Here is a 72,089-nt window from a genome sequence, read left to right as displayed (position 1 = left end):
AAAATATCGCATTTAACAAAAGGGATTTTTTGTCGACCTCGTGGTGTAATAGTCAACGCCTTAGCTTAAGAGGTCTCTGGCCCGATTCCCGACATGGTTGATATGAAATATTTATTTAAAGGGGTGTTTTTACACTAAAATATTTCATGGTCTCTGGACTGGTACCTGAAACGTCTGAGCAATTGATCATCTTACAAATGTATTGATGCGAAAACATAAATGCAAAAATTAATTTTAATAAATGAATATTGATACTGGTATCCAACGGGAAAATAAAAAAGGAAGAGAGGAAAGAGGAGACAATAGAGATGAGAAAGTAGATGCTTTTTGAAGCATTACTTAAACTTCAAACGGAGCCACTAGAGAAACATCCTTGATTGTGGATGGGAGGTGATTCCACAGTCAAGCCGCATGGATACTATACGAGTTTGAGAAGAAGGAAGAATTGTGAATGGGAATAAATAAGGGGGCTATGAGAATAATAACGAAGAGGTAAACCATTATGACTCCAATTTTTTGAAATATTTTTACTCTTGCACGTTTGTAAATACTAAAATAGGAAAATAATAAAATAGGCGTGTTTACCATAATTTCAGCATTGACAATTTCCTTTTATGGCGATGAAGCACACGCGTAATAACATTTTAAGTATAAAATTCAAGAGAACAATGCAGCATTGTGCAATTTTGATAATTTAATGAGTACTTATTTTTTACATTACCTTTGTCAATAGTGATGGCTCAATGTATGCTATAATAACGGTATTTATGGTGTGCTATTTTAATGGTAAAAATAAACATTAAAAGTTACGCTAAATGCTTCTTGGTTTCCCCTTAGTTTCTATCGCCAGACTCCATAGCTATATAGTAATGAGTATAAGAATATGGCTGAATTTTTTGGATATAAACTTGCTGGATGTATATCGAGTCCGACTTCAACTTTATGTTATGTTTAAAAATGTAGTTGGTTTTTATTTTTAAATATTTTATCTGTCTCGAACCCGGGACCTCAAGCATGGTACAACAACTACTACATTACACTACGACGCGATGCTGACTTATCTTTACTTGCTTTCCTTTTTTAGAAATATTAAGAGAACGTCCAGTCGAAAACGCTCGTCCAGGTCCAGGGTTCAAGTTTTATTTCTCAGAACTAGGTATATTCTTTAGCAAGCTGAACACATGTCTTTCGTTATCAGTGTTAAGGATACGTTACTTTTTTATTTAATGTATATATAATACATAAGTAGTATTTAGGTTCTTGAGGGTTGGAGCTCCTATTCCAGTTGGAGATTGACAGAAAACACAATAGTGGAGTTCCAGGGTGTATTTATTACATGGCGAATAAATAAACATCACACGAGAGTAAAGGCTGCACTTAAACTACATGCTGGAACTGATTGACTGCGTTGAGTTGTCTTGGTTGGGCTAATTCTTTGGGCTGACTGACTTTACCGTACCCTGTCGTCTCTTTATAGGCCGCGTTCCTTTGTTCTTCATGTCTCCATTGTAGGAACGAAGCAAATGTAAGAAAGGAGGACGTTGCTTTCATGTAGACGGACGTTTTTTGTCCAATACTGTTAGTCTTGCGGAATATAATGTATTGTATCCAATAGAAAACGCTGAAATGCTTCTGGCAGTTGCTCTATATTTAAACTGAAATTGTTTAGCACGTGTGTGTGCCATCGATCAATAGACTATGATTCTCATATATAACAGTTCATTCAAATCTTCGTTTTTAAATAAAATATTTTATTGGGTTTTTAAATAAAATATTTTAGTCGGTTCACCGACAAGCACTTACATAATAACACAGGGTTATTAAACATGTGGACATATTATGCAACTAAAAATAATGAAAAAAAACGTTGAACTTTTCTAGGTACATACCGTAAAAAATGCTATTTTATACTACAGCCTAATATTTTCAGTGTTAAACTTTTCGGTACACATTCTTAATTAATTTTAATTGTATATTGAAAATAAATTGAATGGAATATAGTACCTACCATAGAAAACAAAATTCATAAGTTTTATGTTCAATTTTGTATGCTAGTATTTATATATTTTATTTACCTTCTTTAGTAAGTAAATATTACATTTTTGTAAATATATTGAAAATTATAATTATTTAAATAATTATCTATTAATTTATATATGATGCATTCGTCACCGCTATCTATCTTGGAATCCAATTCAATACAAATATTTCAGGTTTGTAAAGTCGTTCCTCTTTTAAACAATAGAGAAAACTAGATTTATTCATTCTATTATTAGTAATATTAAAACCAGGCATGTATAGAGAATCGAAGAATGGCATACGTAAATACGGAAACCAACGACATATAGATAGAATAGTTAATGTTACAGAATGTGTAAAGTGTTTTTTATATAAGATAAGTTTTTTTATTCATTCGGTTTAATAATAATAAAAAAAAACTTTTTATTAGGTTATGTGCATTTTAGCTCTTTAGTTAACACGTTTACTCCTAGCCTTTAGTATCGATATCTTGAAAAACATTGTACATATTTTATTTTTATATTAGTTTGGAATCATGTAGTAAAAAATAAAACATAAGGAAAAATAATGTGTATGTATTTTTGTGGACAAATGTTTTCTTCGCCAATAGACGGAAATGGCATATGGATTAAAAACGGCATCCCGAATCCAGAAAATGGCAGTGAACCTGTCAAACACCCGTGTTGAGCGGAAATGTTTTACGTTAGAAAAAATAATTCAAAACGATTTTACTTTCGATCATAAAATATTTGAAATTGAAATATCAAAAAGAAAATATTTGTTAAAAAATAAACACATATTTATATTAAATTATAAAAAAGCATTTAGTACAAACATAAACAAAAAAAGGTTTGTGAAAAGTCAATTCTCAGTAAAAATGTTCAATTCATGGAATTAAAATTGTGATAATAATAAAAACTAGGTAACACATTTTGAATAATAATATTTAAATAAAAAAACTGTGAATAAAATCAATTTTTTTTAATGACATTTTATCATGTTATATACATTTTTTTGTTCACTTTTCCCAGCTAACAAGGGTACATACCCCGTTCCAGGCTAAGGAATTACATTTTAAAACATTAAAATTATTTACAAGTTAATAGAAAGAACAGACAAATAAAATATATACTTACTCGTTTACACATATACATTCGTACACACATATATATATATATATATATATATATATATATATACACACATATACATGCATGCATACGTACACACATACATACACATATTCAAACACACATACATTTACCCATGCGCATACACATACATGCATACATAAAATATACAAAATTTTATGAATATATGCGAAACTTCATGATTACCTTTTGTATTTTTTTCATTATTCTTTGTTTTTATATATTATTTTTAACATCCAGTAAGAATCTTCAATCCGCGGCATGCATTGGCTTCTAATTTTTAAATATCAATCATATAAAAAAAAAACTAAAACATCGTATGTTAAAAATGCTTTTTTTTGTAGGACTTTTTCAATGTACAATACAAAATTTAAAAATACAGATAACACAAACATCACTCTGTCAGATTTAAAATTTACACTAAAAATGTATTATGTAACTTAGTAGACATTATAATAATAAATATGTACATCTCCCCTCTCCTCCTAATCCTTTCTTCAAGCATTCTTGTCCTTATCCCGCCCAATTTACAGTAACTTAATGTTCTTAAAATAAATATTTAAAAAATCTTTAATTATTGAGTACATGAAAATAACATTTTTATATGTATAAATTGTATGTATTTATTTGATATGTAATATATTTTCCTTACTAACTTTGTATACTATGTGGAAATCTGTTATTAGTTCTGAGTTTATACACTATGTCTGTTTGTTTACTAAAAATATGTATGTAGAACTGTTGATTTCCCAAATAAAATAATAAAATATTTAAAAGAAAAACTGTAAATATAAAATAATTTATTTTACAATAATACATTTTTTCTCATTAAAGGATTTTAATTTAAAACTGGCAATTGAATCGTTATTAGTAAATGCATACTTCATATGAAAAAACAGGTTCATTTTGCTTGAAAAAACATCTTCACGATGAAGTTGTGTTTCGATAAACAGCCATATTTATTGATCAGTTTTTAAAGACAGCGAAGTATTCTTAGATGTATAATCCTTGAAAACGGATGTTGTCGATAATTTACCGCACAAATGGCAATAAATACGCAATTAATCGATACAAAAACGCATAAACAATAGATTAGAATCATTTTATTCAATGACAGTTGCACAATATACGCAGTCAAGTAATTATTACGAGTCAGCGAAATAGACTAACACGAAACGATGGTAAACGTTAATGTGTTTATTTTGAAACGGCTGATAGTGCTTATCACATTTACTGCATAATATGTGGGACAGTAACCATTTTATGAAAGCGAAACTTTTGCACGTCATAGACGCAAATAGGCTCACAACTTTCCTTAATGGAAAATAAACTTTTGCTTTCGTTAAAATGCCACAAATCATACATTTTAATACATATACCTAAACACGTTTATAGATTATTTTTAAATAATTTTTATTTATTTAAATCTTCAAGTACAAACAAACGAGTATATGCGCTTTGGAAAACTTGTTATAACAAATTAATATCTTCTATAATATTGATTGTTTTAGCATTAACTTCGAGGAAAACATTTTGAATTTATTTAAAATGAAACACTTTGTAATTTTTAGAGAGATTTTTAAGAGTTTAATATACAATAACACTACTAGTTTCAGGTGTTCTGAATTACCGATCATCAGGTGTAAATATAAACTATTTTTTGTATTTTCACCTGATGATGGGTAATGAATACCTGTAGTGTTATTATATATTTAACTCTTACGTGATAAAAATTACAAAGTGTTTCATTTGAAATAAATTTTAAAATTTACCAGCCTACCAAAAAATTGACTGGTAAAAATTGTCGAAATTCGTATTAAAAGATAAAATATTTATTTATAAATATAAATCCACCATTATCATTACCTGTTCGCACCCTATGGTGCATAGATCACCACATTAGTACACCAAGTGCAGCGCATCTCGATAATCTGATCAAGATCTTTACTTTTTTTGTGTAAGTCTTTCTAGATTTAAAAATCACCAAATCACTTGTCTTTAGGTAGTAATTATTACTTAATTTTTTGTCCTAGTTTTGATTTCTTTTATTTGTATTTTATTACAATTGTGCCTGTGGAATAAGGATTTGAGTTTTTTCATTTTTTTAATGGACTAAGTTCGTTAGTAAATAAATTAATAAATAAATCGGTTGCATTAAGGAAAGGTGATCGGCAAAACGCTTTAGGTGCCATTTTGGGAACATGAAATACTGTTGTATAGAAGCACCCTTAAAAATAATATTTCACATCCACTTTGTTAGAAATTGAACACGGAACCTTAAACATGATGAACGCGCAATCCGAGGCGGCGCTACACTGGCACCCGAAGCGTTATGCTGATAACCGTAACGACGTGTATTAAATGATCAAGACACGCTGCATCGGAGTTTTAATGCAGTGAGATATGCACCACTGGGTTTATGAAGAAAAAACTGAACTTCTTTTTTAATTTTTTTTATTTTGTTTTTTTGTTTTATTTTTCCATTGAATCCCCGACACATATTAGAAGGATACATATGTTTATTTAAACGGAACCTCAGTGAATACATATTAAAAAATATATATATATGAGTTTGTATTAGGGTTATTTTATTGTTTTGGAAACTTCGTTATGGTAAATCAAACTTCCACCAAAACACTAACCAAAGAAAATAAAAACACGTGTTTTCTTGAGTTGTAGAAAATGAGAGAAAAACAGAGGAAAATTCGATGTTTTTTTAACAAAATCAAATAAAAAATACGGGACCAAACATTGTTTTTTTGAGAAATAATAATTTTCTGTCTATATTTTTCTTTCTCAATTACAATTTCCTTTGATTTTCAAAAAAAAAAAAATAATACTTCAAGTACACTAAAACATACGGGTTTGTAAATATATCGACTATTGGAGTTTTAGCCGAATGACTGTTTCAATTAGCTAACGCGTGATTTTACTCTCATAAATCAAAATTTTAATTCAACCGCAGTTGTTACAACTTCTTCTTAGTCCTTTTAGACCTGATTTAATTTCTGTAAATATAAAAAAATAGTTTGTTTTCTGCGCATAACAAATGAATAATTCGAATATTTTTGTTTTTAAAAAAAAATCTTTTGAACCTTCTTTAGAAATTATCTAACGCACATTTTTAATGAATAATGAGACAAAAACTGATAAATAATCAACAAAATTCATTGAAAATATATTGTGAACATACTGGCAAAAAACTTGAACTCTCAAATCCCTGTTTTGAGAAATGAAGCAATTAAGTTTTGTTCCAATTTTACTCCTTTATATACTGTTTAGTAAGATATTAAGTTCTTATTAAAGAACATGTTTTTAATTTTTCCGTTTCTTAATTTTATATTAAGTAAATATTTAGTTATTTATAGCTTTAAGCCTAATGAGGACTTAGAATATAGAGATTTAGGTATTATTTATGTTTTCATTGTATATTTATCATTTACTTTTAAGACTGAAAAAGCACACATAATAATAAAACTGTAATTACTTTTTAATATTTTTATAAAATACATAATTTACTGCCTTAGATCGGGGAAGCTATCCATAGTTCGGCAGTTTTGATGAACCACCAGCAAAAATAAAAAAAATTAAATGTTTACTTTTACTAATTAATTAATTTGTTGTATAAATAATTCATTGTAAATTACTGTAATAAATATGTAAAAAATAAATAAATAATTTTAAAAATACCGGGTATACGAATTAACCTTAAATTTATTTTTAAAACTACACATATATAAAATTTATTATGACTAAGTGTATTTTGCCAGTTTGTAGAGCGTTAAAAACTTTACAAAACAGCATCATTCAGTCAAATCCGCATATTTTTGAGTTAACGTTTTTTGCCAGTAAAGCCACAATATATCCATTTTATGTAAATGTTTATTTGATCAGCCTCGTGGTGTCAGTGCGTTTGTCTACCATGAAAGAGGTATTGGGTTTGATTCCTGACGTAGTTGATATGAACTATTAATGGTCCCTGTACTGGTACATGAAGCGCATTTTACTTTCATGTAACAAAACTGATCAAGATGCGCTGCGATTGGTGTACCAATGCAGTGCCCTATGCAACATTAATTGCGGAAAAAGAATAATGACTATGAAGATTTATGTAATCACCTTTGTTTCATTGTGGTGAAATACGTTTGAAATTTGGCTGAGCTAATATTATTTATATGGACGACAGGAAATGCTCCAAAACTAATAAATAAGTCAAGAGCCAGCTCTGTTACTAATTTAATAATGGTGGTTTTCTGTGCAATGCCGATTACTAATATAATCAGTAAAAAAGACGTGCTCGGGGATACCAGTTACAAACTCAGCGCTTTTTAATTTCAATAGGAACGTGAGTTAATAAATATATTTTTTGTTTATATTTGAATAAACATCCTGGTTATATGAGTTAATAGCGGAATCAGTCTGTCTCAATGAGGAAGTTCAGCGGGTTTCGTCTTCTTTTTCTGTTCAGAACTTATCTAAATAAACTGAAAAAATGATGAAAATCGATACGATTTTTTTTTAAATCCTCATCGAAACTTCGAAATTACACCGCCCGCAAAGTCACGAATTTAAGTCAGTGAGTTTTTCTGACATTTAATTGTAAAAATAAATTATTTGTATCCACTAAACGTCAACACACGCTAAACGTTGAAAAAAATGGCTAGTCGGGATATCGGAGATTTATCACAACATAACATGGGATTACCAGTTTTAGACTCTTCTTGTCTAACTACAAACATATGTATCATCACGTGTATTAGTGATTTATTTGTAATTGTTTATTATCGTTTATATGGACCTTAATAATCTTTTGTGCTTCTTTTTATCATGTTTTTGTAGGTATGTAATTACATTATCAATGTACATTGTAATTGGCAGCAGTACTGAATTGTACATTTAAATAAATAAAAATAAATATATAAATAACAACGCCCTCATTGATTGTTTATTTTAAACACATATTTACATGAACTTTCCATTTTCTAAAATTTTTACCGCGTCTTAAAAAATATATCTAATATCCCGTAGCATTGAACTTCCTTATTGATAGAATCAGTTTATATTTAAAAAAAAAAAACTTTTATTTTTATTTAAGAAGGTAAACATGAACAAAAAATATAAAGGGAAAAATTATGAAACCCGCTTAACTGTGAAACCGGTTTGTCAGCAGGTTTTTTATTTTTCCTTTACAAAGAAAAACGTTTCAGAAATTATATTTATTTAGAAAGTAATGTAAACTTGATTAAAAACTTAATAAATACTTTAGTTTGACCCATTTTTTTTTTAATCGCATTATTGAGTATTAATTATAAAATAATTCTTAATCTAAACAATTTTAAATTTACAAAGGTATAATTATGGCATAATCTAGGCGGACATGGCAAGTGTGTCATCGCGAATCAGGAGTGACAACACCGCTTGCTTCTTGAATGCTTGCCCTTGCTGTAGGAACACGTTGACAGTACCGTTTAATGAGATTTCGTTCACTGTTCTTAGGATCCTTGGCAGAGGGAAAAAGAGTCCGACGTTAGTTTTATAATTTCCCCCGGCAAAGACAGGATTGGTGCGCAAGTTACGGCGAGGTACATTAAAGTTTATCTAAGCAAGGAAATCATGGGCATCTATACAGTTAACTATCAATTTGTGCAAGAATATCAAACCAGCCAAAATCCTTCTGAATTCTAAACTAAAGATATGAAAGTACTCTAGACGATCATAATAGTTGATTATGAAAGTATTTGATCTGATTCTAAATATTAACGATTTAAAAAAATTACTTTGCACCGATTTAATCCGCGTTATATGAATTAGGAGACCATATTATAAAATTAAATTCAAGCAAACTACGAACAAATGATTTATACAATGTAATTGCAATTTTTGGGCTTTTAAATGGCTTGGATATTCGCAAAATAAATTCCAGAGATTTTGGACGCTTTCTTTGAAATGTGGTCAATGTGATGGTTGAATTTGAGTTTGTTATCAAAAAGTATCCCAAGATCTCTATCAAGACACTGTCAAATATTGAAACTAGGACCTTATTCATAATAGGCAAACACTACCACTACAATATAAGGTGTACAAAATTACAATGACAATTATTTTACATTGGGCTTTTAGTCGAGTCATTTAGTAAATAGCAGATTATGACTTCAGGTGACGTGGTTGAGAATATGAAAAGAAATTTATTGCAACAGAGATGGGACATCACTTATAGCATGGATATGGTTGATATGAAATATTTATTTAAAAGGGTGTTTTTACACTAAAAATATTTCATAGTCCGTGGTCTTGTACCTGGAGCATGAGACTGATCATTAAATAAATGAAATCTTACCTTCATATAACAAATATGATCGAGATATGCTGTGAATGGTGTGCCAATCCAGTGCCTATGCACCATTAGGTGCGGAAAGGGAATGATGATGATGATTTTACATAATTGCTAAAAAAATATCCGCGCCTTTTGGTGCATATGGCACTACATTCGTGTTCTAATCGCAAAGCATCGCCTGTATTATTTTGTGATGTACATTGTACATATGTACATGTAATGCACCAAGCAACTGAGTACAAGAACTATAAAATATTTTACAAAATCAAAATAAACAAGATAAACCCTAGGGCCCTTACAAAGCACCGCAGATTGAACAAACACCTTGCTTGAATGAACCTTTCCGAAACTTCTAGATGTAGGTTGTGCAGTCCAGATGGGGAATCGCCTGTACACATTGTATGTAAATGTCATGCTTTACATCATAAAAGGAGCCTCATCCTAGGGAGGCCACAGGTTTAACCTGAGAATTTTAAAGAGCTCGCCTCCTAACTAATAGCTTGATACTTTACGGATCTGGGCCTTTCAGACAGTAGCCAGGCTCTTTATAGACCTAGGCTTGAAAGGGGAGATTTAGCAGAACGTAAACTCTCACCTTCCAGACAGTAGCCAGGCTCTTTATATACCTGGGCTTGGAGGGGGAGATTTTGGAAAATTTAAACACTCGCCTTTCACACAGTAGCCAGGCTCTTAATAGACCTGGGCTTAGAGGGCGAGAACTATTCACGGGGACTCGTCACAATAGATCTTTACAAGTCGCAGTGACGTCAGGAGCTTTAATAGCAATGACCCCCACCTCTAAGAATAAGAATAATACTCCAATAGGGACCTGATACTAAGTGAAGGGGTCAACATTGTTCTGGCATCGAGGCAACGGTATAGCTTAAATTTAAATTATGAAAATTTAATGTAAATATAAGTTTGGAAAAACAAACAAATGAAAAAAAATAAATTAAAATCACTTTTATGTTGGCAAGAAGGTCGATAACTTTTTGCCAAAATTGTGGAAAAGCGGGAGTGTTGTCAAGTTGAGGAAGGTGTTCAGAGAGATCGATGCATGCCATGGATTGGAGATTCTAACTAGATGTTGGAAATAAAATATGAACATGAAGAATAATTTTAAAAAATACAAATGGCAATCATGAAGTTTCGCATATATTATTGTAAAGTGCGTATTGTAAAATTAAATAAATAAACAAAAATAAATAAATATTAAATACAACATTGTCTATCTTAAATGTATGTATGCGCATAGGTATATGTATGTGTGTATGTATGTATATATATAAATGTGTATGTATGTATTTATATAAATGCGTATATATATATATGTTTTATAATATTTTATTTTAAATATTTTGTTTAGTAATTGATTGAGTTTCTCTACTTACATTTCTTGGTGGAACTTCATTTTAATTATAATAATAAAAAAATATATAAAGTCAAATGGTATATAGTACCAGTCTGACGATGTTGGTCATGGCAAAACCCGGTTACTGGTAAAAATTTATAGATAAAAGTGGAATAAGACCGTATGCTTATTTTTATTATTAGAATTATTTTTCAATTTATTGCAACAGAGAGGAAAAACATTATTGGGAAAGGAATATGGAAGTCTAGGCATTTACAAGGCTTATAATCTGCCATTGGCTGGTTAAAGTAGCCATTTTACACACAATTTAAATATGAATATAAATTTGCAATAAATTTAGATATAAACAACTCCCTCGGGAGGTATCCAGCCAGTCTGCAAGCATTTGGACATACTCAAACATTGTAGAATTATTTTGTTTATATTTTATTTATCTGTTCTTTCTTAACTTGTAAATTATTAAAATTTATTGAAATGTAATTGCCTAGCTTAAAACGGGGTATGTACCCTTTGTTATCTGGGCAAAGTGAACCAAAAATTGTAAATGTGATCAAATGTATAAATACATAAAAATGAATTTCAATTTTCTGGGAATCGAACGCGGAACATCAGGTGTGATAGGCAAACGTGCCAACCAGTAGATCTCATGGAGGACTAAGATTTTTTGCTGTATGGTTTTTAGCTATCGAACCGAAACGGCTTTTTTACTGTTCTAGTTCAATTTTACACAAATTTATATTTGACGAAAACAATTCGTATATCAACAATATTGAGAGTTTGTCCAAATTTTTGTAGACAAGGACTGGATTAAACTTCCCAAAAATAATTCAATCAGATGAATCTCACCCGCATCAATAAAGGTTTCAGCTTTTTAACTTTCCAAACATCAACAGATTAAAGAATAGAAGGAATATAAATGTTCAAATATGGGCAGAATGGTGAATGTTAAACTGTGTGTAAAGTGGTCACTTAAACCAGCCAATGACGATGATAAGCCCCGTAGATGCCTAGACATCTATTATTTCATTATCTAAAATGTTCCTTATCTCGTATGTAATTTGTTAATTCCTATATCTATAAAAAAATGTATGTTCATACTGACAATTTTTTTATTAGTGTGAATTGTGAAAAACTCATAATTAATTATTGATGTGTACAAAGTTTTCTATATATTTTATATTAAATGTTCAATATATTAAAATCGAAACAAAAATTTAAACAAATTTGATGCGCTCGGTACTATAAAAAAAGGAGTATAGACAAACAGAGATATAGGAATTATTGAAGAATTTGGAAAATTACGCATTTTCACGGCTTCTGACCCGTCATTGGGTAGTTTAAGTTAACACGCTGTTTATCATATACCGTTTGGCCTTTAATATTTGTGATTTCCACATTTCAACAATTAACCGAAATTGCATGTATCTAGTCAAAACAGGTGTCCTTTCACATTACTTGACACTTCCTCATAGGCGACTAGATAGATTTCTACAATAGTTTTTTCATTACCTCTGTTGAGATATTGGTATCTTTAAATGAAATTGTAAGAGAGTTCTGTTCCAGTATTAGTTTAAAAACATTTGGACATTTTCATAGTAAAGGGGATTTTTTTTTTTATAATTGCCAAATATCTCCTTATTGATTTTACTCATATTTTATTTTTACTTTTTTGTGTATTCATTTTCATTTGTTTTATTTTTCTTATTATAAATAGTTTATACGCGTATGTTTATTTTTTATTATAAATGGCTTATTCTCTGATTTATATTTGTTCTTAAATTTTTTATTATAATCGGTTTATTTTCAAATTCATATTTATGCTTCAATTTTTATTATTATCGGTAAGTTTTCCAATATATATTTATGATCAATTTCTTAATTACTAATGCTATATTTTATGATTTGTATTTATGCTTCTTTATTTATTTATAATAATTATGTGTCATTTTTTAACTATTAATGTTATATTTTCTAATTTATTTATGATTCAATTTTTATTTTTATTTTTATTACCTGCATGTTTTGTAATTTATATTTGAATGAATTGTTTTTATATTATTATTATTTTTTGAATTTATTAAGCATCATTTAATGAAATGAAAAATACATGTAAAAATGAAGGTCCTTCCTAAACGCAGGAATTTCCTAGCTAGTCGGGACCTGAAACAAATAAACTCTTTACATTTTAAAATTGTGAAATACATACATAAAAAAATAAATCTAAATATTCATATTTCCGTTCTTCTGATTTACCCAAATTCTTTTATTTTCGAGCCCCTGTTGTAGTCGTAAATAAACCTGTTAGAAAACAGGAAACAAGTTGTAGAGCGGGATTTGAACCTCGAACCTCCGGACCCGTTTGGGCGAGTGAGGGTACGAGTAGTACTTTCACACATAACAAATTACTTGATTCCGTCACGTCAGCTAGCACAAGAGTCACCGAATGTTCGTTCGTATGTAGCGGAAACGCGAGAAAAATACGGTTTTGTTTGTGTTAGAGTAAGATAAATATTAATATATTTATTTCATATTTATTATTTATTTTATCCAATATATAATACAAATACATAGTTTACAAAAGAAAATGTGTATACAATAGATATATTCAATATAATTTCATTTTTATTTATGGATGTAGCCACTCCACTGGCCCGCAGGCACGTTCCGGAGTGGCAGTGTTTTATTGATTTTATACAATCATAATAATACACACCTTCCCATCAATTTCAGTGTAAAAATTCAAAAGAAATATGAAAAATGGTTCTCAAACATACCTACATAAAATGAGAAAGGATTTTCAAGAAATTAAAATTATATTCTGATATATGCAACATTTTTTTTTATAAATCTGTATAATTTAAGGTTTAATTTTTTTATAAATCTTGGGTATAAGGAAATTTATGTTAAAAAAAAAAATACTAAGCCAAAAATATTAGCATTATAAATTTTTGTAAAGGGCAGATTTACCGTTTATGTTAATAAAATAAAAATAAAATAAATAAAATACTCCTCAGCTTCCTGTCTTGTCTTTTTCGCAATTCATTTATGGACAAGAGTTTTGAAAACATTTTTTTCCATTTTATTTACCGATATGTCCATACTTTGTTGTATGGCTTAGGGGCCAGAAAATTATGGTGTCTTTGTCCGTAATTTGTTTTTTTCTTTGGGAGCAAAAGTATTGTTTTTTGTCTTTGTCAAGTGTCGTAAATTTCTTAGTTTTCATTATGTCTCTCAGGCTTTTGATGAAAGTGTCTTAAAATTGTCTTTATGTATATTTGCCTTATTTCTCGTACTGAAAATTCTATAAAAAGTCTGTCTGTAGAGTATTGGTAAGGTTTTTTGTTGGCTACTTTTAGTAAGGCTTTTTGTGCTTTCATTAACGGCTCTAATGTGGTTTAACTTGTTTCTCTCCATCCTATTATTCCATAATTGATTGTGTAAGAGCATAGTAGACATTAATTAAATTAGTTTTGCTTAGAATGTTTCTAATGTTTTTAAATAAATATATAATTTTTCTTAGTTTGTTTGCTGTCTTATCTACGTGTATGTTTCATCTTAAATAACTATAAATGTGCATACCTACATATTTTGTATTATCTACCTTTTCTAAAGTTTGGATACGAACAAACCCACAAAAGGTAGGCAGACGACATGAGTCTTAAATATAAGCGCACCTAACCTAATCATTATTTATTGCAGGAGCAAACATTTTCCAATGCCAGCCCGGAATTTCTGGAACATTTGATAAGAAATTAGCTGTAAGACCAGGAACAGAAAATGCCCTGAAGGAAGCAGTCTTTATAATGAGGGCCAGAGACGTATCAGGCTCTGTGTGGAGTTCTCTCGACTGTCTGAAGAAATGCCAGGCAATTAGAGAGTGTCACAGTGTTGTGGTTTTGCACCAGAGTATGGAATGTGTTGGCCTCCCAGAAGCCAGTACTGACGATCTCCTAATAGATAACGATGCGAATTATTTCATCAGACTTTGCATTGATGGTAAGTTACTTAAACACCCCGATTTCAATTAGATATATTTTGTTCCAGAAAGCATGTAAGGAAGTGCAATATTATCCTTTCCATATTATTTTTCATACTGTATCTTATACGTTTTCTGCAACAAAAATGCTTCAGGGAGGTCTTTACAAGTTTAACCACTTCAGGCTGGTGAATTTAGCCAAGATTGGACTGCATGAACCAGGAGGTTCCTTGTTATCCAGACTCTCATCTGAAACCTACGGATCCTGCAACCTTACCTTTCCGAAACATTAACGTTGCAGTACGATATATTTCAAGTTTGAATAGCTGTTAATACGCGATGTTATACAATATACGTTAAGTTTTAACTGTATTAAGTTATGCAGTGTAATCACTGACGTATAACAAAAAGACACATTATTTCCATACTGGCTACATATTAGAATGAGCAAATATTGCTCTGCCCCTAATATTTTGATAAAAAGGCATAGCTAATCACTTATTAGGAAGAGATACTAATATTATTTCCTTAGTTCATTGTTTATTGTTGTTATATTGTTAAGTACATTATTTGTCCTAACTCAACACAGAACTTGGGTCTCGTGGTGTTGAGACTTGTATCTCAATAAATGTAAAAAAAAATTATACTGCAAAAAAGTTAATAAATTACTTAAAAAAATTAATGAAATATTCAGGACAATTGTAAACTAACAAATTACAACAGGGATGGAGAATACCTTAAATAAGGGAATATGGAAGTCAAGGTATTTACAGGGCTTATGACCTGTCATTGGCTGGTTTAAGTGGCCACTTTACACACTGTGTAACATTCACCTTGTTGTGAACAACAATAAAGGTTTCAGCTCTTTAACATCACTAAAATCAAAAGATAGAAGAATTGAAAAAATATGGATGATCAAACATAGGCAAAATGGTGAATGTTACACAGTGTGTTAAGTGGCCACTTAAACCAGCCAATGACAGGTCGTAAGCCCTGTAAATGCCTTGACTTCCATATTCCCTTATTTAAGGTATTCTCTATCCCTGTTGTAATTTGTTAATCTTAATGACCCCCGAGGGGGTGAAATCCAGTCTTTTGTCTATGAACATTTGGACAAACTCAAATATTGTAATTGTAAACTAGATTGAACATTAATTGATATGACTTATGAAGCCTGTTTGTCGTTTGTATGTAGCGTTTAAACGAACCAGTAAAGTATTGCTGGAACGTAAACATGACAGTTCTTTATCATTGGCGTATTTTCTGTTTTATCGCAGTAAATATGTAATAATTTACCACCGGACTAAATATTCGCGCGTACTGAAGTAGAGTTAATTAAAAAAACATCGTTTGATAATTATTTCTTAATATATGTAATTATAAGGTCATTGATAAAGTTAATGTTTTAAATGAAAACCCGATAATTTTGGTGCATTGACTTATTTATGTTGCAACTGTCAATCTGATGACTGCGGTACGATAATAATAACGACTAAAATTGAGTAAAATGCTTTTGAGATTTCAATGCATTTTCAAAATTATACACAATAAATTATTACAATTGCAATATACATTTTACTACTTAAATAATGCTCTATAACTTTTCTTTATTTGATTAAATAAATATGTGTTTGTGCTTTTGATTTCTTATTTTTTTTTTTATTCTTTCAGATGTATTAAATTAAACGTTGTAACAAGTAAATTACGAACTTTTAAATTACTTCAACTATAACTTCTTTTACATGTAATGATGTAACAACTTATATTTAAATATAAGGTATTTAGTAAAAAATACTTGCTTCACTTCCACTTATTTATTTGACCAATTAGCGCTTTCACCCTCTAATGGGCATCATTAGACTGGTAAATATTATACAGTGTAAGGATACACTTTGATAAAACATAAATGTTGGGTTGCCATTGATGATTTAAGTTTACATTTTTTGTATAATTTTGTTAATTTTGCTGTACTAGCACACGTTATTTTATTTAAATTATTTATTGACAATTCTTGATGGAATTCCATTGTTATGATGTGAAGTGCACCATTGAAGTGTATTTTTTAAAATTAATAATGTAAATATAAGTTATTACATCATTACAATGGAATTCCATCAAGAATTGTCAGTAAATGATTTTAATAAAAAAAAAATTAAAAATCTTAAATATGTTTTCATCAACTTAACTTTTTAACCTTTGCACTCGTATTACTCGCTACCTATTTTTGTTTTATTTTTTTTTAATGTATTATATAAGCAAATTTATATTGTAAAATCCCTATGCGCGTTTCATGTGTAAGAAAATATTTTAAAAAAAATTACAAACGGTCTTTCCTCTGATTATGAACGTTGTAATGTTGTCTGAAATAAATGCAAGAAATGCTGACTTTATAGCTCAGAACTCGTAAGTTTTTAAAAATAAAAGTAAGCTTTATTTCTTCGCAAAGTACTAGACACACGAAGAAGAATCATAGGAAAAATATGGACTTCATAAAATTATCAGAATGGCAAATAATGTAACATGGTGAACATAATGATTACTCAAACAAGCCTATTAAATATCGTAATTTATTATCATCTATTTTCAGGGGTTTTTCTTCTGTCTTGAATTAATTGTATTCTGCAATGGTATTCCAATTGCAGTGTATTTGGGCCATTTTCTTTCATTGTTCACAAAAGGCTTTGGTTCCATAGAGTTGGAAAAAAGTATCTCAATAAATCAATATCTTTTCCCAACCATGTCACCAGAAGTCAAAATCCGCTATTTATTAAATCTTCTAAAACTTTTTTTATGCGACACTGTCCAGAATGTGTAGATTAGTCAATTAATCACACGACTTGGAATTCTTTAGGATTGATCTTCCACCATTTCGTAGATTTCTTTGCGACTAAATCAGTGTGCGATGAAATTGGATAAGCATGGTTTAGCTCAAAGTCTAATGTCTTTCGTTTTTATGAATATATTGTAAACCATTATTGTATTGACCATGTTTGTATTTGCTTCATAGTTTTATGTTATTTTTGATCAGTTTTTTGTATTTATGTTTCCTCGTGTAATTGTTGTAATTGGCTTAGGTTGTATTTATTTTTTTTTTTTTTAAACGCCTTTTAAGCTTTTACATGTTTTAACATACAAAAATACAAATAAAGACAGACACGTATTTTACAAAGAAGTAGCAAAAAATATATAAATGATTATTTGAAGAAAAAGAAAAATATCAAAATCATCTTTACATATTAATATAAACGTGGAAAGAACAGAAGTGCATTTTTAAATATGGAGACAGAAAAACATTTTACACAAATAAAGGAGCAAAAAATAAAAAGGAATTAAGAAGAGAAAAAAAAATTAAATTAAAAAAAAAAATCATTACATATTAGTAGCAAATATATGAGGATTCATAATAATACATACATATATTGAAGTACAGAATGGGAGTTCATTTTTTCGTATAGGTTGTATTTAAATAATCTTAAAATTAGAAGAAGTTAGAAAAATACTTATTAAGAATACATATATGAGTCAATAAACGGTAAACAATTGAAATCAACATAGTTTTATTTAGGTATTACAATTTGAAGATAGTAAATTGATACTCTGCCTTTTAAAATTCAAAAGTGTTATATTAAATAAATCTACGTCATTTGCGTATTCATTTGCAAATGTATGAATTCTCCTTATTAGCGAGTGTGAACTGTAGTTTATTGCAGATACATTTACATGGAATAGTTTATTAAATCGGGCAACCCGGCCCGGAACTCGCAAGTTAATCAGTTGTAACAGTTCGGAACAATCAAATATTGAATTTAATATTTTAAATAAAAATAACAAAAATTCAGTTTTCTTCTATTTTCTAATGTTTGTACATTTAAATATTTATTTAAGTATATGGAATTAATATTTCATATATAATGAATAAATAAATGTTACATTAATATATTGTGAATAAAAAATAAATGTGTTTTTTTCTTCTAGTTCCAGAAACTTGTCGCACAAAGCTTTGGTCTATAGAAAGTTCCTATGGATACAGACTTCTAAGTCAAGGATCGACTGCCAATCTTATTTTGAACGTGACTGACGCACAATGTTCGCAACAACTCCTCAGTCTTGGCAAGAATGGAACCTTCCGGTCGGCGCAGTTCCAAGTTGAAGCTAGCCCTAACATTCCTGATGTTGGACCCTATGGATATATCTCACATAAGGCTTCCTCTGTTCTGGGAAAATGTGTGTTGAACGTGGAAAACAAATTTACGGAGCCCGAATCCTTTAGAGTCGTTAGTGGTGACCTCTGGTACAAGGAAAATCAATGCGTTGAAGATTGTAAGTAAAAATAAGTACTCGTTAGTTCCAAATAATCTTTTATTTATATAATGACAGTTATGGCAGATACAGAAATCGATAAATCCGTGTGCAAATGTGTATGTTTCTAATCCACACCAAGCTGAGATAATATTGTAACCGTAATAATTCAAATGGACTTATCACGTGAGGTAATATCATATTATTCCGAAAAAACAGTTTAGGCAATTCTTAAATTAAACTAAAGGACTCAAAATGCCGAAGTGTCTAAATAAAGCAGAAGGTCTGTTGATGTCTGTCAATAGTCCGGCTTCTCCTGAATGCGTTTTTTGTGGTTTCCTTTTCATAAAGCAAATGCGTAGAAGTTCCTTAACAAGGTTAGAGACGATTATCCCGACAGATCGTTACACTATAGTTAGAGCAGTTAGGAGGAACGAACCTTTTGCAGTAAATATAAGCCTTGAACATTTCTTTTTTTGACGTACATACTTGTTTTTTTTGTAAAAAATATATTTAAATTTTCTCGACTCTGCTCACTTTTAAAGGTATTAGTATGAAATAAATATTTTTGAAGGTGATATAATATAGTAAGTGTCAACCTTAAATGTCACGCAATTTTACTTCGTTTGCCGATACTAAACAAACTATTATTATAAATTAATGTTCCTTAATAATCAGTTATAATCGAGTGCAATCTTTAAATTATCTTTGTATTTCTTTGTCATCTAATCAATCTTTTTTTTTTTGACAGGATTACATTTTTTGATAAGGTTTAATAAAAGTATCCAAAATTTATTTTTTTCAGTTCCTAAATTCATCGAAAGATGTTCTTATGAAGAATATTACAACCAAACACTTAAACATTATGACGTAATGATTAACGGAATATCAACCCAAAAGGTAAGACATATATTTTCAAATACTGAGTCTCTTATTTCTAAAATTATTTTTCCTATACTAGTAAATTTTTTTTTTCCACAGTTTTTTCCCCGTTATTTCACTGTCTTTTTTCGCATTGTCTCCTTAAATTACCGATCGTTTTAGTAAAATAATTATTTACTTTCAAACGTTCCCAATTTTGACTATGATTGAATACGATAATCTTTAGTTTTCTTCCATCTGTTGATTTATCCTAAGAAAAACAGCCGAAATCATCTTTGGAGACTAGTTGTTGTGTCAGTCTTCTAAATTTTTCTTTTAGGGATTTCAACAAGATTATCAAATCCTCCAAGAAACTTAAACGTACTTAAAATATTATTGAGACCACTGGTCTAAAAAGTAATATAAATTAAAAAGTATTTTCTTGTAGAGGAGATCTTGATAATTATAAGTTATTCTGAATCCTGGCACCTGAAGTGTATGAATGATCATCTTACCTCCTATTTAACAAAAATAACACAATAATACTGCAGTTGGAGTGCCAATGCAGTTTTATGCACTACTGGGTGCTTTTAGGATTTTTTTATTTTTTTATTCTAGTGCAAAAAAAAATGTGAGGAAGAACTCCAGTTTAACTGCAGAGGATTTACTACAGTGCCGTTCGAAAGAGGCAAAAGCCAGGTCATACTGTCCTTGGGAAGCGATGATAACACTGCTAGGATCTGTTATCTGCACAGCGAGGATACTCTTACTCACGGCTCGTGGCTACTCACTAAGAAACAACATGCAGTTTATTACAGAAGAGTCACGTGCCTTAATGGTAATAAAAATCAATGAACCAATAAAATACAGATAATAAATTCATTCAATCACACATTTTTGTTGAGATAATTTTTGCAATATAGATCGATTCTTTTTATTTTTTTATTGAAATACATATGAGTACAGATATAAGGTAAAAGAAATATTATCATGATAATACGTAAAATAAATATTAAAACCAAAGTAGTCGCAAAAAATTGTCGGCCTCGCAGTGTAGTGGTCAGCGCATTTGCCTACCACGCAAGCGGTCTTGTTTTCAATTCCTGGCATGGTTGACATGAAATATTTTATTGACATGAAAATTTCTTTTATACTCCATTAATATAAAAAAACCATCGATCGAGTAGCCAATTCCTTATTTTACTTTTGTTACATCCAATATTAAATCTAAGGTCAGTTGGAATGAAATTAAAAATATATGGAACAATATAATTTTAAGTTCTACAATCATTTAGATGACAAGGAATCACTAAGCCGTCATTATAAGTAAAACAAGTGTTATGATTAAAAGTTTGATACGTTAAAAATTAAAACAATTATTAATCATACTATTAGTAAATGATCACTAGCATAATATTAATATTATTTCTTAAAACAACTGTACGATTTATATTGCTGTTTTTTACTGTTTATCAGTGCGCAATCACATTGTTGAAATGTTTTTCTGTGATAATAAGAAATAATTCAAATCGATTTTACTGTAGTGAAGGTATTTAAATCAATGCGTCGCGTGCGTCTGCTTTTAATGATGTACGAGTACAATAATGATTATTAAAATTATGCGATAAATCTAATAATTAAAGAAAATAATCTACTTTAATTTATATTGCTCTTTTAATTTGATATTTCTTCAACACAGACGAAACTGCTAGCAATATGGAATAAAGGCATTTACAAACATTAGTACATCCAAAAAAAAAATTAGTTTATAAAATATCTAAATAACAAAAAACTTTACAATATTTGAGTTTGTCCAAATGTTCGTAGACAAAAGACTGGATTTCACCCCCTCGGGAGTCATTAAGATTTACAAATTAAAACAGGGATGGAAATTACCTTAAATACGCTAATATGGAAGTCTAGGCATTTACAGGGCTTATGACCTGTCATTGGCTGGTTTAAGTGGCCACTTTACACACTGTATAACATTCACCATTTTGTCTGTGTTTGAACATCCATATTTCTTAAATTCTTCCATTTGTTGATTCAAGTGAAGTTAAAGAGCTGAAACCTTAACAGTTGTGAAGAGATTCATCTGACTGAATTATATCACATTCTAGGCAACGCCTGAAAACAATTTTTCATTTTCCAAATCAAGTCTTTTGTCTATGAACATATGGACAAACTTATATGTTATAATGTATCCAACTGGTCCAAGAAGAAGTTTAAAAATTGATATTCCATAAAAAAGGTATAAAACAAAATTCAATTTTTGCCGTTTTAGTTTTTTTAAAGGATTTTTGAAGGTATAATTCAACCCAAAGATAAGGGTAAAAATAAATTAAATTTCTGTGGGTATATAATATGCTTACATTTCTTCTTAAACGTTAAAATTTAAGTTTGTTTCTATAACTTTCCTGTCCGATTTAATATCTTAAAACTATTGAACAAATTTTATTTCAATATTTTGCTTTTAATATTATTTAGTACCAATGTAACTAAGTTTGATCTTAATTTCAAAAGGCGTAATCTGACGTTTAAAAATTATTATTATATCGATTAAATAAAAGTTTTAAGTTTATTTTTATTAAGCAGACCTTAAACATGTATCATATTTATCTAATATATATATATACATATATATACATTAGTGCGCCATTTTAAAAGAACGACGTTTAAAATTGCTAACTCGTATGATTTTCGTACTTTTTATCAGATTGCCTTACGGGTAAAATTTTAACATTATAATAAGCTGAAGAGAAAAAAACTTTACGTGGTAGAAGAAAAATAACTACCCTTTTGGAATTTAAACTCAACAGAAATCGAGTTAAAACTTGTTCCTCGTTTTACTTCAATTAATTATTCTTAATATTTATAAGGTTACAGGTAAATCTGATCCATAGATTATTTGATGAAATTATAAAATCAGTGATTTTCTTAGTAATTTTTTTATTTAAGAATACCAAAACTCTAGTTAAAAAGTGAACATGATTTAATATCAAAGACACTTAAGCTTATTTAAAAGTCATAAAAGTATGAAGGAAAGTTTGGTGTTAAAATTCATACAATCTACGCAAACATTAGCATTAAAAGAAGATCTGAGCTCGTTATCAGACTAGGGTACATTAATAAATGGCCGTCTCAAATTTTAATTACACCAGCCTGCTTTGCATATCAAGCCCAGGTCTCGTGAAACATTTTGAGAAACATCTAGATAAATATTTCCATGCATACCTTCCAAAACCAAATAACGGCGGGTCATTAATTCTGGAGTTTCTTTAAGCACTTGAATAAATGACCCCGTTATGAAATATGGATGGTTAATCTCCCCCAACAAATTTAATAACTAACGAGAAATTTCAATGTTTTTATTTTTATATTTTAAAAAAATAAAAATATTAGCGTTCTTAGAATTTACCCAAATATTTCAATTTCGGTGGCCATTTTCCACGAGTTGTAAATAACTCACTATTAGAAAATGGAAATCAAGTTACGGTAGAGTGGGGTTCGAACCTTGGACCTCTGATCCGTGAGTCCGCAACACTAGCCACGGGACCACAACCCGATACAAATTTAATGATTTTATTTGTTTATAAACTAAGTAAAAAAAATGTTTTATGTAATCTTAAAAATCCCCAACGATAAATGGAGTTAACACCGCCCGCGACGTTACGCGTTCTGATCCTGTATTCTTCGCAATTTCGTTTCGTAAGTTTATTCGATTCGCATAAATCCATCTTGCTCTAACGTAATCAAAATCGTATTTCGCTCTCGTTCTCGCTCAAACAAATCAGTTATAGAATAAGGCCACCAGTCGGCGAGTGATGAAAATAAACAACTGAAACATAACTGACAAGACGAAAATAAAACATCAGTATGACTGACGTTTATTGAACATGCCGCTGAATTGCAGGCATTCTACGACATCGTTTGACTTGATCGTATAAGTTTGAAGGAATGACAAATAAAAAGTTTTTTTTCTTATATTTAAAAGTTGAACCCCGTACAATTATAATTTTTACCCGCCAAACATCAAAACACATGGCTGCCTTGAAAACCGGAAATATGTTGACAGTTGCAATTATGGTCGCCCATAGTTGCCATAATAACGTTATATTTTATATGGTTATGGCAAACGCTTGCTCATCGTAATTCTTATTATTAAAACCATTGTTATTATTATTTTCATACATTTTGAGAAACTCCGCCGTACAATTAAATCTTTTAATTTTTATCACGTGTAAGGAAACATTTTCGTATCTAATTTCCAGTAGCACTGAACTTCCTCGTTGGGGATAATTTGGTTGGCCTACATTTGTTCCATTATGATTTTGATATTTCTATTGCGTGTACAAGACCTTTGAATTGCGTTCAAATGCATTAAAACAAAACAAATATGCAGAGCTAAATTTAAATAATAATCTAATTTCCAATTGTAAAAATTCGCTTTACGCAATTGCAATTTACATTTTTACTACGCATGAAGACATCTTAAATGGTCGCAAGTGCACCATAATTCAAAAAACTCAATTCGTTAACCAATCAAATAAAGATTGTTTGAGAAAATTAACACATTTGCCTCACATGAATTTTAATATTTATGATGAGATATAATCAATTCGCTTTTTTGATTATTTGCACAGCCGTGATCTCAATACAGAAACAATAGGAAAATCGAGTTGGACTTTTTTAATGAAAAGCTGTTTCTTTACTTATACGTGATTTGATAACCATAAAACGCAAATAAAGTTATAGAGTTCAACGAAAAAATGGTTGAACAAGCCAAAATGGAATCTATAATTACTATCTGTCGTACGCTCTATAAATCAAGAACAATTTCTGTACATGTATATGTAAACTTTTTGTACAAAACATGTCTCTTTTATATACATTGATGAGTTTATTACAAGTAACAACTTTTTTCATTCATAAAAAAAAACTTCTTATTCGATTATCAAACAAATTAAGTTGAACATTAATAGCTGATGAAAAAAAAAATTCGAATAAACCAAACAATAACTTTATATGCCCGCCTCGTGGTGTAGTGATAAAGACATTTCTTACAACCTTATTTTTTTTTTAGCTCAGTCATTTCTCTGATTGTAAGGTTTTTTATGGTTCTTAGAATATTACCACAACAGGCCAGGAAACCCAATTACACTAGTGAATTACAGCACAGAACACCGAAGCTTTAGAAAAAGCCCTTTTTTTTTGTTTTCTCACCGGGAATCGAGCCCAGAACCTTCAGTGCGTGAGCCAAGCGTTTTGACCACTATACCGCAGAGGCTGCCAATGTGGAGACTAATGTTCTTGAATTTAATAAAACAATTTTTTTTATCATTATTCACGATAAATTCAAAATCTTCTATATTATATTCCATCCATTTCGAATTTCCAGATATCGAAATAATTTTACAAAGGAATATTTCGTGGTCTCTGGATAGCCACATGAAACGTGAAACTTATCATCTTGGCTTTATATGTCTGATAAATGAACAAGTAACAATGCAGTGGCCTATGCACCACTAGGTGTGGAAAGGGGAATGGTGATGTTTTTTTAAAAAGTGGGTACAGAAAAAGAGAGGATGAAAAAAAAAAGTGTCAGGAGGAAATAGGAAATATTTCTTTAGACGTATTATTTTATTCTGAAGAATTTCTCGTCTCATTTCGACTTACATTTAAACGTTGTTATGCAGAAAGCAGCCAGTCCACAATAAAAAAAGAGATATTGCTGTTATCGGGTGTAGTAAGGTCAATTATGTCTTGCTAAAAACAGCCAGACCGCTTTCATACAAAAAAGTGTTTTAATCACCTTCTGAAAATGGTGTCCATCACCAAAACTGCATTTCTTAATTTGCTTAAAACACCCACGGCACTAGAAAATCTTAACTAATTTTAAAAATCATTAGAACTGGTCAGATACATAATTAAATTCTTGTTTGTAATGAAAAAAAAAACTAAAATATTCCGTGTTTATCATTTGTTTAAGTCAAAAACATTCCAACCGTTGTACATATTTGTTCATTCACTCTTTTCACAAAGGTACTATTATCTCATTTTCACTTTTCTATGCCTGGCTGTTTTCTGCATTCATTTTATTTTACCCGTTTACTTGTATATATTCCAGTCACAGTAGATTGCTCTTCTACCGGCATGTCCATATCCTACCTACCGCGATCTGACTTTCGGGGCCGGATGTACGCCAGCGGATATAGTGAGACGTGCTCTTCGCCAGGACGAGGGCGCGGCGTGCCGACTGCACTGCTCGTGCCCTTTCACGGACAAGAATGCGGGGTGAGCCAGGCATACGCCCTTCATGACGGGAAGCCAACAGCCGACAACAAGTAAGAGAAATACTGCACTAAATATTAACACTCGTCCTTATTGCCACCATTCTTTCATCTGCACCAGACGGAGCATATGACACTGTTGTAGCGTCCCTTTGTGAGGAGTGTGAAAAATGACAAATTTTTATAAAATAAGAGAATTTCAACACTCAATGTATCAACAGATTTTAAAGATTTACAAACAAAATTGAACCTCAATAATATAGAAAAATTAAATGGTGCCTTTATTGGTTGACAGCTTTGCTCTGTGCATCCTTCCGCTTTTTATTTAGTTGTACCCCAACTCAACAAAGGTCTCTTGGCCTCTTAGGGATACGTTATTGTTTTTTTTTATATGTATCTTTTTATTAATAAATAATTTAAATGAAAATATTTAAATAAATAAATATAAAAACATTTCCGGGTAAAATTTTTTTTTTTTAAAGTCAGAGCTGATAATACGATACATAAAAGGAAACCTTTTTAATTATGACTTAGTTTGATAATATTTTAAGAAGAAAAAAAAATGACTGCACTTTATTATTAAAATGATTGTACATAATTATAATTCTACTGTCAGAGACGCTTTAAATATATTTTCAACATGCCTTGAGCCTTTTTTATTTTTTCAGAACTCTCATGTACACATTATTGGTAATACAGAATAATCCAATAATACAAGCGCAGGGAGACAGGTTTGTCCGCGTGGGGTGTGTAGCACCCCCTTCCCTTAACCTAACCCTAGGAGCTGATATCAACGTTGGACAAAACAGGTCTGTTTATCCTCATTTCATCGTTTCATTTCATTAATAAGTCTTCATTTTTCTACTTCCCCAAGCCCCTTTTGCTTCTATTAAAATACGAATTTCACATTGCGTTTTTGTACGCCATGACACGAGCGATGCCAAAGGGTCGTTGTAAAATGTTTCTTTTTATTTTTTTAAATAATTTATTTCTTCATATTTGATCTGTAACGGGGCAATTAGTGATGAGCTCAAACGAAAATGCAAACCAGGATCTAGTTCATCTATTCGTGATATTAAGATGCGATTATTCATAAAACTCTTTATATGGTAACCACTCCACTGAGGCCACATTATTTTTAGCATTTATTATTGTTTATCGTGTGAAAAGAGAATAAATTAATGCAATAAATAAGCAAATACAGTTTACATACATATGCATAAGGGTGGACAAGTGGACATATTGCCTTAAAGCAATTACTTCCTACCTACCCAAACCGTTTAACTTGAGAAAATCGGTGGTAAACGAACATTGGAGTAGGCCGATGATGTTTAAAGTTTTAAAAATTTTTTTAGACATCAAAGTGAGAGGAGTATAAAAAGTTGCATTTTGAATCACATAAAACGTAAACATCATAAAACAATATATTTCATACTACTTTTGGCTCTCAACCGAGGTTTGAAGTTTATAACTGGTTGAATATTTTGTTAATTATATATATAAAGGTTACATTTTGGATCACATTGAACGAAAAAAATATATTTAAAAAAAAATCCTACTACTTTTAGCCTTCAAACGAGGTTTGAAATTTAACTTTGTTTGTCTGTGAATATTTATTTTTTATTCGATATTCATCACTTTTACTAAAGTATTCAGTAATTAGATGTAGATACTTGTTTTGTTTGTTCGGACCAACGTTCAACCTAATTTATACCTACCTACTAGAGTGGGCTGATGATGTATGAAGTTTTTTTATTTTTTGTAGACACCAAAGTGAAAGGGGTATAAAAAGTTGCATTTTGGATCACATTGAACGTAAACATCATAAAACAATATATTTCATACTACTTTTGGCTATTAACCGAGGTTTGGAGTTTATAACTGTCTGAATATTTTGTTCATTATCTATATTGATAAAATATTTTTTTTGTGTTAAGATATAACTTAACTACATGACAAATACAAACGCGTTTTAAAACTACCGAAATGCAAAAAGTTTACACTCCGCGGAACTAATTCCGTTGAGCGCCTGGCTAATATTGACGAAAACAATGGCTCATTAAAACAATCCCATACATTTATTTCAAAACAAAGTGCAACTCACACCTTAAGATGCTTATTAAATAAGATTTAATTCACATTATAAAATTTAATTGGACGGATTTTCTTACTTAAATATGAAATGACAGCCGGCTAAGTGCAAAATAATGTCTTTTTTGATGATTTCAGGCTGTGAATGGGGGCCAAAAGTAGAATCAATTTAAAAAAAAAAAAAAAATGCATCCCGAGTAATCGAAAAGGCAACTTTTTAGGCCCCTTTTATTTCAAAATTCGGAAAAAAAATATTAGCCTACCCTAATGAACATATTATATTAACTATGATATGAAGAGAAAGGAAACACGCACATTTTCAGAAAGCGACATTACAGAAGCCATTTGAATGTAAATAAAGAAGGCGGACGTCTCAGATATTAGTTGGTCGATTATTCTACACTCGAGCAGTTTCTACTGTGAAAGAGGAGGCTAAAAAATTAGAGCGTTTAATGGGTATTTAAAGAATCCTCTCGTTGCTAGAACGAAGAGATTATTAAACATATTATTATATAATATTAGAAGTGGGATTACTAAAAATATTGTGAGGAAGTGGTAGAATGTAAACATTTCTCCTATGACTGATTCTGAGCCAGTGTAGTTGCGCGTAATATTCGGTTACGTTTCCGAATTTGCGAAAATTAAAGATATAACGTTAACAAACATTTGGCAATTACTATACGTTCAACTGTCTGGAGATAGGATATTTACTCAGTGAAAACCAAATACCACCTATAAACAGCCTGCATAACACCTATTCTCCTCAACGGATGCGAATAGTGGCACCTTACTAGGGCCCAAAACAGCAAAATACTGAGTTTCAAGAATAGGTGACTTAGGGGAATCTTGGGTGAGTGGTGATTTGACTATGTAAGAATGAAGTAATAAGACGCAGCAAACTTGACAATACAGTTAAAGTACAAGTCTAACCTACGTAGCCACAATTCCCTCATACACACCCAATGGGGAGAAGGGCACTGCATTTATACACCAATAACAGAATATCCGATCGTTTGTTAAAAAGGATCATTAAGGCACAATGATCAGACTCACGCTCCAGGTGGAAGTAAAGGGACAATGTTATATTGTAGCGCAAAATTTCATTTTCAATTTAATATTTCAAATCGACCTTGTTTTGTGATTTCTGCGTGGATAATGAATGATAGTCAGCATAAATAAGTTTATATTTAAGTAGGTATAGATTTAAAAAATCTGAATCATTGAAAAAGTTAAATGGCGTCAAAATTACACAACAAACATGGGTTTAGATTTAGGTTTTACTTTTTTTTAACTGTGAACCTCGCCAGTTTACGAGTATACTTATTTTGCAGTTTTTTTCAAACCTATTTTTTTATCAATACCTACATCATGCTCTATCAATTGCGATGTAATTAATTAACAAAGTTGTAATTAAACTAGGTAACCTACGTATGATTGCTTCACATGAATTGAACGGAGTACTGAGAAGCAGTAAATTTGTGTTGGTAGGTAATTGCTGTGTACACATGACCTTTAATTGGGAAACTGAAGACACCCAATTTCCAATTAACTTAATTATCTTCTTTGAAGACATCCCTAACTGAGTATTTGAGTTTAAACCAATAGTGATTATTTATGACATACTTGTATTTGTTTAGCAATATTTTTTTCCGTTTTTATCGTGAAATATAAAAGCTAAAAATTTTAAACATCATATTGAAAATTTTGTTTCAATCTAAAATTAATGTAGTGACGTAAATGGAGGATGTAAATTTATTTACTTATTTATTTAAAAATGGTAATTACGGCTTAGCCAATCGAAACAATAACATAAAGAAACATATGTACGTATGTACAAAAGAAACTGAACAAAGTGAGCATAAATACATGTGGCAAAGAAAAACAAAGAAAATAAAATAACACTATTACAATAAATTTAAAAAATAAGATCTACATATATGCAAAACTTCAAGCTAAGCCTTGTCAATCCTTTTGTTTCCCACTCTGTAATAGTGGCGAAGAAATCTACAAAAAATTAAAAAATCTATCCCAAAGACAGATCTTGTGAATTTTTGAAACGATTTAATTTCTACTCCTTTTAGACATTGTGGTCTAAAAAAAATTGTTTTTAAAAGATTTGATCAAAATTGCAAATTTTGGCGTCCGTTTGGTAACATAAAAAAAAATGATTGCAGTTGAGATGAGACATTTCTTAAAGCTTCAAATATTTTGAAAATGCATCTAAGAAATAAGCGGCATATTGATTTTTACGACCAATTAATTATTTATAAATGGATAACAAATCTTCTAAAAAACTGACCGTTAATATTGTTTTTAAAAAGATCCGTTATATCGCAATATCAATAACTTTCTAATTATTAAACAATATTAAATGTGATTTTAAAATATAAAGTGTCAACAAAGCTTTCGCTTGGGTGTTCAACAATCCTATGACTTCCGCATTAAGATTGATATCGGTACTAATTAAAAAAGCCTAACGAAAATAATTAAAACATAATAATACACAATTAAAATAAAAGCACTGTAATAAAAGCTAGTCATAAAATTGATCACGACTAAGAAAAGCACGAACAACTATAAATCAGTCATTGAGAAACAATTCTTATAACTTAAAGAATCTTAGCATCTGTAGAGCTGCATCTCGGATCATTTTGCATTATTCCTTTCCTTTCTTCTTAAAAGACTTTCTATCAGTGTCAGCGCTTGGTGATTGCTTTTTTATTTTAATTTCTTGATTTAATATAACTTTTTTTTTTTCACAAATTGTACAAGTTGTTTTGTTAATATAATGTATTTTTTAGTGATGACAAAACACCGGAGGGTACTGCCTCAGTTCCAGCTTCTTCCGTATTTAACACAACTGGATCTGTAGATGCACCTAAAGTTAGAATGTACATCATTAATGACCCTGATGACGGAGATCCAACTGCACAGGTGAATGGAGGAGCAGTTTCATTGGGAGAAACTATAGAACTTAGGATTGAATCAGAATTCTCAAGATCAGGTAAAGACTTGCTAACTATCGCAATATCAAGTTAAACGTGACAAAATAGTTTTTTTCCGATCTAAATAGGTCTTGATTACAATATGTATACTTGGTAAAATACTTGGTACACTTAGACTTATTTTTTCGATCAATTAGCGCTTTCACCCTCAAATAGGCATCTTCGGACTAGTAAACATTATGCAGTGTAAGTATAATTTGAATTAAATGAAATATTATTTTAAGTGTAGGTACATTTAAAAATAAGTTGAAAGAGATAAAATACGTAATATTTCAATGAAACAAAGTGGGACAAATGGTTTAAACATGTGTATTGTAAGAGAGGATTCTAGTCTATGAAAATATTTATTGTTTTATCACAATGTACAGGGTCCAACTAAGAGGATTAATATAGGTAAGTTTTTAAATTCTATCTGCTGATTTATTAAAATTCTATCGATATTATTTATTATCCAATTTATTTCTTAAATTTCTGATCTATCTAACTCCGGACCTTTATGTCATACGTGTAAAGTTTTCATGTCTTTTGACTAGTCCAAATTATGTTTCAACTCGTTTAAATGTTATGCATAGTTTGATATATCGTTATTTAATCAATGTGAAGCAAATTTTCTTTCAGTATATATTTAATTGCTCTCCCGCTTTGTCCTATAAATGAATCAGGACAATTACACGTTAATTTATATTTTCCGCTTTTTTTCAAATTTGTTGACCTGATCTTTACTATTAATTAATGTTTGGCTCAAAAGTGTTTTATTATTTATTATGGTTAAAAAAATAAGTAAACATCATTACAATGGAATTCCATCAAGAATTGTCAATATATAATTTAAATTAATTCATTAATATTTGACGTCATAATTATACACGTATACGTAACACATATAACCTAATCGACTGTAATCTTCTCAATAATAAATAAAAATGTAATTAATATTTTCATTACACGTAGGAAGCATTTCGAAACGGTGATCGATATTCAAGTTTTATTTTGTCTTTTTTTTAGATCAGTAAACAAAGCAATATTTTTTTCCTTTGTCTTCTTTAACACGAAATAAGTTTACTAATTACATTATGGATATTGAATTTGAAGAAGATACGTAAATTGACTTAGTCAGAAACCATTTTCAGGCCCTACAAATAAATAAAAGCAAGACAAGATACTTTAAATATAATTAACGCGTAGGCAGAAAATGAGCGAGAAAAGATTTCTCAGTGAATTAAATTTGACAAGCTAAAGTAAGGAATTGATTGTGCTTAAAAATAATAAATTGTTAAGGAAGAACTTTTATTGTTCTCGTTGCTTTGTCCTTGCCAATTTAGGTTTCTCATTTTTCCCTCTCCATTATATCAGCAAGTTACAAAGGACACCATTATACTGTTTAGTATTCTTAATAATTATACATTTATATAATCATATTGATGTTCGTCTTGAGGTTGGAACTCCGATTAAATTATTTTTATTAATAATACTGTAGAAGATATTTGGATCTCATTTGCTAATGTCTTTAAAGGAGCTGTGTATTTAATTTTTATCTCTCAACGAACTATTTCAACATATTAACTTTGAAACAATAGGTTCTGTCCACGCATTTTATAAAAAAATAAATATAAATTTACGATCGTAACGATATTAATATTTTTTTCGTATGATGCCAATTGCGACGATAATTTTACTAGAAGTGTAATGATGTACATTTTTTTTTTGGGCTGGCGTTGTTTTAAATATGTTTCTTAAAAACCGTTCCTTCGAAAAATTGTTTATTAAACGGTTTAATTTATTTAAATATAAATTATGGTTTTCATATATATTTTTTGATGTTTGAAGCGCCTACTTTGTGGAACATTAATATTTAATATAAAATAAAAACAGAGTGATTTTATTTTAATATATTGAATATTGTATTTATGTTTTAGATATCGACATTCACGCCTATCACTTGGTGGCTTCATCCCAGCTTGGGGACAGCTCAGTTTTACTTCTGGATGCTCGAGGTTGTCCTACAGGACAAGTAGACTTTCCGGCTCTTGTTCGACATAAATTACTACCAGGCAAACATGGGAGCAATGACCGAGGTATACATTATTAATTTATTTACATATTGTTATAAAATGCGATCCCTCAGGCGAATGTGTGGTAAAACGATGTATGATAGGTGCACAAATGTCGAGATCCGTGAAGTGTGTAAGGCTGAGACATGCATTATTGATAGAATCAAGAAAGGGGTGCTGCGTTGGTTTGGACATGTAGAGCGAAAAAACGGCTAAAAGGATCTACGATGCAAATGTTGATGGATGCAGAAAACGAGGAAGACCAAGAAAGATATGGCACGATCAAGTCCATCAAATACTTGAAGATGGACATGACAAAAGTAGGAAAAATCGGCGTGCGTGCATGAGAAGATGTATGAATGTGGAGAAAGCGAGGTCTTTAAGCCAAGATAGAGTGTTAGAGCGTTCTATCCTCTCTGCCTATCCCTACGGGGAAACGGCGTGATGGTTTATTTGTTTGAATAAAAGTATTCTCTTATCACAAATCCAAAAAAAAATAAAAAAATAATGTATTCGTTGAAATTTTTTTATAAGATTTTTGTTTTTAAAAATTGTTTATTCTTTACTAGGTACATTTGAAACGAAAATGGACATGCATTTCATGATAAAATTAACTCCGAAGAGTTGATAAAAAATGGCTTCATAGCATTATTTGTCGACATTCATTCACATGATTTTTACAACAAATGCATCAATCAACTACCATTCACATGGCACAACTGCATAGATAATATGAAATATTTTTTTGATTGAATCAATACGTAATTTTCTTTAAAAAAAATAACCCATAGTATAACAGCAATTTTAAAGGTAAACCTTATATTTACAATTGAGGTTATTGATATTTTGTTTCCAGGTGGAAAGTTTTGGACGACAAGCGCCACCGCACCAACTATCCGGTCTGGTATTAATATGAGCAGAGTGGATGGTGGTTCAGGTAACGAAACCATTGAAGAAGGAGCAGTCAGACTCAGTGCTCGGTTCAGAGCCTTCAGATTTCCTAACTCCCACGTGGTAAAATTTAGCGTAATGGTGCAATTCTGCGTTGGTCAATGTCCAGAGGTAGGTAAAAAAAGCAAAATTAGATTTTTGTATTATACTCAATTTAAAATAAACTTAATAAAACAAATTTAGATGAATTGCGATAGAGATTTTGAATAAGGGAAAATTGAATTCATAAGGCATATGTTCACTTTTTAATAATGATATTTTCTCTACTCTCTTATTTTCTCATTTTTCACTTTCGTGATATATTTAAATCATGACATTTTTTACTGGCTATTTTTAGCAGAACATAGAACGTCCTTTCTGAATTCGTTTAAATCATTATCCCTTTTTCAAAAGTTAAAGACACGTCTCACAAATATTCACTCTAATTTAAAATGAACACAAGACAATTGACTTAAAAATCTATTACTTATACACAGATGAAACATGTGATTATTGTTTAAAAATTTCATTTCAGAATGTAAAAAAAGTATGTTTTTGCTTCGACTTTGGTAGCATAACAATTTGTTGTGATTTTTTTCAAGCTTGAGTATTTTGTAGGGGAGACCGAGACACATCAAACAGCTTAAGGATTATGGTTATTAAAAAAAAAGGAAATCAGTAAGAAAATACTGATTATTTTAAATCGAGAAAACACGTAACAAACAAAATTTTTGCTTATAGTAAAAATACGTAGAAACCATCAAAAATAAAAATTACAAGAATATACAAAAATTAACATTCTGCCCACTATGCCCCGGTGCCGAAACAAAATGAGCATATGCACGCAGTCAAAATCTGGAGTAGAAAGAACACTTATGTGTAGATTTATCGTCCTTATCGTCTTTTTTTGCGCCCCATTTTATTCGCGAAACAGACAAGTTCAAAGAACCAATCCAAATGCTGGGCTCAAAAATTAGGCGGAGTTCCATCCATTAACTTTGGCTTAATTCTTCGTCTTGGGAAGATAAATAAAAGTGGCTTAAACGAGTATCATTATGCAGGTTTTGACATTAAGGAGCTATCCTCGCTAGGGATCCTACTTGTTTTTACGCGTTCATTGCCAAAATCTTTGCCAAACTCTTGAGAACAGTAATGACCTCAGTTTCGTCAACATTATAGATCGCACTTATAGTTATTTTCTATTTTTCAACAAACTTTTCTAACAAACTGATAAATTTGCGAACAGCGGCATGGTTAAACCTCATAGCTAGAGCAGCAGACATCATTTCCTCAACGAAACATTTTTTTTTCCATTTCAAAAAGCTATTCTCAAAGTCCTTTCCATATCTAAGTGCCTGGGAGTCAAATTTATGAGGAAAACCATTGTTTTCCGTCAATTTGTATACAATTTTATAGTGTTCTTTCATTAAAAAACCAAACAGGCCTGCTTCCATGTCTTTTATATATTCTGATAGCTCTTTTTCATTTGCTGCAGAAAAAACTGTTTTGATTTGTCACACTTTTTCAACTTGAAAGGTCCGAGTTTTTAATTGTTTTTTTTATAAACCTCTTAAGGGTGCTCCGAAAAACCTTGTTATGAAGAGAGGCAGATTAACAACTCATTTTTTCCAATTTGACACTTGCACAGCTCGCAGTATATTCTTTTAATTCCATTTTTGATGTGTCATATTTTTCACAAATTTGCAAACCACCTAAAATAATAATACATGTTTTGATAGGTATGTTATGTTTTAAAAACGAAAGTTTTTAATTTGATGTAACATAAGAAAATAATTTCTCACATGTAAAATAATTTGTGAAAATAAAAATTAAGCATTGAAAACACAAAATCAAAATTATGGGGCGTAATTGGCACCACGCCTATTTTGCCCCTCCTATTTTGACCCAAACACCGCTTTTAGGTAATAAATTCAAAATAAATATTAAATGACATCGGAACTTGGAATGTTTGATTTTGATAAATGAAAAAATACGTATCTCAGAATAAACGCGTAATAAATTACCATAATGCACAGCAACACCAACGTTATCAACGTCTCAATACGCGTTAAAATATGACGAAAACTACATAAAACACATTTTACAAATTCACACTACCCAGATGCATGCTGTCAATCACGTAACCACTCTCCGCAGATGCTCACAGGACACTTAATGATGGGGAAATGCAATTAAATATGGGTGCCAGCTCTAAAAGCTAATAAGTGGGGAGGCCGATATGCGCCGGTCTCCCCTACCGTAATTTACCCGTATTTTGGGCCTCCTTGCCTGTTATGGTGCAAGAGAAGTGTGAATAAGGAAAACATTAATGACATCTTCAAATATTGAAAAAAAAAACAAATCGATTTCTATAACCACTTTTCTCAATTTTTTTTGTTTGGTGAAAGCAGTTTTACTTCATTTTAGTAAAATATGTATTTTTCTCACGTCCGCAAAAACTCTTAAGTGTATATATATCCTCTGTTGGTCAGCTTCAGAGAAGTTATTTTGTATAAGAATCCGAGTTAATCACTCAGTTAGATATAATCTTATTTTAGCTGTTACTTTGTACTTGGCAAACTTGAAGTCTCAGTAATATGAGTTGTCCTTCCGAGGAAAGTTTTCACAAAGCTTGGGCTGTTGGCATAAAAGTGAGAAACTATGCATAAACTATACTGCTTCTTAAATTTCTATTCAAAAACTTTAGTTTGAAAGTAACTTCGAGAAGTTCAGTTACCGACAGATTAGTGAATTGTCAAGAATAAACCCTTTAATTGGCGTACCGTACATTTCTATAAAATTCTGAATAAATTTATTTTTTGTCCAAATCTACAAAGTTCTTTAATTGTTTAATATACTTTAACTTTCAGTACAGATTTGATTAGAATTTTTCATACCTCTTTATCACGCTAATAAAAGCAGTGAGCGATATTAAATGATGGCATATTCGTGTTTTTTTGTAATAGAGGTGAACACGAAGTACGAACTAATGAAGGCAAAAAATGTTTAAAGAAATGTTTGAATTATATAATAATTATATTAATCAATAAAAGAAAAATCGATATTTGAACGCTCCATTACATTATTACACCGTAATAAAATATCTGATACTAAAGTATTAGTACACGTTTGCGTTAGTTTCTCCGGACCTGTGTCGTATCAGCGCGTTGGTTTTATATTTTAGTAAGGTTTTAATGTTTATAAGCGTCCTAACAGAGAGACGGATACGTCTCGAAACCGGTATACAAAAAAAGTCGGTAAATTATTATGTCAAAATATTTACTAATTTATTTGTTTTTATTTATTTATTTATTTAAACGCCTTGTAGGCTTTTACATGTTTTACATACATTTATATATAAAGAACAGACATATTTTACACAAAAGTAGCAAAAAACTGAAAATGAAGTAATAAGAAAAATAAAATAAAAATATATTAAACTAATCTTACATTTAGTACAAACATACATATATTCCAGTAGAGAGAACAGTAGTTCATTTTTTCCCATCGGTTATATTAAAAGAATCTTAAAATTAGAAGAATGTAGAAAAATAATTATTAAGAATACAGATATAAGTTGACAAAAAGTATACAATATAAAACAACATAGTATTATTTAAGAATTTAAATTTGGAGAAAATAAATTGATACACTGCATTTTAAAATTCAAAGGTGTTTTATTAAATATATCTATATCATTTGCGTATTCGTTTGCAAACACATGAATTTTCCTCATAGGCGAGTGTGCACTGTAGTTAGTTGTAGATACATTTATATAGAAGAGTTTATTAAATCGAGTAATCCGGCCGGGCACTCGCAAGTTAATTAGTTTTAACAGTTCGGAACAGTCAAATATTGAATTTAATATTTTAAACAAAAATAACAAATCATTTAATTTTCTTCTAGTTTCTAATGAGTGTAAATTTGAATATTTATTTAAGTATGTATAACTAATATGTTCAACTGAAATACCAAATTTAAAATTAACGAAACGTAAACATTTATGTTGAATTCTTTCGATATTATTTATATGTACTTTATAATATGGTGACCATATAACCGAGTTGTATTCAAGTTGGCTACGTACTAAAGCAACATATAAAATTTTCATCACATAGACAGTCAAAGTCTCTAATCGTTCGCAACAGAAATCCGAGAGTTTTCATGCTTTTATTAGTTATGCTCTGTATATGTTTAATGAATATTTATTGAAATGTCTGACCACAACACTTTAAATATGAATAATTGTAATACATTTAGTACTTGAGATTGAGGGGGTTAGATTGCGTATAAAGTATAAAGTCAGCCAGTCGCGGGCGTTGCAGTCCTATGCCGGCCCTGACAGAATGTTCCCTGTTTGTGCCGGGCTTCCTTAATAATGACACCAGGGCAGGCTTAGAGCATTAACTTTGCCCAGTCGCTACCGTTTTTCAGTCAGGATAGAATAAGTGAGAAAACGTCTGTCGTTTTTTTATTCTCACTCTAGTTTTATCCTAGTCTTAAAGTAATATTCCTAACCCAAAATTATTACGACGCATTGCATTTTTCTAGGTCCTTTTATGTTTATATAAAAGCCTTCCTTGACTTGTATTAAAATATTAAGTTTTATCAATATTAAATTATTTTTTTGCTGGTTTGCCTACTACACTTAAAATTCAAGGTTCAATTCCTGGTAAGTAGGACATGCAATAATGATTTATGAGGTGGTTAAACACTGCTTAAAAAGGTATGAAACTATGGTAGACTAATAGATTTAACTCCAACAATGCTTTGAGTATTTTAAACTGTTATGGACAGGCTGGATACCTGGAACCCTAGAGAGTTATTTAGATTTAAAATTATGCCCCATAGGGGAAATTACCCTAGTTGGTGGAATGGTTCAGCTGGATGAATTATTCCCTCACGAACAGGTTTCAGCTCTTTTACTTCACAAAAGTCAACAGATGGAAGAGTTGAGGAAATGTGGATGTATAAACATAGGCAAATCGGTAAATATTACGCAGGGTGTAAAGTGGCTTCTTAAACCAGACAACGACAGGTTATAAGCCCAGTAAATGCCTAGACTTTCATATTCCCTCCTCAAAAATGTGTTTCCTCTGTTGTGACAAATTAAGATCAAATTAACACTAAAATATATATTTTTGAAAAAGGAATTTTAAATAATTACAATATAAGTTTGTGCAGCTATTTGTTTGTCCATTTATAAAGTATTATATTAAATTTTATTGTATTTGTAAATAGGCATTAATAAAAAATAATAATCCTAATAGTTGCACGACTCCAAAAAATTCGTTTCTGAGTATTTGCAAAAAATTTGTAAATGTATGTTGTGTTAGCTTTAATTTATTAACAAAACGATTGTTTAATAAAACGTGTAGCCTTATATGCAAAAATGAAAATAACATACAATAAGGTATAATATGTAAGTAAAGTAATTGCTTTTAGTAATATCTGAAATCGTTTTAAACTGGATTGTACAGATGAGGGATCTGAGTTGTGTCTTTGTATTCGACAATAAATGCTAGTTTTTTTTTTTTTTTAGTATTACATAAATATTTGCGTTTTTATGATTTACCCAAATATTTCATTTTGAGGGCCATTTTCAACGAGTTGTAAATAACTCTTAGAAAATGGGAATCAAGTTGGGGTAGAGTGGGATTTGAACCACGGACCTTTGGTCCGTGAGGCCAAGATTCTAGCTACAGGACCACAACCCGTTGATTACGTGAGTGTGTGTGTATGTGCGTAACTGCTCTCCTGTACGGATATGTTTTTAGGGTCGTCCTGTTTTTAAAACTGCAGTACGATATTTTATGAAAATTAACCTAAGTAAACTGATCACGCCACCTACCGGAAGATCGACAGACGCCGATTTACGGATCGCTTTGATGATGTTTTGAACTGGGTTCCTGTCACCTGAATAGTCGCGGTCGACGTCAAGATGAATTTTTAACTTTACTTTTTTTGTTTATTCAGAAAGTACCTATGTATTATTACAACTCAACAAAAATTAAATACATATATTTTTAATCACGTTTCTTGCCCGTTAGTTGATGAACGCTTGAATTGCTGGCTCGCGGGATGCGTTATCCTTTATTTACTTTGCCACAGAACCCTTAATACAATGACTGCAATTACCTACCTTATTCTGGGTTCTGGCACCTTTATTGCATAGAACTTCTTTCGCGGCAGTCAAGATCAGATCGCAAAATATGTTATTTGCGATCGCGGTGAGAATATAAAAGGCACATGTACACTCGGTCAGTTCCGTTGTGATTCTGGCGCCGGAACAATATCGGTACCCACGGTTGGCAAATGCAACATCTTAAACAGGTTTCCGTAGGTAGCAAATAAATTCGAACGCCTCATCCTAGCAAATGTGCTATATATAAGCGTGTGTACACAAAAAAATAATATGGCGTAAACAATTTCCATTAACGTTTCCCATTGCCTAAAGAAAAAAACATTTTTGTGTACATAATGGGGAGTGACGTCTTACAATAATTTGTTTATTTCATTTTTAATGAGTAAATATTTTTAGTATAACATATAAATTACAGAAAATTTGTAAACGGTGTTTTCAATCAGTGCTACATATTTTTTTTTTTTTAATATATGTTTAAACGTCCTTCTTAAATACATTCCTGACTGCACTTTTAATTTCCATTACTCATTTCATTAAAGAAAAATATCCCTTAGTAAGATGTTTACTGTAATTGTTTTTATTTTTATAAATTTTAACCACTGAGTAATTGTGCGGTTAAAGATTCTAAATTACTAAAATAACTATTCCGATAACTAAAAAAAATTACCAGTAGTCGCGTGGCGATGCAGAACTCACAATGAATTCGTAGAGACGATCAGAGCCTGGTGCCGTAGAAAACGATATTGTCACCCACGGTAAAGTTCCCATATTCAACGAGTTGTAAATAACTCACAATTAGAAAATGGGAATCGGGTTGGGGTAGAATGGGATTCGAACCACGGACCTTTGGTCCGTGAGTCTGAGACACTAGCCATAGGACCACAACCCGATTCAATGACTGTCTGCATATAATGTTGGAGTCAGCTCTCCTCGTCCTGAAGCTGTATGTTATCCTGTCCTGGACGACGTTCCTCGGATCCTGCCTCTGCATTTGTTAATCTGGTTAATTGTTTGCCTTACCCACGAACTCTTTGGTCTTTCTTCCGGTTATTATTTGAGAAAGATCCATGAAAATTGCCTGGTTCAAAATGCGATATATTTTTTATTTTTTTATAATAATTTTCTTATTTTAGGAGTATACAAGATAAATATTACAAGACAAAAATGCTTGATTTGTTAGCTCCACCTATTGTATTTAGTAAACATGGATAACATCAAATAGGACAGAATTCATTTGTTAAGTATGCCTTGATAAAAGCTTGAGAAGCTTTGAAACCGTTCCGTAAAAAAAAATGTTTACAGACAAAGTTGTTTTTATTTATTTGTTAGATTTTATCGAGTTTATATAATTTTGATATTGCGGATTCCGTACGCATGATGCATACTTAAGATTAATATAACTGATGATATCTGTGACACCTAGGCTTCCACGAATGCGTGACACTCCAGCTGAGCATCTTGGCAGGCTCATTTCAGTAGTTTCTAGTTGCCTAGAGCTATAGTTATACAATATACATCTTCCAGCATTTGAAGCCATAGAAAAGTGCGAGCCTGATAATAACTATTTGAAAAAAAATTGTTTTAACTTTATTCACATTTGTGGAATACAAAGAGCTCTCGTGATGGATCTTAACTTTATTCATTCGACACCTGTTCTACGTGTTACCTACATCCGCTGCACTCCTTCATTGACCCAAGATAGTCTGCGCACCATCAAATCCTTTATCGTATTTTCCATCAAAATGAATGAATAATTTTATTTAAATAACGCAGTGGGCTTTATTGACACCTGTTTTATGCTTACGATTTATGCCCTTGTAGAATAAACATTAGGGGTAATGTTTGTAGATCTACACGTTTATAAATAAGCAAGCGCCTTAAGTAAAAACTCTGGATATGGTATAGTGCCCTAATATGGCAAAAGAAAGATAAAACAAACGCCTTGAAAGATTTATTGAACTCACATTTGCAGAATGATAAATGGGGATGCTAAAAACACGATTTGTGGGTGGCGGGGTAAAGAATTGTTCAAAGGAAAAACTTCCTTAGTGCCCATATTTTCCTTAACTTTATACCGTTTTTCGTACTTGAAAACGCCTTTTAATTTCTTTATTAATAACCTTAACCCTTTATCCGTACCTGATGGTTCATTGGGCACTGAGTTCTTAAAACAAACTTTCACAGTCAAAATGTACAGAAATTGAACCCGGACAACACGCATGGTAGGCGTGCGTGCCAAATACTGCACTATGAAGCGGACTTTTCCCCACTTTCCTTTGATGATCTGTCATTGGCTGGGTTCAAGGATCACTTTTCCCATCATGTTATATTCTCGATTCAGCCTTTAGGTAGTTGACTTATATATTTACGTACGATTCTATTTCGTGGATGGCGCTCACGAACGAAAACTGTAACATCTTCGCCTAGAGTCAAGGTTGAAAAACTGCAAGTCGAGAATGTAAGAGTGAAGTATGAACGGGATTTAAACGAAATTTTAGAAAAGAATGAAATAGAAGTCAATATCGATCAAATGTGGGAACGATTTAAATCGTGCTTGTGTGAATAGGCAAAGAGTGTCTGCGGAATGGCGTCCCGAAGAGGAAAAAAAGGAGATGCACGGTGAGATGATAGTATTAAAGACCTTGTGAAGAAAAAAAAGGATGCATTTGGATGTATTTGTTTGGACCGTAACTGTTTCTGAAGCGCGTAGTATCAACGGTTGGCAGCCATTATTATTTTTTCTTGTATATTGTTGAAAATTATGTTATTATTATTTTATTTAATAAATTATCTTTAGGTAAATAATTTAAAAGTTTCAAAAATTATTTTTAAAGTTAGCCGACCACATACGTTTAGCGTTCATTCAAATACTCGACTTACACGCGGTGTGGAAAGGAAAATGTTGACGATGACATAGTAAAGTAGCATTAAATACTTATTATCACATCGATATTTAAAATTTCTGCGTAATTATTTCAATAAAACTTAATGTTAATTTCACCAATAACGAAAAAACTGGTAATACATATTTATTTATATAATGAGCTATAAATCACGCAATGATAATTTTCGTGTTATTTATAAATTATGCTTATATTTTGTGCTTAAATATTGAATTAACATTATGAAATCAAAGTATGGATCAAAAAACATTAATCTTTACCGTTATTTATATTAACTTATACACTTAATAAAACGATGTTTTGTATTGAAATTCTCCGGCAAATTCTGAAAATTTCAAAGACGAAAGAAAAAATAATACTATACCTACGTTAAATTCAAAATGTGTTAGGTTTGAGTAAATAAATTTTTAATCTTATACTGTCGGTTGAGCTTCGCATTTCATCCTTAATTTACTTTCGACTCCATTTTTTTAAACTTAACGTTTCAGTTCTTTTCGAGACTATTTCCTAAACTAAAATAATTTCTGATGAAAAAAAAAGAACTGAGTTATGGGAGAAATTTGAACTTTAAACCTTTAATCTGCGAATCTACAACATTACCAAAGAACCACAATCTGGTTGAAGCATTGGAAGTCATTTTTGAATAAAACATATCAAGAAACAAACAGGAGCTAAATTAATGTGATGACTGTGGCCCGTAATTAACAGCAAAAAAATGAAGTAATGAAAAAAGCAACACTGAAAAACGCAAAAAAGTTTGGGTTCCTTAAAAACAGGATCACCTGGGATGGTAGAACATAAAGAAAAGTCGTCTTCCGCATACATCAAGCAATGCTTGCTCCAACAAAAATCAAAAATTGTCTAGTCAAACAACATTGATTGAAAGCTCCGTAAGCAGTTTGCCAAGACATTTGTATAGGGCATATTGATGTATATTGATGTGAGACATGGTGCCTTTTCGAAAGAGATAAAGAAAAGACTTGAGGTCTTTGAGACGTGATGTTTACAGAAGAATATTAGGAATTTCCTATAGAGACCACATCACTAATGGCGAGGTTCATAGATTCGAAGAAGGGAGGCACTTAATCAAAACCGTCTTAAAAGGCTAGCTCAATGGATTGGCCAGATTATGTGCCATGGGAGTCTCTTGCATGACATAAAAGAGGGAATGGCTGAGGGGAGTGTGCGAGGACTGAACTATGCCTCATATGTTGAGCTGAAGAGAGCTGCAGTGAATAAAGCGTATTGGAGAGAGACAAAACTTTGCTGCAGAACTTTGCTGCAAACCAATCCTCGGGATTGAGATTGCGAAGAAGATAGATACTATCATTAAATTTGTATTCGAGATCGTTTCTCAAGAATTATAACTCAACATAATATAGGAAAAATATTTTATTTTCTGATTAAGAGACTTCACAGTATGACACACGTAACGGTACGATTCCAAATAAAACAAGTTTAAATTTTCGCAATTTAAAAAAAAAAAAGTATTTTGTAATTTTATAAGAAACAATGCAGCGCTTTGTTTTTCAACAATTTTGAATACGCGACCCCCCTACGAGTAAAAAAATAATTGGCTACCCCCCCTCAAATATGAGGGGGTCAGTTTTTAATTGCTTACCTCTCTTGCGCCCGCGACCCACAGGTTGAAAATCGCTGTTTACACTAATGGAATAATCTTATTTTACAATCTCGCATATTAGAAACCACCTTGTTTTTCGTGAAAATGTAATTTTATGAACTATTGACAGGAAACGACAACAGTGTGTAGAAAGGAGTGGGAAAATAGTTACAACTACGTTTTGATTTGCGTACATTACATTACATGCATTTACTCAAACTTTTAAAATTATAAACCCTCTATCTCTTTAAAAAACCTCTATTCTAGAGGTTTGTCTGCAGGTTGCAGGTTTAGAAAGTTATGAAAAATACACCACAAAACTTGGACAAATAAAATTTTTCGGGGATTTATTTGTGGAATCTGACGGGAAATGGACCCGTGACGTCAGTTTCATAGATAGCCATCAAACTAACCGTGCCGTGGCTGCGGCGCTTACCTGCGTTAAAGAAACAAAAAATAAGTCAATAATGTTATGTTTTTTCTATCGCAACAGACTAAAATCTATCTCTAAACATCAGACTAAAATCTATATCTATCATCGCCTCTGTTGTATACACCATGATTTGGACTGACACACGTTTTGTATATCCGAATTATGTTTCCAATAATCATGTGTTCATTGTACTTTACGACATTTCTTAGGCATCCAGATGTTTACTAACTGAGATGGATATGTTCTCATCATCACTATGGCAGCATCATCTGTATGGCATGTGATGTTAATGACCTTATCTCCTTTAGTAGATTCACTACTTTTTTTTATTCTTAAAAGCCTTTTTTTCATATATATTTATTTTGCTTGTGTAAAAAAAGGTTTTTGGCGTATATATTTGTGTTGTATATTTAGTTATAAAGGTGCTAAACTTGCTTTGTTTCTTTGTTGTTCTCAATATGTGTTATTTTCTAAGTGCTAATATTTTGTAGCTAGTTTTTATAATAAATAATTATTTTATTTTTTTGAATTTCAGCCCAATTGTGACTTTTCTAAAACTTCTCAAAATAGAGAAACAAGAGACATACATATACCAGCAATAGGAATAGGAGAGAGAGTTTTTCAACCTGTTCCCAATATGCACAGCTTTCCTTACGAGAACGCTACCATAACGTTTTTGGACAAGCCCCTCGCTAGAGAGAATCCTCCCCGCAACGCCCAGATAGTAGTGGCCTCCAGCGAAAGTAACGGAAGAGTTAAAGAGATTTGCAAAGAAATCAATGAGAGTCATGAGAGGAAAGTCCCTCTAGAACTTTCTCTCATCGTAGCGTCTTCTGATGTGTTCACTGCTGATAGTCTGATTTATGGAGAGAATAACAAAGTTCTGGTTGCTGCTATTGGTAAGACTTGTAGTTACTTAACTAATTGCACCTTTTAAAGAAAACCATATTCACTGTAAAACTCAAATGAGTTGCAACTGAATTTTGTTGCATATCTTAAAAACAAAAAAAAATGCTAACTAATTGACTTCAAAATTTCACGATCTTAATAATGTATGTTTTTTATTCATAATATTTTATTAATAGTCATACTTTGATATCGTCATTCATAAATTTAACAATTAAAAATACATAAATTACGTAGTAAACAATTATTATTTTTACATACTATAATTAATACTTTTATATGGATTTAACTAGTGGATAAGTACAATCTGGACGGCCAAATTATTATTTTGGATAAAAATCTCTCAAATAAATTTCGATGTAATTTTAGTTTTTACTGTTACATTTTAATTTGAACTAACAAATTTTTATATATTAAAATAGATGGTTATTTATTTGTATGCCGTAAATAAATTAGTCAAAAATGAGTTTTATATTCTACCAGATGTCTTTTTCGTAGTATATAATGACGTCAGAAAATCAAAATGTTGTACCAACTTTCTGTAAAAAATATAACTATTCAACGTCTTATTTATCTATTTAACATTTTGCCAATAATTTAAGTTGTACATTGGCAGGTTTATTGACAAATGACAATTTCTTCCGACCAACCAATAAACTGCTCGTTTTAATTTTCAAAACGCTATCTGATGAAGGATTTTAAATTTATTTTTTTATCCGGGTGTTTTTTCTACAAAGATGTTTATTTCATTTTTTAATTGTTCTTTATTTATTCATACAAATACGTTACATACAAATAATAAAAAAAACATATCCCAAACTCCATGAGACCAAGAGACCTGTGTTGAGTTGGGGTACAACAAAATGGAAAGTGGTATGTAGCATGTACAAAGCTAGTGTTAAAATAAATCTCTTTTGACAAAAAACACGTCGTTAAATTCATTAAACGAGATTTATTTACTTTTTGACATCCAATGATAAAAAAACATATACGCTATTTATTTATTTTTTATCGATTTAACGACATTCAATTGTTTTCAGAAGATCAAAGAAATGGAAGATACAACAATATGATCTGTATACACGAGGCGCTATTTATATCGATAACAATAATTTGGTTATTAGTCCAAGTTGTTATATTGGTGGGATGCATGTTTGTTATTAAAAGGTAACTTATTAATAAATTTACATTAATTAGATGTTACTAGATAATACTATTAATAAAAAAAAAAGATAACTTTAATAGAGATTTTAGATCAATAAAACCTATTTTGAAATAATAAATTTTAAAAAGTAGGGAAGATGTGCCGAATACAAAATAGCATAAGAAAAAAAAAGGGTTACTTATTCTAATTGAATTATTTATAAAGTATTACACATTAATATTATTAGGAATATAGTTGTGTAACATAAAAAGTGATATAATTTTTTCAAACACCACATCCCAAACGCCTTTATCCGCCCCCGTCCTGCCTGTCCGATAGTCCACGTTTCACTTCTTTACAATAGTTTGCTCTAGACTAGAGTTTAAACGAAATTTAATCTTGTTTTTTAGATTATATTACGAGCTTTAAAAATATATTCTTGCTTGTTTTATCTGGCAGACTATTTATGATTTTGATCAACCATAGTGAGTTATTTTGCTGTCCTAATTTTTTTTTTTTATTTTACTTGTTTAATATTTGTATTACCTAGTACAATGTTTGTCCTTAAGTCGCATGACAATGACAGCATGCTTTGCACTGAATTTTATCCCTGACTTATATTTCCTTATTTTCTTTCAAAATGACTTATTTCTTCTGCAAGCCTTCCGGTTCTATTTCATAAAGAGTCAGTGACCTAGATACACCGTGGAAAATATAATTAAATTTAGTTTTACAAGAATTCCAAATTAAATTAATGTTCATAGTTTCACAGAAAAACGTTGATATTGTCAATCAGTAAAAGATTTATTATGTCGGAGAGGAAGTGAATTTGCTGGGTTATTAAGGGCGTTCTTGCTTATTTTTGAGAAATACCGTCATCTCATATAAGGGACGTATGTTGTATTCGGTACATCTCCCAGACGAAACTTTAGATATTGTAATCGTCTCGGTTTAGGCACGTTAACAAATATAAAATAAGAAATGTTCATCTGGTGCAATAACTTTTTTTTCACCACTTTTTTTTTCTAATGCCCTGTTTCAAAGTTATACAAGTTTCTTTTTCAAGGTATACTTAACTAATAAACTCTATCTTATTTAAACAGTGAGAAAAAAAAAACAACCAAATTAACAATATTTCCTTTAGTCCACCCCTGTCTAGTTTTTAGCGTATCCATCTCACATTATCATCTTTACAAGGCAAAAATACTTGATTTATTTGTTTCTATAGCTTGATAAAGAAGATTGTATAGCTTTGAAACCGGTCGGTAGAAAAAAAAAATAATTGCTTCAAACGTGAAATTTTTTATTTTATTTTACTTTAATGTAATATGTACACGCAATCAAGCAAATACATTAAACTATTTAATCAAGCAAAATAGTCAAAATATAATTATTTTTTTTGCCATTTTGTTAGTTATTATTATTATTTTTTAAAATTAAAAATTGATTCAAATTAGCTGCCTACGTTTAGTAAAGAAAAGTTTAACTTTTCATAAATAATAAAAATTCAAATAAATTATTACCTTTATTATTTGCTTCCAGACGGTTTATCAGCAGAGTCGAAAAATAAAAATCGTATTATTTAAAGCTTATCGATGAAAACTTTTCTGAATCATTTTCCAGATAAATTATAATCAAGTTATTTAATGAAACGCTGTAGAAACCATAAAACTGTTAAGATATTAAAATTAACTTGGTCTTTTCACTCAATTACCCTTGGTAATTTTGTCAGTCTTGATTTTTTAGAGGTAAGATAGTTACTAAATTAAGCAACTTCATTTGTCTAGACTCGAAAATTAATTTGTGGTTTTGATTTATGAACTCCGGTCAAAAGGTTTCTGAGTTTTATTTTCAATTTATTTGGATTTCAGTAAGAAATGAATTAATCAAATTTAAAACACATTGGTAAAAAAGACACAGATTGTGCATTTTTTTATAAAGTCTAAATCGTACAATTTTAAGCTTTTTAAGAATTAATACAAAGTATTTTCTGGCAACTCCCTCGCAGCAACAAAAATTAAGCTTTTTTATTTCACAAATAACAAAAGTAAATGTAATTTCTCCAGACCGATTTTTTTTCGATAAGTCCTGACTTTTTTCAAAAGTTTTTTTTTCACTCACTTTTATTTTATTTTTGATTTTATTTTCGTGACTTCGTTTTCGTCTCAATGTTCTCATTTTAGAATTCAATATTTCAATTCTTATACAATTATGAAATTCATTGTCTTTTTAAAATTTGTTCACAGACTAATGAACTTAGCCATTTTCAGCGCTATTGTTTTTTTAAAGTTTTGTATTTCTGAAATGACTCCGCGTGTGATGTCAGAGGTTTTTCTCCGTCAGTTCTTCCGATTGGTTCATTTACGGTAAGCAAACCGGATATCCTTCACTGTTCTCATATCATTAGTCGGTTCATATGAACCAATGACCTCGTTTAAAGTATTGCGCTTATAATATAATTTTTATTTTTTACGTACATTTTCAAGAAATTTTGTGTACATTTAAATGCTCTTATTTTTAAAACATTTTTGTATCCAATTTCCCGTAGGGCTGAAGTTCTAAATTTGTTTGTTTCTCTATTTTTTTATTGTATTTCAATTGCATAAGCATGAAATCATGAGGTTTAAGTAAAGTTCTCACCCTCACTAGATAAAATATTATATAATCGTTAATTTATTCACCCGAGTAAAATATGGTCAAGTGAGTAGTTTCGGCAAAAAAGGAATAGCTTTAGTTGTCACAAGACTTAAATGTAAAACAGTGTTTCGATATTGTTAAAAATCGGAGATAGATTCGATAAATAATGATGTAACCTAAATGGGAACATTGCGCATTGGTACATAATGGGTTTGGTTACATTTGAAATATTAATTTCGTCGGTCTCTTGGTGTAATGGTCAGCGCGTTGGCCCACCATGCAAGAAAGGTCTCCGGTTCAATTCCTGGCATGGTAAATATGAAAAAAAAAAATTAAAGGGTGTTTTCGCACATAATATTTCATAGTTCGTGGACTGGTACCTGAAGCGTAAGACTGATCATCTTACCTTTATGTAACAAAAATAGTTTATTTATTTAATTAAGTAAACAAACAGAAAGTACACAAACATTGCCAATTTCTTTGTTTATTAGTGTAACACACATCAAAAAAAATGTTTACACTTAATACAATAATTTAAATTATGTTAAATATAATAAATGTAAAAGAAACGAAATGAAAAAATATGTAGATAATAATAAAGTTAAATATCTGCTTCTCAAAATTTCTATAATTTTTCAACTAAATTTACATACATTGTCACAAAAAATATCAGCCTCGGTAAATATATTGTTATATTGGTCGCATATTCCTAGGTATTGTAGATTGTTTAAAATAGTTTGTTGACGCGTTTTCTGTGTAAAACAAATGATTTTGTCTTATCGGTCTAGATGGCACACGGATTGGAAGTCTTTCAAGTAGGTTAGGAGAATCAATTTTTTTATTATTCAATTTGAATAAAAATAACTGGTCTAAAATTATTTTTCGATTTTTAAGAGAGTTTATTCCATGGTGCTGCATACTTTTAGCATGGTAAGAGAAGTTAATGTTTAACCGGTAGTCGACCTGCTTTAAAAAAATTCGTAGGACCCTTTCTAGTCTATTAATACTAACAGTATAGTAAGGTGACCAAATAGAAGTACAATATTCTAGCTGGAGACGAACGAATGTTTTGTAAAGTTTTTCATATGTCTCTGCATGTTTAAAAAGTTTCGATGCTCGAAAATTATCAAGATACACTGCGAACAGTGCACCAATGCAGCGCCCTATACACCATTAGGTGCGGCACAGGAATGCTGATGAAATGTTTATTTTATTAATTGTGGTCTTAATTTAAATATTTATTTTTTATGTGGTGCTCATGTCGGATAGCAAAAGTCAACAAACGGAAAGATAAAAAAAACACAGTTTTTCAAATCTTTAATGGTGAACGTTTACCGGTGTGTAAAGAGATCATTTGAATAAGTTAATGACGGGTCATAAATCCTGTAAATGTCTTCAATATCTCAAAATTTTCTCCTCATTTTCTGTTAAAATATCAATCATCCTATGTGGACTTTCTTAAATTATTATTAATCGGTCATTTTATCGATAGTGGCAAAACAAATTTTAAAATGTCATACTTGTAAAATGGCCGCATGTTTATTTTGCAGGTACAGGGCATTTGTTGAAGAAAACCAAATTCAGAAAAATTATCACTCATTTGATAATTTAGGATTTGAAGGAACTTCGCCCACGAGAAGAGTCCACTGGCCAGACCAAAACTTTGAGCACTTAAACACATGATATTTCATACATCTAAAGATTCACGAAGTCACAAAAATACTGCCGTTAAGTTCAGTTTAAAAAAAACACAACATCATAAAAAAAATTCTTTCCATATACTTATGTAGTTTTTATTTGATTTATTTTTTGTAACTACAATAAATATAAATGGTCAATTGTTTATATTGTAAAAATAGTACAAATAATAAAAAAAGAAAATTGCTGCATTATTTATACATAATCCATACCACGATATATACAAAGAAAAATTAGAACTGAGCTTCGTCTATTAACCATTTAAATGGTACTTTCTTGTGGTTAGTTCAAAGCAGCAATGTTACCAAAGTTAATTGTATAACTAGGTAGAGAATAAATGATTTTGGGGATAGTAATTTTTACCGGTAGTTGCAATTTAAAACATTAACTTATTGTGTAATTAAGACATATGAAATTATAAATGTAAAGTGAAACCACAATCACAATTTTAAAAAAATCGTATGTCGTCGTTAAGGATATTGATGAAACCCTCTTAATGTCAAAATTTGGGGGAAAAAAATGAAAACTAAGTCATGTGTCATTTTTGAACTTCTTCAAAGTTTTTATGTATGAAAACCCACTTAAATTAGTTATAAAATTTTAAATATGTTTTGGTAAAAACCGTTAATTCTATTTTAATCAATTTAACGAAAGAAAAATGGTTTCATACTTGAATTCTCAGTTCATGTGCAAATATGAACAAAGAAGACTTTAGTTGAGTCAAACATTCGAATAGATTTTTCTCAGAAAGGGCTAATTATTGCAAACCCTCTAAATGATATTACATTAAGAGGGTTTATCAGAATATCAATGATATGCCAGTTCTTCGTACTTGGTAAAATTTAAGGTTTTCTTTATGATTTAAGAATTATTCTTTCACTCAAATCAGAGTAGTTAATTAATCTTCATTACGTCGTTGATTTCAGAAAAACACTTTTTAAAATTATTTTCTGTTCACTTGTTAATAAAACAGTATCATTATTACTATAAACAGTATTCCTTCGTCGGTGGTTAACTCATTGTATGGTCTCTTTGACGAAATATCTCTTCTTCCAACGAGAGCCATCTAATTTAACTAGTTTATGTCCAATGATGCACTTTCTCCTTTCCTTGTTAACAGCTGTTCAAACTCTTAGTACTTCAATGGCAATATTGATTAGACTTGATTATGTAAAGGAGCCTCTCAACCGGTCGGTTGTATTCTATCCTTGCATGAGGAACCAGAGTCATTGGAAGTTCGTATGCTTTGCCATCGAAGTCCTTCAGAAGAATTATATGGTAGTTATCAATAGATATTATGATTGCATTATGATGTATTATTATTGTATTATGGTTTGCCGTTTACAATGTGATAGGTATGAAAAGTCGTTAGTACTTAAATAGTTACCAAAGCCTAATGTTATTAGTGATCTTGTCAGAAAAAATAGTTAAGAATAAGGTAGTTATTAAAACTAAAAATTTGTTCTTCTTTTATGAAATTATTACATTGTAAACAACAAGAAAAATAGCAAAAGCGTTTTTAAAAGCTTACACATGTTTTTGAAATGATTTTATTATTTTTTAGAGTAAACATACCGTCGCCAAAATTTTTAAATGCGATATAGCAAGCGTCTCAAACTCTAAGGCTGAAATGGGCTAAAAATATCGAAGTTTTAAGTTTACGTGGATCGCAAAAAAGGTTAACATTTATAAAAACATAGTTTAATTTTTTTGAAAAGATAGATACTTTTAAACGAAAAACCGAGAGTTTTATTATTATTTTCTTCCCGACATTTTTTTTTCTGCTACAACCTTTCTACTTAGGGAAAAAATTCGTTTGCTGCGATTACTAGGAATTCTGGATCTGACAGGAGACTTATTTCTTTTTATAATAGAAAACAAATACTCATATCGATAATTAATTCCACGAATGAAAATAATTTCGCATGCAAACTTTCAGGAAATATTTATAAAACTCAGGTGCGCCAACTTCACTGAATTTTGACTTTGAATCAAAATCACACTATATCTAAATTACATTGTTTTGCATTTGATTAGGTTATTATTGCATATTTATTCAACAAATCAAAGTGAACAGAAAAAACTTATTTTCCAATAGTTCAAAATCTGCAAATGTTGTTTCAAATTCCTTTCTAAGGGTAACGTTTTTATATGATCCAGTTTCACTTAAATTCATGTTGCATGTCGGAAAGTAATTTGTTGCTTTTATATAGTCTTGTCGATGGCCGCGAGCTAGACATGCTTGTTGTAAATGATAAAATGTAATATTATTAATTTATAAAGCATTAACTTTGTGGTCAAACATTTTTTAACTGTTATTAAATATTTGTATATAACATTTGATAAAATGTAAATTATTTTTCGAGGAAAATATCGTTTTAAATAAAACACGTTTTTATTACAACTCTTGGTTTACTAAATTTTTGTAACCGTAAATTAAAAAAAAAAAAAGTAAGTTTATAATAACAATAATAACATTTTATCCTGAACTTTATTAGATAGTAGAGACAAAAAAAATAATTTTCTTATAAGGAGAAAACCAGTCTCAAAACACATTTAAAAATGGTTAAAAAATGTACAATGTTCAGAAAAAATAAGAAGCCTTTAAGTATTCTAAACGAATTTGTAAAAATAGGTTCTCAGTAAATTTTATTTTAATTGTAAAGACTTCAGAAAGTATTATTTTTGTTCTAAGATGTAATGAACTAGCTGAAAAAAGCATAAATAAATCATATGCACTTTATCTTTTACAGCATTTAAAATTTCCGCCAACAGTGTCTAAATGTATTTTTTTATTTATTGTTATTATAGATTATTGATTTAAGAATTTTTTTAATTTGTATTGAAAACATGCGCCAAAATAAATAAAAGTCATTTAAAAAATTTGTTTTTCGTTTTATTTACATAATATGAAATATATTATGTTTTATTAGTTCTTCTTTGGATTTTTAGCTGGTTTAATAAATAAATATATGTACATAATAAAAGAAACATGCACCTAAATATGCTTAACAAACAATATGAAATTTTCTCTTTTTTTAATATTACTGTAAAAATTTAATTATTCCGTATAAAAAGTATATTGTTCGGCTTAAGTTTGGAAAAATGCATTCATACAAATAACATATACTTCCAATAAATTCTTGAGTGATTTTAATTTTGATAAGAGAGTTACAAAGTATTTCTGTTTTACAATTTTTTGGTTTTAAAAAGTCATTCATAAATAAACTAATTACAAAAAAAAGTTTATTATGCACTTTCCATAATTTTCTTAACCAGTTGAATAAAAAAACTAAAAACAAATTGAACTAAACGGTAAATTTCGTTTACGCAATAGTTTTTGGGGTAGGAGATTGGATTGCTTTGGGCGCTGGCTGTCGGACGGGTTGTTGGTTCGAGGCCGCGTTGTAATTGTATCCCTCCCCTCCACCCCTCCCCCTGCCAGAACCACTTCCCCCTCCACTGGCGACAACCTTGGCCTCCCCCTCATAGCGAACCTGTTGAATGAAAGTATCTCATCAATTCTGCCATTATCACTTTGTGTGTAGTTGGAATGTTCTTGAAAGATTTACTCTGTTAACCCTTGTCATTATAAGATATTTTTTTGAATAAAACTACCATTAGAACAGCAAAAAACATAAATTATATAATATTTTCTTGTGTTGTAACAGAAAGCAAAACTTTTTAACTTATATTGAGTTTATTCAACTTTCAACTATAAAACAATAAAAGCTATTTGTTTTATCTTGAATTTAAGAGAAAAGGTTTTCTGTGAATTCGGTTAGATGAGTTTTCTATTAAATATCTTGCCTTTATATTTCTTCATTTACTATTTATAGAAAACACTCTGTAAAGACCCTATGTCAATTATGATTAAATAACGTTTTGCTACGAAGACAAAGTAACTATTAATTGTATCCTAAAATGTCCATAACATTTTTGTTCTTAATTCTTTTGTGTTACCTTCAGTATTATATTTATTACTAATTAATTGTTACAACGAACTGATTACTTTCTCATTTTTTTTTACTCTTTGGTCTTATATCTTTTCGCTCTTTTAAACCGTACTTCTTTTTAATGATTCTTTTTACTAAGGTAAGCATACTTTTTTAATAATTTTTTTTTAATATATTATTTTTGTTGTATTTTTTAGAAGGTCTTATTATAATGTTGTAAATGTTTCTTTAAACCACAAAAAAATGACTATGCAAAACACATTTTTGCGCAAATAAAAAAATAGTGAAAAACTGGAGAAATATATGCATTTTCAGTTATAATCTCCGAGTAATTAGGCGCCACAGCTCTTGAGACAGCATTTCGCTCTGTTGCATAGAAAAAAAGAAGTGCAATTTTTTCTTGGTTGAATAACAAACGTGTAACAGACGGTTTCAATTTGCGCTTGCCATTCTCGACCTGAGTATTAACAGTCCATTTTATTCCATAAACTAGGATGTAGCTAACTTCGTGATTGATAGACAAATAATAACTTTTGTCTCCGTAGCTGGGACGCCTTATTACTCTGAGGTTATAATATTATAAAACTTAAAAAAATTGAGAAACTGAAAAGAAAAAACGTTTATAAGTAGAATATGTTCCTACCTACGTAGGAAATAATAAGTATTAAATCTTCGTTTAGTTAGTAATTCTAATGTATCTCGATGAGATTGTTTTTAATTGAGGCGTGTATTGTCTGATTAAACTGTGAGTATTAATCACTTAACTGTGAACTTTGATACGTTAGTTATAACGTGTTGTGTTAACAAAACAGAGTAATATTTACGTATCAATACAATCAACGGAGGTGGGGTTTTCTGGGAGGAGATGCCATGAACTGCGATTGTTGAGAGGTGCAAGATGATCCTCATCTGCTGCGGTGTCCACAAATGCAGTTAACTTGTGATGATAATGATTTGAGGATGGCCACTGACTAGGGGCGAACCGCTATATATAACAGGTATAAAAGCTAAACAAATTACAACAGGGATGGAGAATACCTTAAATAAGGGAATAAGGAAGTCTAGACATTTATAGTGCTTATGATCTGTCATTAGCTGGTATAAGTGGCCACTTTACACACTGTGTAACATTCACCATTTTGCCTATGTTTAAACATCCATATTTCTTCAATTCTTCCATTTGTTGGTTTTAGTAAAGTTAAAGATCCGAAACCTTTATTATTGTGAAGAGATTCATCTGACTGAATTATTTTGCATACTAGGCAACGTTTGAAAACAATTTTTCAATTTTTAAACTTCTTCTTGGACCAGTTGGTTTCATTACAATATTTGAGTACAATATTACAATATTACTTCTTAACAATAAAGGTTTCGGCTCTTTAACTTCACTAAAATCATGGAAGAATGGAAGAATTGAAGAAATATGGATGTTTAAACATAGGCAAAATGGTGAATAATACACAGTGTGTAAAGTGGCCATTTAAACCAGGCAATGACAGGTCATAATCCCTGTAAATGCCTAGACTTCCATATTTCCTTAATGAAGTAATGACTCCCGAGGGGGTGAAAATCCAGTCTTTTGTCTACGAACATTTGGACAAACTCAAATATTGTAAGGTATAAAAGCGATTATGCGCAGCTTACCATTATATTTGACTGACCATAATAATGTTTTACTGAAATTTTATTTACAAAAAAACAAATAAAAACTTACCATTTATTTTAAATCATTTCCACCGTTTGTATTTTTATCCTTATATAAATATAAATATTAATAAAGCGCGCCTAGTGCCTGCGGTGAGTTAAGAAAGCCGATTATTCCAGCTTATTTTTTCATACAAATAAGTATACTGTATTTTAAATGTCTTAACCCCAGTGCGTGTTTTTTCTGCTAGATTAAACTTGCAGAATACACAAATTATTAGAAGATTCTTGATTTGGAAAACAGTATTTCAAACATTGTTTCTTAAGGGCTATTTTTCTTTGAGATGGTACTTTTGACATAAGACGATAATTACTTTCATGCGTCATTTTGCAGGACATATGCGCTCGACGCGGCCGTTTTTAGTACTAATTATTTCTAGAACAATTCGGCCAGTTGAAATTTCAATTGAATACCTAATATCGACTGAATTCATAATGCAATTTTTATATATTTTTAAATGAGTTTTGTATTAAAGAAATGGATAATATATCTATATAATATAATATATCAAGAAGTTACGTCGCTTAAGTCACTTGATTTCATGGATGAGAGTTGTTGTATGACATAAAACCACAGAAAAATATCAATTGACAGTATGTATTACTTACATTATATTATGTACCTTCTATGTAGGTACAAATATATGATATTTTTTTATAGCTTACCTGTAAATAAAATCACTATTCGTCACCACCACTGACAAGGCGATATCTGTCCCGACCCGATAAGTAAGTAAGTATGTATTAAAAAGTTACAAATTTTCTAATGAATACATAAGTCAAAACTATAACATTTACTTGTATAAAAACTGTTAGAGAATATCTTTTCGTTACTTTTTAGCTTTGTTTAATTTTTTTGAACTTTTCAAGGTAACAAAATAATTAAAATTTTACCTGCGGTCTATACCCATCTGGCCCCGCTTCATAATCTACTATCTGCTTTCTTCCGTCAGGAAGCAGAACGTGATAGGATCCAGAAGCTTGCTCAGCGACTCTCTTCTCGCTGTGGCCAAAGTCAATACTGTTGCCGGAATCTTGCACTTCATACGAAAAGCCGTAGTTTGCTGGCTCCTAAAAATCAATTCAGGATTGCATATACTCATTTATTTAACATTTTTGACGACAAGATGCTTATTTATATAGTAACCCATAAAGTCAACTTCTACTTTTAGCTTTTTAGTAGATTTATCACACTGTGTTTCATGAAACATGACGAATACTTTTAGCACTAAAAACAGTCTACCTTGCATTATTTCAGTTTGCATTTCATTCAAAATGATTAAAATTAATATCAAATAATTTACATCTAATTTTCTATTTTTTATTAATTTATTTTTTAAATCCTTACATTTTATCACTCAATTAAAAAAATATATTTTAGACGACATTGCATTACCATAATATATTTTTTAAAATCCAGTTTTATTACCATGTACTTCAGTACACCGTATTAACCGTTCCCATCGCAATAATAAATAAAAAAATATGAAAATCTATTGTTTTTTTTTTCATGTACACGAGTATTTATATAAAATATATTATAAGACATGATCAAATACAAAAAAATGCATATATCATCATTCCCTTTTCCGCACCTAATGGTGCATTGGTTCACCAATCGCAGATTATCTTGATAATTTTTTGTTTGATATGAAGGTAAGGTGATCAGTCTTACGCTTTAGGTGCCATTCCGGTACGATGAATATTGCAGTTTAACCAAACTCCAAAATAAATATTCCTTGTCCACCTTGCCAGGAATTGAACCCGGGACTATAAAAACGGTAGAAGAACAGGTCAACTACTGCACAATGAGGCGGACTTATCTTCACATGATTTCTTTATTCAAGATTTTCACCTGAGACCAGCCATATCAAGTCGAAAACAATCGTCCGGGGTTCTGGTTCTACATATGTCACAAATATAACTGTATTCTTCATTTGTCTGGACACATTTAAAAATTACAGTTAAAGGCGTTTCATGCTATTTGTTACTGAATTTCAAACCAACAAAAAAATCACACGAAAATCAATCAAATCACACGGTTTTACAAACTAGATTTTATTATATTCCATAGCCGAATTTAAGTCGGCTAATACCCGTATGCAGAGACAAAACTTAAGGTAAAGAAAGTACATTCTAATTTCAAATGCAGAGAATAACCCGAAGGTGATGACAATAGAATGTACTTTCCTCACCTTAAGGTTTGTCTCTGAATACGGGTATAAGTCTAATCACTTTTCCATTACGTAACAGGTGATCAAAATGAACCCCATTTAATTTACCATTGCAGTGTGGAATGATGATGATAATCAACTGTAATACTTACATTGGGTCCTTCGTCACCAGCTCCTCCTCTACCTCCATTTTTGGGGGGAAGGTACTCCTTACCTTGGGGTTCAGGCTCTCCAGATGCCTGGCAAACGAAGAAAAGAAAACCGCATACCTGGAACAATAAAAACCAAACTGATTACACTAGAACCTCGTTTAACCCATTGGTCTCCGAACGTAGATTTAATAGAATTTAAAAACAGTTTTTTTTTTTATCATGTTATTTATAACATGAAAATAATTAAATCTTTTTTTGTATTTTAAAATAAAACTTTATATGTACACTACACTTACGAAGAAATGGAGTCAATGTAAAAAATCTACAGTCTAGGAATAACACTGACTCCATGTTTATGTTTTATTTACTAAATTGCTTAATAGATGAAACATCGTTACTGGAACGAGTGACGTTTGATGTTCCGATCCGCCGGTTGCGAAATAATCATGTTCTGTTCCTTGATCAGCAGAACACAAACTGTGGCCTTGCATGCACCGATGTCCTGATTGTCTTTCTAGATTTAAACAATTATACTTATTTCCTAAATAACATTAACTACTTTTACAAAATGTCTTTCACCTCCAAACATTCCTTTAATTCAAAGGTTATGTAATTAAATTATGTAAATATAGTTAACATCTTAAAAACCATATCAATCAAACGATGTCGTGAGAGCGATAAAACTGATTATTGGTGTATCGAACTGAGGGGATTCAAACGTCATCCCGCTATTATATATTGTTTAAATATTTTATTTTATTAATTAAAAACATTCACTAACCAACAAACGTTTTTTTTTTCAACTTATGGTTTGAAAAAAATCACATGTTCTGGTGCATTAACCAATCGATTTCAGCGTTAAATTGTGTTATGATGGATTTCCGGTTTCCGAGAAGCCATTTTTTTTTACCGTTTAGTGTATTTCTATAGTTACGGGGCTCTACTTTTATGTGTCATGTCAACTCACCGACGAAAACGAGTGACGTCACGGGCAAAGTAATTACAAAATATCATGAGAATACGATAAAAAATTTAAAACAATGTTTTTTTACTTAGTTTGATATTTTATAAAAAAATGAAAAAAACCGATGAACTCCCCCATTAAAACCATCGAATAATACAAAGTGAATTTATAATTAATAATTTCAACAAAATAACTTCATTACTTGTTTAACAGCAGACTTTCTAAAATAACGTTTTTATTTTCTCAATTGATTGTTTTGAATTAATTTGTCATCACCCTTGATCACCTTTGGCAGTATTTCCGCTTCGAAATTTATAAATTAATGTCAATCGACAATTTAATGGAAATAAAACGATAATCAATCAATCAATTAACATCAAATTTACCCGCCTCGGAGCAACGAAATTATTTAAATCCAATTTAGAAAAAGTCCAGCGCGTATTTTTAAACAAGCAAGTTTTTTTTAGGTAGTCAAAAAGTGAGCAGATCTTTTGTATTGATTTATTTTCTACGGTCGAGTGTACGCCGTGTTCCGTTTGCACGTGTGACTTTATAATCGCATTCGTTTTTTAATAGCCTTTTCACCTTTTAATTGCATGAGTATTCACTGTCCATCATAAGTTAGTATTGATGTTTGTTTGTTGTTTTTAGAGTTCTTAGGTCTGTTTTTTTTTATGTAATAAAGTTTTTGAAATACAGACTACGTCAAATTTTAAACATTATATTATGTACAAAAGCTTGCATCCGTTCTGATATATCGTGACCATCGCTATTATTGAATTCTCTGTTCTGACGAAACCTTTAATGTCCAGATTTTAACTTACACAATACAACATCGCTGTTGAACAATAAAAATCTTCCACGGCCATACTGATGACGAACTCAAAGATTTGGCGGCAAATGCTTTCAGAAATTGAAAAAAATATTTTTTGTATTAATATTTATTTATTTTAATAAACCCGTTATGGTTTTATAAGAAATATTATAATGTCAAGTTATGTCTTGTCTGGTAAGCCTTATCTAATCATCATTTTCAGTAAAAAATTTAAATGGTAAAGTTTGTATTCCAACATTGCAGTGTTAAAGAACATTATTGAGTATTTTTTACTGTCTTACGCTTGTCTTTTCGCCTTTTAATGTATTAGTGTTGTTATTGTCTGGTATTATATTAGTGTATGTCAACATTTTTGGTTAATATTATGCCATAGTCTTATATGTCTCCCAGCGCAATTTCGTGTACAATTTATATCGTCTTAACTTTTGTCAAGTATTTAATGTTGAACTGGTGTATTTTTTTGTTCGGATCCGTCGTAGAGGTCAGGTAGTTGTAAGTTGTATGTTTGTTTAATAATTTTATTTTGTTGTCTTTGTATCATTGTTGTATATCTGTCTTGTTACCGGAAATGTTGTCTAGGAAATAGAAAGAGATCGTGTCGCTCAATTTGTTTTTGACATAAGCTTCCTGATTTGTGTTTTTCTTTCTTTTTTGGTGTGATATCTTTAACTTTGTAGAAGAGGCTATGTAATGATGCCATTACTTTGGAGATTTCGTTTGTGTGTTTGGTTAATTTTAAATGTCTGTTCATGGTGAGTCCGAGGTATGTCACGTATTTTAGCTCTTTGAAAGTGTCATTGTTTGTTTTTATGTTAAGGTTTTGGTTCATTTTTTGTGCTTTGAAGTGCATTTAGTGTTAGATTATTTTTATTTGTGAATCCTAATAGTTTTTGTACACTTTTGTTGAAGTTAAGTTATTTCAGTGTTACAATAAGTAATTTTTATCTTTTTGAAGTTAAAGTTAAAGACGAGGAATTTGTGTATCTAGGAAGTATGTATACTAGAGATGGAATGACTATGAAAGATATTGAAAGGAGGGTGAGTGCCGGGAACAAAGTGAACGGTGCACTTAAATCAACCTTGGCAAATACATGTTGGCGGCCTCCGTGGTGTAGTGGTCAAGACGCTTGACTCACGCACGGAAGGTTCCGGGTTCGATTCCCGGTGAGAACACAAAAATTAAAATGTGATTTTTCTCAAGCCTGGGTGCTCTGTGATGTAATTCACCAGTGTAATTAGGCCTCCTGGCCTGTTGTGGTGCAAAAAGAAAATGTAAAATGTTTGTCACAAGAGGCAAAATTATCAATTCACAACGGAGTCCTGGTCCCAACCCTGATGTATGGGAGCGAAGTATGGACTTGGAAAAATACGGATGAAAGTAGGCTGAATGCTGTCTAAATGCGATCTCTCAGGCAAATGTGTGGTAAAACTATGTACGATAGATGCACAAATGTTGAGATCCGTACCTTAGGTAAGGCTGAAAAATCATTATCGACAAAATCAAGAAAAGAGCTCTGCGTTGGTTTAGACATGTAGAACAAATGGACAGCGAAAGAACGGCCAAGAATATTTTCAATGCGAATGTTGATGGATGCAGAAATAAAGGAAGACCGAGAAAGACATGGCGTGACCAAATCCAACAAATACTTGAAGATGGACATGTCAAAAATAGGAATAATCGGCGCGCGTGCATGAGAAGATGTATGAATGTAGAGGAAGCGAGATCTGTATGCAAATATAGAGTGATGTAGCGTTCTATCCTCTCTGCCTACCCTTACGGGGAAATGGCGTGATGGTTTGTTGTTGCTGTAGTTGTGAAGTTAAAGAGCTAAAAACCTTTTTGATGCGGATGAGATTCTGAAAAAAATATTTCACCTACATTCGCTAATATGCATACGTAACGCTCGAAAATAATGTTCAATGTTTATACTTTTTCTTAGTCCAGGTGGTTGTATCAACAGATAGAAGATTAAAGGAATATAGATAGTTAAAGAAAGGCAGAATGGTAAATGTTATTCAGTTGTGTGGCCACTTACAGACACCAGCCAGTTACAGATCATAAGCCCTATAAATGTCTAGACTTCTGTATTCCCTTTTATAAACTGTTCTTCATCTCAGTTGTAATACATTAATTTATATTTATTTAACTTATTTTCTGAAATCTTGAGGATGTACTGTTTTTTTTATTTTACGTTTCTAATGTCTTTTATTACTTGAAAAAGGCATTTAAAAAAAATACTTTTTAAATCGTTCAGTAATCAATTATCCAGTTTTTTTTCTCTAAAACAATTCGTAATCCTTATCAAGCAACTGAAGCGGAAGACTGATCATCTGTCTTAAAGGATACGCAAACGTAACAAAAATTATGGATTGATTGATTTGGTGTTTATTTTGTAGAACTCTATATTTAAACTTATAATTAGAAATCAAACACTGATTTGAGTCTACTGAACACTTTATTTTATTTTTACAAATATAAACATATAAAAATAAAAACTTCGTGACAATTGTTTCGCCTTATTAGGGCATTTTCAAACGAATACTCATAAAAATTAAAAAAGTTAAAATAAAATAAAGTGTTCAGAAGACTCAAATCAGTGTTTGATTTCTAATTATAAGTTTAAAAATTATGGAGATGCAAAGTGCCCAATGCATCAATAGTCATGGATAGGTAAATGATGATGCTGATGTAAATTATTACAACTTATATGTTTATTTTTTATGTGCAAAACACGTTATTAAGAACATTATTTCCATTTGATTTCAAGCGTTTCTTTATTCTTACCACAAAATTCGCACTCAGCATTTTAATATTTTATGCTATGTTCCAAGGATTCACAAGAGCACTCTGAATAACTAATGAAATAACATTTGTCTTCACCTTTATATATATGCTTCAAAAATATTGACATCGCAAGAACTTTCGAGACACTTTACCTAACCGCTGGCGGCCCGGGCGAGAAGGCCGTAAGTCGCATCTCTTGGGGTACGCAAATCTGAATTACGAAAATTTACAACTTCAAAAGACTGCGATAACGGAGTCCCGCTACAGTATGCAAAATGAAAAGGTTTTGCGTAATTTTTGTTGCGACAGTATCACCTGAGGGGGAATAATTAAAATGAATTTCGCGACTACGCGCCAAAGTAGCGTAGTTAGGACCCCTCGCTTCTATTTTTCTCTCTCGCACTCACTAAACCCCTTCGCTTTTGAAAGAGTTGCGACCCCTTTACTACAGTCGAAGTCATGGACGCCGTATGTGGCATAGTGAAAAATATTTTTTTTTACTAAAAAGACATGTATTCCAACGATAACGCATATTTTTTTTGAAAAAAGAATAAATGTAGGCATTTAGAAGACCATATTATTTCATTGTTCAGCGTAAGTTATTGTTTTACTTGAATTTTAATAATTTACTTTATTACGATTTTAATATGAAATTATACTTAATTTAGTTATGATATTTTTACTAACAGTGCTTTCTAAAACATATATCCTTAAAAGAAACTCCTTTTTAACAATGAAAACATATCGATATAGATTATTACAATAAATCAAATAGGCATGTTATCGTAACATGTTAAAAAAATAATTAAATGGGTTAAATGGGTGGGTTTCAAAATAGGTTCAATGTTTCAATACAATCGCAAATTTATCGGTCTGATTGATATTCGAAAGTGCAATCAATTATCGATTGCTTTGAAATACAAATTCATAAGCCGTCAGATCCTACAAATCAAGCTTTAACTTGGTCCGAGTATAAACATACAAATACTCTTAAATACCTTTTATCTTGCACTCCTGACGGATTAATAAATTTTGTGTCTTGCGGATTTGGTGGACGTGCAACGGACACTGACATAGTTGAAAATAGTGGTTTAACATTTAACATTTCTCCTTAAGTAAAATTATATTATTTTAACAAGTGACTAACATAATATGGTGTACAATGGATAACGAAAGTTTCTACTTTATTATTGTATGAAAGAACATTTTTCGTTGTAAGCATTTCCTTTTTTTTTTAAATTTGTTAAAATCAACCTTTCTTTGTTTTTTTTATTTACTGCTTCATCCATTATACAAGTAATCACAAATCAACAGATTCATTTCTTTGAAATTTATACTTCTTCAATTTTAAATTTCCCACTTGTAAGTCATGATGAAAGTACATAAGACAGGCAACATTAAGGTATGAATGTAAATAAAATGTGCATATATTTAGTACGCAGGTTTTATTTTATGCGTTACATTATAGTTACAGTAAAAAATTAATCAAATAAAAAAACATTTAGCCATGAGAGCATAAATCCCATATTTTTTCATAAATACAATATTGAAAATGAAAATAAAAGCACTTTGTTTATAACCGCTTAATATTTATTTTATTACTGATCAGTTTCAAAGCCACACAAGCTTCCTTATAAGGGTTTAATTTAGTAAACCTTGATAAGAAAGCTTGTGTAGCTTTGAAACCAGTTCGTAGTCAAATAAATATTAGTGGTTAGAAACAAATTATAAGAATGAATAAAAAAAATATGTTTCATTTTTGGGTGATACTGTGTGTGTTGGATTAGTTGCGACGTTTCGGCTACCATTGCAGGAGCCATCTTCAGGGTAAACTGAAGCTCAGTTTCCCTGAAACTCAGTTTACCCTAAAGATGGCTCCTGCAATGGTAGCCGAAACGTCGGAACAAATCCAACACACACGGTATCACCCTAAAAGAAACATATTGATAACAGTGACCGTAAAAACCTTCGCACCTATTTGAATAAAAACAAATATACTGCTTCAAATGTAAAAAAATACAATTACGTATATTTATATTTATGTATTATTTTTCAAATAGGTAATATTACGTTTACATACAATGTTTGCAGATTTATTCATTTATTAAAACTCCTTGCAAATTCACTAGTCCACACACAATTATTACAATTTCATCCATTAAAAAAATGTGATTATAATGGACACCTGCGTACATTTGTGTCATTGCGAATTCTCTGATTCTACTTATAACACGCTCAACGTGGATCCGTAATGCAGCTATTTGCTTGGCTCGCTGCACTTCCTGGGGTGTACACTGAACTCCTGCAGATACGCTGGGCGGCCGCACGAGCTGGCATTGCTTGCTTTCCAGAAGTTTGGATATGTTTTTAAATCCTCTGTCACCCATTATGTGAGTACCTGGTTGCAAATGACTAATATATCCACTATTTTCAACTATGTCAGTGTCCGTTGCACGTCCACCATATCCGCAAGACACAAAATTTATTAATCCGTCAGGAGTGCAAGATAAAAGGTATTTAAGAGTATTTGTATGTTTATACTCGGACCAAGTTAAAGCTTGATTTGTAGGATCTGACGGCTTATGAATTTGTATTTCAAAGCAATCGATAATTGATTGCACTTTCGAATATCTTGATATAAATGAAATAGGTAATTTGTACCTAATTTTCTCAGCAGATGGCCAACAAATCATTTCTTTTAAGCAAGGAGCTAGAATTTTCACAGTTGTTGTGAATATCCGACCTATTGTACTTATGGACATCCCAAATTGAAGAGCAAGAATAGCATAAGACTCGCCAAGTTTAATTTTTTTTAGAGTAATTATAATGGCTAAAGCGTCACAATTTACTTTAGAAGTTATATATTCTATGAGGTGATACATATTTTTAGGTAATCCTAAACATAATTTGGGATTTTGTTTTAAAATCAAAACATTTCCCTCTCTCATGTTACATGAAGTCAAGTTAATTTGATCTTCAGAACCTAAACTAGATTTAATGGACATATCTGAAATGTTTTCTTTGTCAGACTCATTTTCTTCATCAGACACAGCAGAGACTGATGTAGAATCTTCTTTACAAAATTTAATTTTAATAATTTTTTTATAGGTGAGCAAGCAATTGTCTTGTACTCTAGACGAGTTGAAGTCGATTTGCTTCTAACTGTAGGCATTTTTTGCAAACCAACTTGAATCCCTTCATTATGCTGGCTTAAAGGCACAGATATATTGGTACGTGGTGACACTGACATAGAATATGATGTACTCGCAAAGGGTAAAGGCGCAGGTGTAACGGTGCGAGCTGGTGGGGACACAGAGAACACGCGAGGCACCTCGGTACACGGTAACGGTGACACTAATACGTGCTGTACAGAATACGATGAACTCGTACAGGGCAAAGTCTCGGGAGTAAAAGTGCGATGCGGCGGCGACATGGAGAACACTCGAGGCACAGAGTAGGACGTGGAAGGTAGAGGCTCAGGAGTACTGGGGTGTGGCTGCCATTGCGTTGAATAGGTATCACGTGTGGAGGCGTCAACGGACCCTTGTGCACATCCCACAAATGATGAAAGTGGCTCTTCATTTTCGCCACTAAAAATATGTGGAATCGCGTGATTCTTCAAAAATGGACGGCCTCCCATTAAAGTAAATTTAAGATAGTTTTGTATATCTTCTTTTATCTATAAAATAAATTTAATATTTTATAAAAAAATTCATTGCCCATGGATATAAGTCATACACATAGTGTACCATGATTTGTGAGCCACGAAATTGGAAATTAATCCTCACACTGAGAAAATTAAAATGTGAAATTTGAATTTCAGGTTTTGACATTAATTTGTATATTATTAATATGCTCTGAACGCATAGTTTCTATAAAATTGTTACTGAAAGTCTAATATTTCTATTCATTGTACATATAAAACGGTATACTCAATGAATTCGTGTTATAATACTTACATTAAAATGGTCCTCACAGAAATAAACATTGGTTTTGGCTGAATATATTTTGATGCTTTTAATCGCCCGACACCACTTCTCTGCCATTACTGGGTTCTTGGGTAAGCGAAAAAATAGTTTTTTCGGCATATCTTTTGATTATTTCTGCATTTAGGCACAACGCATCGATAATACATCTTAAAAATGATAAATCAAAACTCGTAGCGTCTAATAATTGACAAGACGCCGCAAATGTAAACATACGACGCATAGAAAAAAGAAGCTATCTACAATACTCTATAAAATCCATAGACATTGATGAAAAATAAATCCGATGACGTCACAAAACATTCGAAGACGTCATACTTGATGACGTCACGAGCTGTTTGTTTTTGGCACCATTCAAATTACTAGAATTTAATCCTTTATATCTCCCTTATTTCTTAACAGATTTCAAAAAGAATAATACCGATCGGCGTGTGATTTTTTAGATTAATTTAAAAGCTAATAAAAAAATCCATGATAAAAGCCCATTCTGAGTTCCTTGTTTAAAAAAAATCGATTGTAAATGATAAGTTACACCCCCTCAAAAATATGTTATCAGTTTCAGAACTGATTCAAACAATTATCTTTTGTTGCAAACATTCCTATTTAAAAACAAACATACCACTTATACAATTTGCTTTCATAGCTTTGGTATGGTTTTAAAAGAGCCATACTTATTTTTTAATCTTAGTATTTTATTAAACAATGCATTGACCTATATACCATCATATATGGATAAGGGTTTCATTATATATTTTTTTTACCTTTCATTTTTATTTTATTTGTTTATTAAGAAAAACAACAGCAATACAAAAAAATATACACAACATTATAAAAAAAACATAAAATAAAGCCAAATCAGTTTTCCACATAAATACAATTATAAAATCCAGTTCAGTTAAATATAATTCATAGAAGTGCATGTGTGCGAGTTTTTTTTTGTGTGTGAGGATGCGTGTGTAAAAAAGTGGAGTGTGGTTTTGGTAGGTATGTGAATATGTGTGAGATTGTATATGGGTGTGAGGGTAGGTTTATGGACGGGGTGAGTGTGTATTTGATATGAGTGAATAGAAACAATTTAAAATTATAATGTAAAAATATATAAAAAAAAATTATAACGAAACATATTTTTTTTCAAATAATAGTTTTTTAATTTTGGTTTTAAAAGTGAGTTTACTGCAATTAAATATGTCTATGTTATTGAAAAATAAATTATAATTACGCGTCAAGCGAATCAGAGGAGAGTTCTGTGCATAGTTGGTGCGAACTGTGGGTACATGGAAAATTTCCCATTCACTCTTCCCTCACTAAGTATCCAAAAATTACACAAGATCTGAACGGGGGGACCAAACGACCCCAGCGCCTACTTGTATTTGGCATCAGGAGAATTAAACGTTGGAAGTGTTTATAACCGTGCAATAATTTATTCATGTTTTCGCGTACACATATTTTACTCGTTGGTTTATTTTATTCATTTTTGTTAGTTTGCCGAATGCTTATGTACATAAACTGAAATCGGTCTATTCGAATCATTTTTTTCGGTCTGGATACGTTGAATAAAGTTTTAAGAACAAAAATATACGCACTTTGGCGGCCTTATTGCTAATACATAAAAAAAGGTCAGAATTTATACATAAAATAAAATATAAATAATAATATTTTCGGATTAAAGCAGATTTTTAGTGGGTAAATCTTAATTAAATGAAAACTGTTATTAAAAACAGATGCATTTATTAAAAAAACTACAAAATTTTCCAATTTCTTTTCTAAAAATCATTTGATCAATACCATTTTCTGTAATACATTGAATAATAATAAAAACTTCTAAAAACACAGGTGCAGGTTACTGTGTTTTGATTTTCAATCGCGGCGCTGTCGGTCTGGCTCCTTCTTTGTTTTTAAATTAAAATTCCAATTACGTTACGTCATAATACGAACGGTGTCATTATTCGTTCGCACTTTGTGGCGCTTTTCGCGCCGAAACCTCAAAGCGTTGTCTGCCGGCAGCGCGGCACAGGGGGTGGGGGGAGATTGAGTTAGTGAATGACGAAATATGGGTTGAGTGAAAAATTGATGAAGGAAATGGCGGAGATGACAAAGTTTGCGTCAATAATCGACTCAAGTGTTGTGGTAGGCTTGCAAAACGTTTTATTTCGAAATGTTACTCTTTTGATTCAATATCCTCGCCTACATATATTCGTTTTTATTCGCTTGCATATAAATGTTTTCATACACCCGAGTGATAATGTAAAATCGTCACTTTTTACAATATTATGTAGTAAAAATAGACCAACCATTTTTTTATGATGGTCATTGACCACTGTTACAGAATTCCATCAATTTCGAGACAAATATAAAAACCTCAAAATATCCACATAATTTTTGTTCGCATTACTTTTTGAGCTAAGGTCTTGACATAATATGTTTTAAAATATATATTTCCTGACAGTTACTAGGTTAATGCATTTCGACATCATTGTTTGTGTGAGCTCTATTTATGTAATAAAACCAAAAATTTAAAAATAAATAAATGTGTATTCATATATTAAAAAAAGTAATAGTAAAAAAAGTCCAAATTTTGATCAATTTTTTATTAGCCAGATTATTTTTTGGATTGCTGCAAGATATTGTTTTTAGCAATAAGCCAGCCAAACGTTTTACTTTCTGTACCTAAATCAACAAATTTGTACTGTTTTTTGTTTTTGATAGGTAAAAACCTCGGCTGCAAAATTTAAAAAAAATGCACTTTAAAATAGACAGTTTTCTTTTAAATTTTACTAGCACTAAAACATTTAATTTTATTTAATGAACTAAAATTATTTCTTTAAATTTATTTCAACAGAGAGGGAAAACATTTCTGAGAAGGGAATATGAAAGTCTAGGCATTTACATGGCTTATGGCCTGTCATTGGCCGGTTTCAGTGGCCACTTTACACACAGTGTAACACTCACCATTCTGCCCATGTTTGAACATCCACATTTCCTCAACTCTTCCATCTGTTGACGTTTGTGAAGTACAAGAGCTGAAACCTTTAGCATTTGGACATACTCAAACGTTGTTAAAATTCTTCCGTTTCATTTATAGTAAAATTTTAGGTCAATATTTGTTTTTTTTTATTTCAGAGGGTTATCTTTAACAAAACCATTAGAATTTTCAAAAGTCAATAAGTTTATATGTACTGACGATAGTTTTATGGTATATGAAAATAAAATGTTTACAAATATGAAGTATTTTCCATTACATTTTTAACAACAAGAAACTTATTGCGAAAATGAAAAGATATTATTATAATTCATATGGGCAATATATTGCAAAGCTGTTTGTATTTATTAGGCAGGTATTTACGAATGGATTATTAATTAAATACTTTTTGAGTAAATCAAACATTTTATTCATTATAGTCTTATGCTTAAATAATCAGCAATAGCATTTCAATTTAGGTAACTAATATATTATAAAATAAGGCATAGGTTTTTAGGTATGTAAAGTGTACCTTTGCGGACAAATTTGATAAGGTTTACTGGTCTTAAGTTTTTTATGAAGACAATATATGTATAATTATATGACAGGAGAATATGGCGCTAAAGCAAAAATACACTAAAAAGTACTTAAATAATGAGTATCAGTTGATAATGGCCTCGGATTGGATATGAATTAGCTACGAGAAAC

At 30.8% G+C, this 72,089-nt stretch overlaps 2 protein-coding genes across 3 annotated transcripts in view; one reads left to right on the top strand and one right to left on the bottom strand.

Moving 5' to 3' along the window:
* The first annotated feature begins 14,571 nt into the window (after window positions 1-14,571).
* On the top strand, window positions 14,572-52,099 carry LOC148271344 (uncharacterized). Its single transcript, XM_088241503.1, has 12 exons — window positions 14,572-14,872; window positions 18,828-19,172; window positions 19,957-20,051; window positions 20,631-20,850; window positions 26,140-26,356; window positions 26,971-27,111; window positions 31,195-31,397; window positions 33,315-33,473; window positions 34,306-34,511; window positions 46,017-46,380; window positions 47,428-47,554; window positions 51,719-52,099. The coding sequence occupies exons 1-12, from the start codon at window positions 14,680-14,682 to the stop codon at window positions 51,849-51,851; spliced, it is 2,403 nt and encodes an 800-aa protein (XP_088097629.1). The 5' UTR covers window positions 14,572-14,679; the 3' UTR covers window positions 51,852-52,099.
* A 19,688-nt stretch (window positions 52,100-71,787) lies between these two features.
* resilin (pro-resilin) overlaps window positions 71,788-72,089 on the bottom strand; it is a 3,437-nt gene continuing 3,135 nt past the window's right edge. For both annotated transcript variants that reach the window (XM_088241501.1, XM_088241502.1), the window contains exon 5: window positions 71,788-72,089. This exon is cut by the window's right edge and continues 732 nt beyond it. The gene's annotated coding sequence lies outside the window, so the exon portion shown is untranslated.

This window comes from Micrasema longulum, unplaced genomic scaffold (genome assembly GCF_059751315.1).
Source record: "Micrasema longulum isolate JH-2025_06_02 unplaced genomic scaffold, ASM5975131v1 h1tg002923l, whole genome shotgun sequence".
Classification (NCBI taxonomy): domain Eukaryota; kingdom Metazoa; phylum Arthropoda; class Insecta; order Trichoptera; family Brachycentridae; genus Micrasema; species Micrasema longulum.
Note: the sequence above shows the minus strand (reverse complement) of the source record. Positions and strands in the feature narration are given on the sequence as shown.

Bases quoted from the DNA above. Each gene is read 5' to 3' on its own strand.
- LOC148271344 (XM_088241503.1), top strand. From the start codon at position 14,680: ATGAGGGCCAGAGACGTATCAGGCTCTGTGTGGAGTTCTCTCGACTGT. The intron at 20,851-26,139 runs GTAATAAAAATC...TATATATTCCAG, and splicing joins AAGAGTCACGTGCCTTAATG to TCACAGTAGATTGCTCTTCT. The intron at 46,381-47,427 runs GTAAGACTTGTA...AATTGTTTTCAG, and splicing joins AGTTCTGGTTGCTGCTATTG to AAGATCAAAGAAATGGAAGA.